A 58,075-nucleotide genomic window follows, 5' to 3' on the forward strand; every position below is an offset into this window, starting at 1 on the left:
CAATAAAAATAGTCCTGATCCTTGACTCCACCATTCGATTTTCACTAATCCATGGTAATGTAAAATAGTAATCAAAATATCAGCTAGAGATATCCAATTATAAGATGAATTGGCTCTTTCTAATCTATCACTAACATCAACATCATTGCGGCAACCATCTTTACCGTACTGTCAACCAGCAGCAGCCATTGATGAATCCCAGTATGGTTCACATGCTAGACAGAAATCTGTCATAATTAGAAACACTGATAATGTAATTCATCAATTGGCAAGACAAATGCTACAGGAGAATACTATTTTTTGAGGAAAAAAGACATACAAGCATGCACAAGCAACTAAAGTCCCTCAGTACAGAGTCTCAGTCTCACAGTATACAAGCAGATAAGAACAAACAAAAAGACAAATTGAACAACTAAATTGATGCTGTGAAGCGGAAAAAAGCATAAAGCAAAATGTACTATAAGCACAACTTCATAAAAAGATTACATCATCACAACAAAATGAAAATTGAAACCAGTGAGATTTCTAGAAATACAAGATCCATTGCCCCAGTAATTCACAAAATTAAAAGCCATCATCCAGATTATTATAATTCAAACAAAATCATGAGACAATAATGCAACCCACCCCTAAGGAAAATTACACAAATTTTGAAAGGAAAACAAGTACAAATGAAAAACCAAATGCCATGAATCTTCATTCAAAATAAGTTTCACAGTTGATCCGTGCACTCAGAACCCAATTCACCACTCTCCCACGCAACCACCATTTTCAAAGTTAATAATTAGTCCCAAAAACTGAATCAGGAAATGACAACAACCTCAAAAGAAACACCATGAAGCAGTACATCTCGAAAACCATAACAAGAGCAAAATCCAACCTTTCAACAAAAATCACAGGGCCCAAAACCATCTCAACAGCAATGTAACACCAACCCAAACAAAACATTTGGCTGGATCGTCCCACCACGCCCAGAAAATCATTTTCCACAAAAAAAAAACACGAAAAATTGAAGAGACCCAGATGGCGAAAAATCAAGTAGTGTGAAACCAAAATCAGAAGTGAAGAAAAATGGTAAAAGAATGGAGAGGTTACCTTACCTTAGCCGATTACGTGGATAGAAACAAACCCAGAACTCAGCAAGGAATAATACAAGAGAAGTACGTCACAATAGTTAAGCTGAAGGAGCTATAAATGGTGATGATTTTCTTTACCAAAGAGTATCGAAACCCAGAATATACCTTCTCTATCACACACACACACCAAAACCGTGAGACCAAAAAAATGACACAATAAAAATAAATCTTTTTTCTTTCGTTACAAAAATTGTATGAAGAGAGAGAAGACATTGAGAAAAGGAGAAGAAGCGGTCCCATCTATGAGGGGTAAATTGGGAGTTTCCTAGGGTCTACGTTTGGACAAAAACACCCCTGACTCGCCAGACTTTGATTCCAACGACGAGGTCCAGGTCTGCCACTATGCTGTTGTGGCTTCTCAAAACACTCAATATTTTTCCGCAAAACAAGTGTTTTAAAATTACACGTGGCAGATTATTCATCTGACGCGTGGTCAGAAGACCTGAGCAGTAGGACCACACAAGAAAAAAAATATATTTTTTATTTTACATAAACATAGCATGCATATGCTTTAATTATAGCAATTTAAATTATATATATATATATATATATATATATATATATATATTCATCAGAGTTCATTTAAAAATAAATCATCATATAATAAAATCGTATGACTGTATAGTAATTAATTTAAAATAATTTGTAATTAATTGAAAAATTAAGTTATATAAATTAATTATTGTACTAGGAGAAAAAACTTTAGGCAAAGTGTATTGTGTGATTTCTAAAATGATGAGCTTTTATAAGCTTTTAGAATAACTATATGAAATTCTAGTGCAAAGAATTTAAAAATTTTCAAATAAATTATATTAAAAACAATATTAAGGATTATGATATTGCACTTGCAGATAATACGTGATTCTGGAGCTTAACCTTAAAATTTAAATAAGAGCCATAACAACTTTTTCAATAATGTAATATTCGATCTTCTTTAATGTTTAAAGATCAGTTGAATTGTTCAAATATTTAATCTGTGAACAAGTCTGATAGAATTATTAAAAAATAATAAATTTAAGTATGTGCATATATGTCTTTTTCTCCGATCAAATTCAAATCAAAACTAAAATCATAATTTAGATAAAACATGGAATTATTCTATATAACTTCCAATTTGTTGACATTCGGTATTACAATCATGGAGTGGTTCTTGAGATGTTATCAAAGTGATAAAATTTTATTATGATAAAACTTATGATAGCTATTCAAATACTCTAACATCAATGTGTAAATCACACGGTTCTAATTTTATTAAAATTTTCAATTTTGAATATCCAATTATAAGACTGCGTTGCAAAATTAAAATTAGAGAAATATTTAGTTATTCATGGGGATTCCTAGGTGTTTTCTATTTCTCATGTTTTCATTTGATTAAAACAAATTTATATATTTTATTATTTCAGTTTCCCGGTGTTTCGAGGCTCTAATTATAAAAATTAAAATAAAGTTTTATATTCTAATTACAAAACTTAACATAAAGTGTTATATTAAAATCAGAATAAGTATATATAAGAATTAGAATGAAATATTGAAACGGGTCAATCTAATCTGTAAATAATAAAACAACGAGATGTGATGATCTAACCTAACATAATTAGGTGGACGGAAGATCTTAATCAATCTTATTAACATGCCACTTTTTTAAATCTCAAATTGAATTAAAAGAATTATTATTTTTATATATTAAATTGGAACTTAATGTGCAAACCAAAGCATAAAAGTCTTGGATAAATGAAGGAATGACAAGTTCTTTTTTTATCTCGTGAGTAAATTCATTCAAAAACACTTCTTATACCTCCAAGCTTCAGTGATGACCTGGGTATAAAGTTTAAATAGGTATTTAAACCTAGTAACATATTTTAGTTCTAATAAATCACCTTGAATCAAAAGCATAAACTCTAACTTCGTAGCATATCAGATGCAAATTACTGTTTTCAATATTCAAATTTCTTGAATTCTCTAAACGTTAGTAAGATTATATGGAGTATCTTCACTTAATAATGACTTCATGTACTTAATTCTACACAGCACAAATTCAATAAATAAATAAATATATATATATATATATATATATATATATATATATATATATATATATAGCATGAAAGATATTGGCAAAAGAAAACATATATAATGTTACTAAAACAAGTAACTATTTTTGTAGTGACTAGTGTAGTATTTCAAACAGGAAAAGTTTTACTAACCCTCCCTCACTTAAATTACAAAAATATTGTTTGAATAATTTGGCATGAAGGGTAATAATAATGCTTATTGATATTCTTTTGAAGTATAAATAAGTGTTTCAATCTTATTCATGTAAAATATTGCAAGTAAGTCGATTTAGTACGATACATATATCATTTAAGCGACAAAAATGGTGTTTTAGCAATAAGACATTTTGTTTACATTAATAAACATGTTAGAATCACTCTAATATTCCATTTTTTAGAGTGATTATGTTTCACTATTAGAGTTTTGAGAAGGAAGAATGGGTGTGATAACTCTCTTTCTTTCCAACCCTAACACAACTTGACCAAGGATAATTATTATTTAAGCATCTACAAGCAATGTTCTTTACTTAAGCTTATGATTGTCACTTGAGTATCACTCAAGAAATGGCTCAACACTAAAGCTAGATATACAAAACTAACAATTCTACATATTTTCATAACATAGTCTCCTAATATGAAATTAATCATTCTATATGTTCAAACATGTTTAAAATACCTATTTGTTAATGTATTTTATTATGTCTTTATTAGATTTCTACCTTTAATAGATTGTTGTTAAGATTTATTCAAAAATTACTCCCTGTAAATAGGAAATATCCTATAATCTCTTTTTTTATTGTATATCTCTTAGAATTTCTCATATTGATGTACAAATATTCTATGTTGACTATTTAAAAAAAGGGGTTGCAAAATACAAGCAAGTTGTTCTAAGCAAAACAATCATCTCATATACTATGTTCTATCTTGCCTTGATATTTTGACATATCCTAAACAATATGGATGGACGAAACCATAAACAACTTAAGAAAAGGTAACCACCTAAGAAGCCTAGGTTCAACTAGGTAAAAATCTTCATGAGATAACTAGGGATACATCGGGTCAGATTGGATATAGACAATGTCTATCCGTAATCCGACCTGCAAAATGAAAATACAATCTACAACACATCCGCTACTCACGGAGTATTCACTTTAAAAATATCCGTGGATATTTTAAAACTCGTAGTACCCACGGATATATGCAAAAATAAAAAGTATATATTTTATACATTTTTAAAATAAAATTTAAATAAAATTACAAAAAATATATATAATATAATATAAATTAAAATTTAATTTTAATCAAATTTAACCTAATAAAATATAAATTAATTTTATTTTTAACTAAATTACCACATATTTTATCCGCCATATCTGTTAAGTTTTTTTGTTATCCCTAAAAATAACTATTAATTAATTTAATACAGTATTTATTATTATCTAACACACATACCTAACTTAACTTAAGTGTTCTGTTGTCTTTTACAAGTACACCAGCATATCATATGTTGAAGACTAAAGAGTATTACAGTTTTTTTTATTTGAAACTTAAATACATATACTTTTTAGATCCATTGTTGTTATGTATCGGTACTGAGAGTTCACCAGGAATTAAATAACAAATTACAGAAAAAATAGTTAGTTAAAAATTATAGTTGCAAGGGATGTTAGGTTTTATTTATCCGAAAAGGACAATCTAGTCTTTGGCTACGAGAAAGAGAAAACGTAAAATCTTCTTAACTTTCCATCATTGTTTCGTTTGCTAGAATTTGAAGGAAAGAGATAGTAGTAATGCAAGGAAGAAATAATTTAATTTAATTTAGTATTTGGCTTTCTCATTGAAAAAAACAAATTCGAGAAAACAAAAAGTTGTTTACAGCTATTTTATTAGGATTGTTTATTTAGCTATAGAGTTTATCACGTAATTTTTTTTAATATAAAACATGACTTTTTCTTTTCTTTTTTACGTAAAAAAAATTATTGGTAAAGATCAATTTTGGAGAATGAAATCGATATATTTAGGATTAAATATGTTTTTCGTCCCTTAAGTATCACACGATGTTTGTTTTAGTCCCTACTCAAAACTTTGATGATTTTTAGTTCTTATAGTTTTGAAACTCTGAGTATTAGTCCTTGAAATGAAACAATGTTAAGTTTTAGTAGATGTGGCAAACGACATTGTCACGTGAAATACCAGCTGCCCTCTTCACTCTCTACCACGTTGATTGTTTAAGTTTGGAAATGAGATTAAGTGATTGGCACATTCTCGATTGAAATCAAATTAACAATTAGGGTTCTTTATTGGACAATTAGGGTTCTTAATTAGGCAAGTAAATTTTTTCAATTGGGGAAAAGTAGTTTTACTGGAAGCATTGTACTCCAAGCATTGTACTCGAAACCTTCCACTCGAAGCATTCTATCCAAGTGGTCCTTGCGGTGGTCGTTCCGGTGCTCGTGAAAGAAACAGTGGGTGTGAAAGACAAGCGTAAAGGTAAGCTAAGCTATTGTTTTTCTCTTTCGGTTATGGTTGTTCCAATTTGTGCGTAAAGCGTTGATGTCTGAATGTAGGTCTAGAAATGGTTTTCGACATTTGTTTGCATCACATGGGGAAGTTTGTTAGTCATAAGGGACTACAGTATGTTGGAGGAGAGATACACGTGATCAAAGGACTTGATTCAGATCATTGGTCGTATTTTGAAGCAGTTGGAACAGTTAAAGAATTTAAGTATGATGCAAACTTCAAACTATGGTGGAAGGGGTCGAAACAAAGGCTGATGAATAATGTGAGATTATTGAGTGATGACAGTGAAGCACTGTACTTGGCTAACTGTGTAGAGGAGAATAAGGAAGAGGTAGAAATCTATGTTCAACATGTTCCTAGTGAGGCAGTGGAAGTTCACTTTCTTAGTTGTGGTGAAGTGGTAGAAAAAGGAAACATAGACACGGAGGAAGTGTTTTCCAAAGTGGGTGAGGAACATGAAGAGGTTAATTTACATGAGGAAGAAGTGGCTGAGATTGTACAAGAGGGTGGAATGGGTCTGGAAGAGGGTGTTGTTGTTGTAGAAGAGGGTGTTGTTGTTGTAGAAGAGGGTGAGGAAGAGTGTGATGGTGGTGAGGAACATGAAGAGGTTGTAATGGGTGAGCAAGAAGAAGAGTTTGATGGTGGTGATGAATAGAAAGAGGTTGAAATGGGTGAGGAAGAAGAAGAGTGTGATGGTGGTGACGAACAAGAAGAGGTTGTAATGGGTGAGGAAGAAGAAGAGTGTGATGGTGATGATGAACATGAAGAGGTTCAAATGGGTGAGGAAGAAGAAGAGTTTATTGGTGGTTATGAACATGATTATTTTCGTGAAGAAGAGGAAGGGGGGAATGTTGTTGAGGGGGAAGTAGAACCTTCAGCTGAAGAATGTATGGATCACAATGAAGAAGACAGAATGGCTAATGAAGATGATGGGTTTGGTGTTCAGAATGATAGGGTGGACCAAGTTCGGAGAAACATTAATCCAGTTTTGGATAGGTGGAATATAATGAAAAAGAAGAAGAAACGTGTGACTAGAAGAGGCAATGTTGGGGAAGGTTCATTTGTAATGAATGAATAAGTTGGAGATCATGACATGAATGAAGAATACAATAGTGATGAATTTGATTCAAATGTAGATAGTAATGAGGATGTGAGGTTGAAAAAAGGAAACTTTAAAAAGTATAGAAAAGATTATATGAACAAGAACTTCATATTCGAATTGGGGATGAAGTTCTGTTCATTAAAGGAATTTAAAAATGCACTATTGGAGCATAGTGTATTAAATGGAAAAGAGGTTAAGTTTGTGAAGAATGACCTGAATAGAGTACGGACAGTTTGTAAAAACAAATGTGGTTTTCTGATTATGGCTAGCAAGGTAGGAAGCAAGCAAACATTTAGGGTCAAAACCTTGGTTGGACGACACAGTTGTGGAAGGGTTTTTGGAAACAAAAGTTCAAATGTAAACTGGATTGCACAAGTATTAGTAGATAGGTTTGTAAATGTGGCTAACATGACAGTCAACCAAATAATTGATGACATTAAGAAGTCATTCAGTGTTGGAATAACTACTTGGAAAGCTGGAAAGGCCAAGCAAATTGCTTTGGATTCTTTGGTTGGTGATGGAGAATGACAATACAGTCGTCTATATGATTTTGTGGGTGAATTATTAAGAGTGAAGTGTGGAACCTTTAAAATTAAAGTCAATCAACCCCAACCAAGTTTGCCTCCAAGATTTAGGCCATTTTATATGTGTTTAGAGGGCTATAAGCAAGGCTTCTTAGGAAGTTGCAGGCCCTTCATAGGGGTAGTTGGTTGTCATCTGAAGACAACATATGGTGGTCAGTTGTTGGTGGCAGTGGGCAGAGACCCCAATGACCAATATTTCCCACTAGCTTTTGCTGTGGTTGAAAATGAATGCAAAGAAAGTTGGAGATGGTTTTTGACACTACTTCTGGATGATATTTGAGGCATTGATTGTCAACGTTGGGTTTTCATTTCTAATCAACAAAAGGTATTTTCATTTTAATGTTTTCCTATTTTTATTTCGTACCAATGACAATATTTACTATTGACCAAGACCTTTTGTGATTTACAGGGACTAATGACAGTTTTTTATGAGATCTTAGAAGGAGTGAAACATAGATTGTGCTTAAGGCACTTGTATAACAATTACAAGAAGAAGTTTGGTGGAGGAGTGCTTATTAGAGATCTTATGATGGGGGCTGTGAAGGCCACATTTAAACAGGACTGGGAAAAGAAAATGGGTGAGTTGTCCAATGTTAACATTGATGCTTACAATTGGTTGCTAGTTATTCCAACTAAGTGTTGGTGTAAACATGCATTTAGTAGTTATCCTAGTTGCGATGTCTTGTTAAATAATTTGTCTGAGTCATTTAATAGTACAATTTTACTAACTAGAGACAAACCTATCATACCTATGATGGAATTGATTAGAACTTACATTATGAGTAGGTTTGCACACTTAAAGAAAAAGCAAAGACATATACAAGAGTTGTGATGCCTAAACCACGAAATAGGCTTGATAGGGAAGTTGAGAAAAGTGGAAATTGGATTCCAACTTGGGTAGGGGCTGCAAAATTTGAAGTCACTCACGGGTTTACAATGGATAAGTTTGTAGTTGACCTAAGTAACCATTCATGTAGTTGTTACTTTTGGGATTTGGTAGAAATACCTTGCAGGCATGTGGCTGCCATCAATTACAAACTAGAAAACCCTGAAGACTATGTACATCCTTATTACAAGAAAGAGGCTTATGAGACTTGTTATGGCCCTGAAATTGTTCCAATCAATGGACAACAACTATGGTCTACTTCTGAATCTGGTGCATTATTGCCTCCAATTTATAAAACACCCCTTGGGAGGCCTAAAAAACTAAGAAGAACGGAGACTGATGAATATGTGAGTCATACAAAATTGTCAAAGAAGAATCTTGTTATGAAGTGTAGTAGCTGCAATGAATTTGGTCATAATGTAAGAACATGTAAAAGGGCAAAGAAAAAGGTACAAGATCACTCTTTTACAACTTCACTTATTTACACATTTGAAATTATTTACACTATGATAATTGCAATGTTGCTTACTTCCATTTACAGAACAGAAGGGCCACTTCAAGTGTAGGAGGATCTGGCAGCACAAGGGCGACTTCCACTACAGCTCAAACACAACCAGCTCCATCAACTTCACAAGGAGGAGGATCATCAACAAGGGGAAGAAGAAGTGGCAGTGGAGCAGGACCTGCATCAAGTCACCAAGGAGGAGGAACATCAACACGGGGAAGAAGAAGTGCCAGTGGAGGAAGACCTGCATCAAGTCACCAAGGTGGAAGAAGAACATCCTCACGACTACTGGTTGCACAACATCTAGGGTCCCAAGCTAGTACCAATTGAAGATTTATTGTAGCCAAGCGTTTATTTTAATGTATTTTGTAAGTCACAGTCACCCACTTAGGGAACAATAGTAGTGGGTACAGTGGTTGCTTTTAACATCTACCATCCTATGTAATTGTAAGGGACCACTTAACTTACTTTAGTACTGTTATTACAATATATTTTGTAGTGGAAAGGGACCACTTAAGTTATCTTATTTAATAGTATGGGACCACTTCATATTATATCCTGCTTCTTGTTGTATTCCATCTTTACTTTATGCCCAGTTAACTTTATTTATTCCAAGTTCACATTTACAGATACTCTGCTTAGTCAACTTTAAAAGGCAATTCCAAGTTAACTCAATTATCTGTCATTTCTTGTTTAAAAATGTTTACTGATGACTTAATGTCTTCTGTAAGCAGGGAATAATGCCTGCTTCTAGTTTTTTCATTTGCTTACACAACTATCTTTCATTCTGCAAGGAAGAATATATGCTTCTACTTTCTTATGCTGCCAACTGTTTTCTTTATTAACATACAACAAAAGACCATTAACAATGGAATGTGAAAGGGAAAACAAATAAGTTATTTGGAGAATTTAGTCAAGCTGAATTTGGAGACAAACTCAACTACCTCATTTTATTCAACCATAATTCTTAATTACAATTCATCTTCAACAAAAACATAATACAAAAGAAAATTGTTAACTCCCATGACAAGACAAACAACAACAACATCATTTTCCCAACTTTCTTCTCTTGTTCTAATTTCCTTTTCAGCTTGTCGTTCTTCTTCCTTAGATCCCGTACAAGTTTTTCATTTTCCAAACACATTTCAAGTTCTTCACGTTTTCTTTCAAAACTTCCTTCAATTTCAGAAACTCCTTCATCATGCCATTCAAAGTAATTACAACTTGAATTACTCTGCAATCAAAACAACACAAGATTAATTCAAAATTCAGCACATTAAATGAAAGATTTAATCACTTACTGCCCAATTTCTACATCTATAAAACAATATTCCTTTGTTCTTCACAGTAGTTGCCTTCAAAAGCAACAATGTTTCACCACAACCACACAATTTAGAAGGTAACCGTGAAGATGATCCACAACTTTGCGACTTTCCCGAACCAATTGACCTTCGCGTCCAACCATTTCCTCCACTCTCACCTTTCATTTCACTACAACAAAGAAATCCCTTCATCAGCTTTCCTACCCACCCAAACCCTATATCCTCAATCCTTATATTCACGAAGAAGAGCTAAACAAAATGTATCAACTTACCTCCTCAAGAACACGAACTCCAACCTTCAGATGTACCTCCTTAGCTTTCTTTGCCCCCAAATCCAGTGGCGAAGAACAACCCAACTTCTTCAAATCTCATTTATAACAGATGACGATGTGCTCTTGAACGAAATGCACACTTAACATACTTAATCTCATTTCCAAACTTAAACAACCAACGTGGCAGAGAGTGAATAGGGCAGCTGGTATTTCACGTGGCAACGTCATTTGCCACATCTACTAAAACTTAACATCGTCCAATTTCAAGGACTAATACTCAGAGTTTCAAAACTATAAGGACTAAAAACCATCAAAGTTTTAAATAGGAACTAAAACCAAAATCGTGTGATACTTAAGGGACGAAAAAATATTTAACCCATGTATTTATAACCTATCCGGACACGCATATGAATTAACTTCACTTTTGACTACATAAACCACCTTCAATGAAGTGGTTTTAACTCTCGTTGACTTTAATATATTTTAAGCAAAAATAATTATCACATTCAACATTTTTCTTTTGGTAACAAAACGTATTTAGTTAAGCATTTTGTCTGAAATTATGGAGAAAAATAGCTTTTAAATTCCTCATACAAATTGTTTTTAACATGCTAATTAAACATAAAATTGAAAGAGGGTAAAATTAAAAATGAAATTACTGTTTTAAGACATCACTTGTTAGAACCTCAACTTAACGCATAAATTTATTAAAAAGATATATTAAAATGGATACTTGGGTTTATTTTATTTTATTTATGAGGTTGATTGGTTTATTCCACATGGTTCTCCAACTTCACTATTTAATTTTTCTTTATATTTCTTGTTGACAAATGTAGATTGAAAGCAAAAAATGGTTTTGGCTTCTTCCTTAAGAAAAGATTGAACACAATTCTCCATTTTGTTAAGAAAACTTGTTGTTGACCTAATTTGAGATAAACTATTAATTCATTTTCAATTATCTATCCTTGTCTTGAGGTTGACACTAATTAAAGTGCACATGTTCTTGCTTCTTTTATTAGGGATGATGCATTTTCAGTGCATTTTTTAATATAAGAATGTAATGACAGGTTATATGTAGAAGGATATAATCAAGAACCCAAAAATATTTAAAATAGCCAATAGTTAGTTTAAGTAAACTAAGATTGTTTTATTTTATTTGTTGCAATACTGACTGAATCCAATAGTTTCTCCACGGTGTTGGCAAAATAACATAATTAGAGAAATGGATAAAAGGAAATTATACATTTTTGTAATAATGATATATTTTAATAACCATTTACAAATGTATAATCCATTTACAAAGGTATTATGATTATCAGCTAACAGTGGAAACATATATCTGAGTGAATATTCACTTAAAACAATACAATTTAAAAAATATATAATTATGCAAGAGTGATTTTAAAATTAAAAAAAAAATGTATCTATGTTATTTTAAGGGGGAATTAAATAATTATATTTAATGGAGAAGTTAGCCAGGTATATTTAGACACAATAGATAATTATAAAAGAATATATCTCCTTTAAAGAATAAAATTATTTAATTAATAAGTTAAATAATTTCTTTTTATATTATGGTATAAATAAAATAAATATAATAAAAATTTAAATATTATAATAATTATTGAAATTAAAATTTCTATGAAAAATTATAAATAAATAAATAATTTTAAATTTTTTAATTTTTTATATTTATATAATATTTGAAAATAACTATTTTTTATTATAAGTAGGTTTTTATAAATAATAAAGTTAATAAAATTGGTAACAAATTGTGTGATTATAAAGTGACATATGAAGAGTCTTCTTTATCAATTATTTTATTCTCGTTTAGTTTTACGTATGGTATGATCTCAAATCTATTTATTTTTATTTTTTTTCCTCATCCATTTAGTCAAATCAAATAATATACATTTTTAATGTTTTTTCTTTTCTTCATTATTCATCATTTATCTTTCTTGTGTGAAATACAATGTTAATGATATCAAAACATTAATGGTTTAATCCTTTCGGACATCCCTATTTGTGCAGGGTTATCTCAAATAGGTCCTCGTATTTATTTTTATCTTAATTAGGTCCCTATTTTTGTAAAATTGAGTCAATTGGAACCTTGCCGTTAATTTCAATAGACGGCGTTAAATTTATTGAGTCATGGCACGCTGACGAAGCAAATTTTAATGACGTGGATCAAATTCATTTGCACCCACTGAAACCTCTACCACATCATCACCATCTTCCACCCACTGAAACCCTAGTCTCCTTACCATCTTCTCCCTAGCGTCGTCGGCAACATCACCGCCGCACAACCCCGGACCACCGTCAACCTTCAAACAGTGCCACCAGCCTCCATCAAAACCGCGAGAACAGCCACCCAGAATCGCGATCCTCATCGCGTCTCTCTTCGCGAGTTCGGCAATCTCGAACCACCATCATCTTCGCCACAGCACCACTGCAAACAACATCGTGCCACCGCACCGCCAGCCACAAGTCATCATCACCGTGCCACCATTCATTTTCCCAATCATCATCTCAGACCTGCATATCCAAAAACCCAATCCGATCTGAAAAATCCTTCGAACCCTAAACGCCGAAATCAAACTCCAAGCCAGAATCCCAATTCATTTCGCCACCATCTCCTTCACGCGAGCCCTTGCCTGACCGCCGCACAACCCCGGACCACCGTCAACCTTCAAACAGTGCCACCAGCCTCCGTCAAAACCGCGAGAACAGCCACCCAAAATCGCGATCCTCATCGCGTCTCTCTTCACGAGTTTGGCAATCTCGAACCACCATCATCTTCGCCACAGCACCATCGCAAACAACATCGAAGGTGAGGAGAGCGACGAGGGCGTGATCGGGGAAGTGGTGGTGGAGGAGGAGGAGGTCCTTCTTGAGGGAGAGCAGTTGGTCGTCGGGGGAGGAAAGATCAATGAGAAAGACGAAGGCAGGGGGAGGGGGAGGGGGAGAAGAGGAGGGGAGAGAAGGAGAGTACTCGACGGTGCTGTAGGTCCACGTGCAAATGAATTTGATCCACGTCATTAAAATTTGCTTCGTCAGCGTGTCACGACTCAATAAATTTAACGTCGTCTATTGAAATTAACGACAAGGTTCCAATTGACTCAATTTTACAAAAATAGGGACCTAATTGAGATAAAAATAAATACGAGGATCTATTTGAGACAACCCTACACAAATCGGGATGTCTGCAAGGATTAAACCAAACATTATGAATTATGTGTTATTTTTTTAATAAAATCCAAAAATTAAATAATTATTATCAAAATTATTAAATTTGGTAATTTTTCTTTTGCATTTATCTAAACAATTTGGTCGTTGATTACTCGACTTTTTAAATATTTGGCCTATCTTTTAAAAAACACATTTTTAACATTGACAAATGAATTAATATAAAACACATCAAAATTGATTGATTTTTTATTATTCCTAATCATATATGATGTAAACTAGAATTTGAATAGATTATTATATTTAATTAATTAAAGATATGCTACATATTTATTAGAATAAAATGCTATAGATTTAGTGGTTTTAATACAAAAAAGACAACATGATAGAACACTGAATGAAAAACACTTATGTTGTTGAAGAACACTGGACGTAATATGGAGTGATGCAAATCTAAAATGGACTAGGAAATGAAGGAACCCACACCACTTGAATTAGAACGACTAAAAATAAGTAGAAGCTATAGTTGTCGCATGAGCTAATCGCATAATATAAGACTCAAAATGAAAACAACACTCGATTATTCTTCAACTCAACAAAGTTTATTTTTTATTCCATCAAATCTAATTATACAATGTAACCCCTATTTATAGTTGAGTGTTATTTGAATTAAACATTAAACTCCTAATTACAAACAACTAATTAAGGAAAGAGAAAACATTTGACATGCTCACTAGGTGCTAAGAGTTATGCTAACTGCCACCCCATTCATACACATCCTCCAATGATGCTAAGTCATTCTTTTTTGTGTTACTCCTTTCAACTTCATTAGTATCACATCGTCTCCTCGGTTGAAAAAAATCATCAACAAATTCTAGAAGACTTATCCACTTTATTACTTATAAACATGAGTTCTAAAAGAACGCTACTTCAAAATGATCCAAAAACAAATATTTTATCTAAAAAGAGATTTGGATAATGTGAGAAGTGAATCTCTTATTATCAAGGAGTTTGGAGATATTCCCTTAGAATCAAATACCCACCTGAAAAACACATCAAACAGTTTCAGAGTAAATATATATATATATATATAAGGGAACACAAAAATACAATGTCCATACAAATAACAAAGTGAAAAAATGTCTTTGAATGTCCATGGGATTTTTAATAACCGACAAATAAACTATCATATTAGTAAACAAATATTCATATTTTTCTAAACTTGTTTGTTCTTTTTCTATCACCATTTTTCCCCATGGTTTATGTCATTACTCTTGGACAGACATGTCTTGCCTGGGCAACAAAACAAGAAGATACAAGTTAGTATTTCTTTTCCAATGAAAAGTTATAATATTGTTATTTTTCTTCTTCTTTTTCTTTTTTTTCGCTCTTTTCGTGCTTTTCTCTTTCTCTCTTTTTTCTTTTTTTTTCTCTTTTTTATTTTTATTTTAATATCACTTTTGGTCTCTATTTTCGTTGATTTTGTTTAATGTGAGATTTATATTTTTCTAGTGTTAAATCTTGTCTCAATTTTCGTAATTTTTGTTCAATTCAGTCGTTTTTTATAACGTTGTCTAACTCATCAACGACAAATAAATAGTGTGTACCACATGTCAATTCTTAACTTTTTCATTTTTTTAAAAAGTGTTTATTAATTTTTTTTTAGATTTTTTTCTTAATTTTAAAAAAGTTGTCCACGTGTTAAGTCAATATTATGTCATATGGTAATATCAATGCCACGTGTTAAATCAGTGTCATGTGTCAAATTATTATCAATGCCACATATCAATGTTAGTACCACATGTTACTGACTTGTATTCAATTCAATCCCGATTTTCATTATTTTTGTTTAATTTAGTCCCAAATTTTGTCAATTTAATTCCAATTTTAAATTTTAAAAAGAAAAATCTTCATTATTTTAAAAATTAGATGAAAAAATCCTCATTATTTATAAAATTAAAAGAAATTTTTTCATTATTTTTAAAATTTAAAGGATAATTCTTCATTTATTTTTAAAATTAGAAGAAAACTTATTCATTATTTTTAAAATTAGAAGGAAAGTTCTTCACTATTTTTAAAATTAAGAGGAAAATTCTTCATTAATTTTAAAATTAGAATGAAAATTCTTTATTATTTTTAAAATTAGAAGGAAATTTCTTCATTATTTTTAATTTTTTAAGGAAAATTTTTCATTACTTTTAAAATTAGAAGGAAAATTCTAATTTATTTCTAAAATTAGAATAAAAATTCTTTATTATTTTTAAAATTAAAAGAAGAATTCTTCATTATTTTTAAACCAACTCTACCTACAGAAAAAAAAAATAAGTATAATAATTATATTCCAATAATATAGTTAGAGTTGGTTTAAAAACAATGAAAAAAATACTTAATAAAAATGTTAATTTTAATAAAAATTAAATTTAATCTTAGTTTAGTGAGGGACAAAATTGAGACAAAATTGGACAAAACTAACAAAAATTGAGACTAAATTGAATATAAGACATTAACACGTGGTACTGACACTACATGTGACACTGATATTGACTCGACATGTGGTACTGACCTTGATTTGACACATGACATTGACATTGTCACACGGCACAATATTTACTTGACACGTTACATTGTTCATCTGATATTAACAATTTAGACATCATGAAAAAGGAACAAATTAAATATAAATTACGAAAATTAAGACTATATTGAATACTTGTAAAAGAATGAGTCTTACATTTAATAAAGTCGATAAAAATAGAAACTAACAACTATGTCAGAAATATTTTCATTGATCAATCAAAGGAATCAATCCTCACTAGAAAAAACCGTGTCACTCAAGCACACTAGTGTACATGGGTGTTTGCTACTTTCTCTTCTACCACTAATTACAATTAGACTTTACTTTTCATTTCAAGAGCCAAGACTTTTCAAAACATACAAACATCAACAAGGACTTTCTTTAGTGTTATGAAAATGCTGAGGAAGGAAATTAATGTATCTAGGTAGCATGAATGAGTATAGAGAACAATCACATCAACTTTACATTCTACTCTTTTCTATTTGAAAACTAGAACACAACCAAACACCATCTTGTAGTCACATTATTTCTTTTTTTTTCTCTTTTTCTCTTTCTTTTTTTCTTTTATGGGTATCATATTTACAAGAGTGCACCACATCAACCACAACCAATTCTACAAAGTTTCTCATGCTTTCCTTCTCTATGTTCTTTAGATAATTTTCCCCATATTTGATCACACTTATGACCACATGAAATTTGTACTTTCTTAGTCAATGTGGGGTGGTCATATATTTTCAAGAAGGTCCAAGAGTTCAAAGTTGAAGGATGTTTTCTTTAAATTCAGAAAGGGTTGTATAAAGGTTTTGATCTTGAAAAACAAGTTGGTCTTAAGGTCAAAATAAGATGTAGGAAAATAAGGAAAGTCATAGAATCTACATTATATTTGGAGAGTAAAATTCTTATATTCATATAACTATTTTTGCTTATAAGATAGAAATAATAAATATAAAAGACTCATAAACTTTGTAAGTGACTTAGTGTTTAAAACATACTTTTGTATCTTTTATTTCAAAAGAAGAAGATAAAAGGATAATATGAAACGACTTTACTTACTTATATAAAGTGACATTAGTAATATGTGTTTTAATATGAAATTAATTCTTATGAAGTTGTCAATAATAGATTTTGTAATTCCTTAAGCCTTCTTTAGACAAACACTTATGAAATTGAAGTTATAATAGTTTTAGTCTCAACAAATTTTATCTATTAAACTACCTAATAGATGATTTTCCAAATGACTCTACAAAAAGTTTCTATAAATCCTATTTAACCCACCTTACAAAACTAATTTGTTACTTCATCAAACCTCTGTAAGATTTATCTAACAAAAATTAAATATTTAAAATATATTAATTATTATATTTCAAAATATATATTAATTATTACATTCTAAAATATATGAGTTATCAAGTCACATTTTTAAAGATTGTTTATGATCAATCACTATGATTATTGTCATAATCAACATAACTATTATAATTAGGGATGAAAAAATACGCTAGTTTGACCCACTTAAGTCCGACCTGACATTGGCACACCAAAAATAAGATGGATCGAGTTATTTTACCACTTAAAAATGGGTTAAATTTTTTATTTTCTGTCATCGAAAGTCTAATATCACATGAAAACGAGCTGATTTTTTTTACATAAAAACAGGCTGATGATAGGCTGATTCCGAGTTGAAAGGGCTAGAACGAGTTGTTGTTCAAGTTGTTTTAGATCTTAGTTGAGCTATATCATATCTCGGCCAAGCTATTGAGTTGTATTAGTCTAAAGTGTTGCAATACAATTTCCTATTTCTTTTAATGAAGTCGGACTGACAGGCTACCCGACTGACCAGTATAATTGATTTATCGAACTGTTGAGCTTGGTGAACCAAATTAGTTCAAACTTCCAAATTGAAAATATTGTCTCAGTTCGTCTATTTTTTATTAACAATAGTGACAAACATTTCTTTGTGGTGGTAAAGAAAAGTGGTATTCATAAATGTGGTCATGAATTAGACATTAATGATAAAGGTAGTCATAATTTTAAATTCAATACATAAGTGGTTATGACAACTATGTTAGTCATGAGAACAATAATAACAGTGACACAACTCAAGAAAATAGCTTCTTTGTTTTATTAATGAGTGGGTGAGATTTAAAAAATGACTAGGTGAATTAAGTAATTTAACCAACTTGTTCTCTTATTATCTAGTGTGCCGAACCATTTCCTTTAAAGTGAAAAAAAAGGAAATCAAAATAATTAAGTTTAAATTCTTATTATATAATAAGTTTAAGTTATTTTTATTCTTACAAAGTCAAAATATATTTTATTATAGTTAGTTTATTTTATAAATTGAAATTTTCTAATATTAATATGATTTTTTATATTTAATTTAAATGTAGGTAAAGTTATTGGACTAAATATCAATTTTCTTAAAAAAAGTATAAGAAATGAAAGACAGATCTCTAAAAGAAATGTTAGAGAGACAGTTTTCTTCGATTGATCAGGTTGATTATTCTATTAGGATCTATTAACTTTGTTAGTCAAATAGACAATATGGTTCTCTTTCCAAATAGGAATACACACTTAATCATGCTCAACTAAATTACCCAACACAACTTTTTATATACCCTCATGAAACATAACTACTTTAGAATTTCTACAACAATAATTCCCATGCACAAAATGTACACAACCTCCACCAAGCCTGAATGGAACCAACATTTAGACAAAAATGCCCAACATGAAAACAGAAACAAATTTAGACAGAATATTATCATTAAAAAAACACCCATTAAAAATTTCCTCCAATTCTGGCCTGGTGCTGAATACTGTTCTAAACCCACTTCTAATCATGAATCCTGTGTATAACAGAAAGAGCAAAGACATTATTTTGTAGTTTATTTAGGATGTCGATGAATAGAACAAAAGCTATTTGAAATACAACAGGTTGTTATTATTATTATTATTCTTTAAATGAACCAACTCTGCCAAACGAAGCATTGAATTTGGAACTTCTGAACCGAACAAAAGTGAGCACATAAGAACCATCTTTAAAATATTAGACAAATGACAACTGGATTTGGAAACCAATTTGGTTTATTTGACTAAGGGTTGGTAACAAGGTTAAACAGAAGAAAACTACAGGACCTAAATGCCACACAGAAACTTTCAAAGGCCTAATTTACCACTAAAAAAAGACTAATTATGTAAATAATCTTGCTCAGTAACATGAAGTCAATCTAAGTCCCGAGCGCAAAAATTTTGATTTTAGAGAATGTGAACACTTTTCAGCACCCAAATGCGACGTACCATGTGTAAAGAAATACTTTTACAATTCTTATTAGAGATAATGACAGAGAAAGACCTTTGACAAGAGATAAAAATGAGAACATAGATAGCACGTGAGACAACGTTTGATGATTGTACAAATTCAAAAAAATCTAATAGTTTTGAAAAAAAACTATTATTTTGAAAAGATTTGTCTGTATGCTGAGGACCCTTTCATCAGCCGACAAGAACGCCATCATATTCGTCAAAAGTGGAGGGCAGCAATGTCCATTATTACGCCTGCGTTGATCCTAATGATTGTTATTATCAGAACATGGTCTTGACCATGCTTGTTACTTTTCATCCATGATAAGATGTTACATTTTGAAACACACAAAAATTAGAACAACTGGGCTAATACAACATAGTGATAGTTCTTTACAATTTTCATCAATTGCATCAGCAAATCAATGGAATTTTGTAGTGTGCATGATGATAATTTCCCACTTAAATCTTTGAACCAAGTTATACATGCAAAACTATTTTTTTGACATAGGAAACACAGTTGCATAACACACCTATAATTTCCTTTTCACAAAAAGAAATAGAAAGAAAGCCAAAATTACCAATGCTAAAAATTACATATAAGCAACAACCAGAACACCAGAGTGAGAAAAGAATACAAAAAATAGGATTGAAAATGAATCACCGCATTTGCCACTTGCATCTAACTGTTGAAGGACAGAAAGAATGCAGTGAATGCTCAAATAGTTTAAAAAACACGTTCTGAAAGACCTGATGAAGTGACTTCATTACCAGAATTCTGGCCTATGCTGCAGCCACTGACGGTTCCTGCATCAATCAATGAAACCATAATATAAAAAAATGTTATCTTCTACTCATTATTCATTTTCCTTAACAAAAGAAAAATTACATCCGGTTCTTCAAGTGTTTTGAAATGGTTCTCCAATTACGAAGTTTTACCTCGATAATCTATATAATAAAAATTTGAATTAATAATTAACATAGATTATCAAGATATAACGAATTATGTTTGGAAAACAATATCACAAATACTTACAGAACTATGTCCAAGTTTAGTGCTTAACATTTCTTTTATCTTTATTACTAATATGCAAGAGCGTATCAAACCTTTGTTGTCAAGTTTGAGACAGCCATATTAAATTTTTCTCTAGTTTTAGTACTTGCAACATGTCCAGCCTTTGCCACCTTGCTAAAAGCACCATTTAACCATGCTGTTCCAGCAGTCACATATCTGCATCACACGAAGACAATCCATTAACAAGTATACCTTATTATCATCATCCAAACAACACTCAAGGAGCATCATGCATATTTCATCTCTCTCCAACCTGTAGTTAATGCATGTAGCAACTAAAGAAATTTCTACATTTTACTATACTTTGTATTTCTTGGTTGGATCTCACCATAAATTCATCACAATTTCATGGAGAAATCCAAGAGCAGAAATGGAGATCATGCATCATATTCAACCATACCTGCTAGTTTTGACAGCCGATCCAGTGTCATTCAGCTTCCTCTCCGCTGCAATTATTGCTGCCATTGTTTTATCTGAAACATGAAGCCTCTGATCCACAGATTTGACTTTCTGATTCACTGCTGCAATGCCTACTGTCAATTTCTCAGTCAGTCCAACTCTCTTGTCAAAAGAAATGACCTTTGCAGATGCATTGGCAGTCAATTGGTGTTTTTCATCAAATGCTTTAGCTTTGTTCACAGCATCCTGCCTTATTGCTGAACCTTTTGCCAGCATACTTGTAACTGCATCTTGTGCTCTGGTAAGGTAGATTCTTCTATTGGTGGGGCTGGCTTTTCCTTCCTGAAAGAGTTATAATATTGCAGACCATGAACTCAATCAGAGAAAAACTTGAACAGCTCTAGTAATTATTGCCGAGCTACAAGATTAACGGAATGAATTGCTGAAGATTACAAGTAAAAGATGCAAGATTGACGCCATGCAAGAAGCCTCAAAATTTAGATGCAATTGACGTAACTTGCAACAAACAAAACATCATGACAGGGACTATCTTTGCCAGTTTCAGAATGCAAAATTCAGTAATCTGGTATATCCAAAACACACTCCAATGAACTAACAGAGCGCTGGGTATAATATAAATAAATTCAATACGACTTTTTAGTCTACTCCAAATGCCAATGAAGAAAAATCCATGGGGAGGAAGATTATGCAAAATCTTAATCAGGTTTCTGGATTTACCTCAATATCTGTGGAGACATTTTCAGAAGGAGCAAAGTTTATAGTATTTTCCACCAACCTTTCTTCCTGCATAAATTGCTTCTGATAAGCACCAAATTTTATATAAATAAGTGCATATATGATATTATAGTTCTTGGATTTTTTACCTGCATCTCATGATTTGGTACATAGTTATCAGCTGGAGTTATCCTCACAACTTGGTCCACTATTGTTGCTCCCTGAGAAAAAGACAACAAATATTTTACTCGCACAAGCCAAAAGCTGCAAAGGCATATATAAGATTTATATCTTCCCAAAACTTAATATCAAGACCAAAATGTTATGGTGCTATATGAAAACAGGCCAGAGACGAATCGACTTACTTCATACATCCAAATAGACATTGCTAGAAAATACAGACCTTTCTAATGTGAAAAATGATTGGGCTCTGTCATTCGTAATTTTAATGTTCAACATATCTGTGTTTTCAAATGAAAATGCTATGATGCCAGCAAAACAGCTACTAAAAGTTTAAAAATACAACACAACAACTTCCATTTGCTTGCAATCTTCTTTAACATAAGCTATAAAATGGCAAGTTGATGCTAAAGGATTTTTAATTTGAGATCTCCTTCTAGAATCAGTCTCCTTCCATTTCTTAAGTGAGCATTGCATGAAAGTGATCCCTTTCAACCATCTGTCACGTCCAGTACACAATATCTAGTACCTACCCTGATTACAAATCCAACTCGATAATCTACCACAGCTCCAACAATGTCATAAAAGGAAAAGTGGCATTACCGATAACAATAATGCAATTTCAAGTGCTTTAGGTTCTTTAAATGTCACATACGCAGTCTTTGATTTGCCACCTTCACTGCAATAAAACAGACAACACAATAAACTATCATAATACAGATTTGACTTCTTTAAGCTGATTCGGAAAAACAGAATCGTAAGTTCAATAATTGAATGAACTTTGAATACACAAGAAGAGTTCAAATCCTAAAGTAGAAGAAAACTTTGAGTTTATCTTCAATTACTTTGCTTTAGACTAAGATAAGGTAAAAACAACAACAGAAGATTAATGCACTGTGACAGCACAGTTTACCCTATCAATTAACTAATTAAAAATTTATACCTTACCTGTCATTTGTTTCATTTTCCATTAATTAATACAATTTTATATCATTAAAATCAAAACTAAGAGCACCCCATGATTTCTTCTCTGATTTTTCCAACCCTTTCCCCCTTTCTTTTTCCTTTCTGAGCACCCTTCAATCACAGTAGGGAGGATTACAACTAGCAGAAACCCAATTCAAGCAACCAAGAAGAGGCAAACAAATATCGGTACAAAAACTACCCACCTGAGGATCTCAACATGCTCAATTTCTCCAGAAAAGGAGAAGAACTCGTGAATCTCTCTCTCACCAGCTAGATCTGAAAGCTGCTTAACTTGAACAGTCCTGGTCTGCAATAATCAACACCCAGAAACAGAAAATCAAATAATGCTCCAATTCCAACAAGAAAAGGGTGAAAAGATGGGATTTTGAATTCAAAGATGTAAGAGCTTGTTACCTCCGTTGCCTGCATTGCGATTTACACAGTGGAAGCTGTTTCTGTACAGAGAGCAGAGCTGGTGAAGAGAGAGAAAACGGTGGCGCGTGTTAAGTTCTTGGAAGTGGTTTAGTGCCACCGAAGACAGCAGAGTTGTATTGAAGAAGAACACAGAGAGAAAGAGAAAGAAATTACAGAGAATGTGTGATGTTTAGAATATAATCATGTCCCAGGTACCTCGTAAAGACCAGAAAGAACAATGCAGTGATTCTCACGGAAATTCCACAATTGTCCCTTTATAGTTTTCCCATTAACTTTTTTTTATTACTAACACCAAATTAATTTCTGTGTAATTTCGCATTATTTTTAAAATAACTATTATTATGGACACAACTTTACAGTGCATATAATTTATAATTAAATAACAAAAATTATATTATAACTGCAACTATTTATTCTTAAAATTTTGGAATAAAATCATGTGAAGATTCTTCTTATAAAAAAGTATAGGTTGGCTTATAGGTTAACCTTTCCGTTGTAATACGGGAACGCGATTATCAATAAAGCAATAAGCCATTTAAATTGGGTAAAATTTTAAATAATTTGTAAGGGCTTTATTAGGTTTAAGTTATTTTGTGGTTAATGGGCTAGAAAAATCTCAAAAACAAATATTTTGTCAAAATTCTTAAAAGAATTAGTAAACAATATTAAATGTGATGGGCTTTTGAAATAGTTATATCTATGAAATTTAAATTAGAAGTACTACTATAATCTATAATATTCCTTGTATGAACTAATTCTAAGTTGCATTTTTAATTAAATCATAAATATGAAGGTAAATATCGTTTAATATTATAAATATTATATATTTTACTTTTAGTACAATGGAAAATAAATTACTGTTTTAATACAAAAGTTGTATTATGTTAATTTTACTTGAATTTAATTGATAGTTAAGGTAATTAAATAGCTATTCTAATATTTAATAATTATTATATGTATTTACTAATTTGAAAGGTTTTCAAAGTTAATTACATATTAAGTTAGTGTTCACTTTAATAAATACACATAAAGACTAAACACGTGTTGAACTATATAAAATATTAACAAAATTTAATTAAATTCAACATAATAAACAATTTTGTATTAAAACTTAACTTTTTTCTTATTATACTAAAAACAAAATATTTAATATTTATTATACTGAAAAATAATTTTTTTTAAATATTATATCAAGAACACGTTTAATTCATTTCAAATGTTATTAGACATAAAATTGAGATATAGTCTTATTGGATTTTTTTTAAAAAAAAAACAAATTAACATAAAGTATAAGATCCGCAATCTATAGAAGTCTGAAATTTTAAATAAAATCTTAAATTAGAAGAATAAAACCTATTTATTTCTAAAGCTATTTTTTCTTGAGAATTTGTACTAAAAATATTGTTAAAATATAATTTTACAAGACTTTTGCATCATAAAAAAAATATAACCTCCAGTCTCAAGCTTTAATAGAAACTCTAAAAGACTAAAAGAGTAATTTTGGTAAAAAAGAAAAGTATGGATATTATATTTTAAAAAAAATATAGCATGTGTGATTGGATTTGAATTTATTATGAACAGAAAATTTACAACTAATAATAAATAAGAGAAGGAATGTGTTCACCAAGTGGCTGCTTATACACCAAATAACCAACACCATTAAATCATTGCAATAACACGCCACCATGTAACTATTAAGATAGAATACAACCATCAATGTCCTTATCTAGGGTCCACTAATACATACTGATCATCTTAATACACATCATAACTAAACTATGTTTTATGTTTAATAACAACTCCCTTTTAATATTTTTTTAAGTCAAACTTTACATTGCTAAAGTTTTATATCAAAATATCATAAATGAATTTACATTTTCAAATCTTTTTTCCTGTTTCTTTATTAAATTTTTAAAATATTATTTAGTAAATAATTCAAATTTCATAATCAGTGTAGTGGTTATGTGTAAGTATTCATAAATAGTTTATATAGTAGGATATTTGTATTTCATATCTTATATGTGAAAATTGTGAATGATATTAATTTCTAATTTAATAAATTTGGAAAATGTTGGAGAGAGAGAAAGAATTTACAAGTATTTAATGAAACAATTGTAAAAATATTAAATAGACTTAAATATAGTTTTAGTTTATTGAAATGAAAAGGTTTTAATTTTTGTTTCTATAAAGAGAAATTGTTTTTCCTTCCATTAGATTTGAAATATCTATTTATAATCTTCATAAAGTATGTAAATTTTAGTTTTGGTTCCTGTAAAATATTTTTGTTTGATTTTCATCTCTTCAAATTTTCAAAATCACTATTTCTTAATCTCTAATATTCATTTAAAAAAAACATTTATTTTATAAATTTTAAGAATGCTTTTTAAGATGTTAAATATTGACATTTTATGACAAAATTAATAATACCGCTGTCTTCGTTTGAAGGGAAATTGATGTTCACGGTGATTGGCGACGATGGATTTGGAAAACGAGCGTTGTTCTCTTGCGATGATTTACGATGATTTGGGATGATGGAACATCGCTGATTTGCGAGATAGCACTGTTGAACTTATCTCGCCAATTTGCAAGGATTTGCTCTGATTTAATACACAAAGACTCATATGCCCTGACCAAACGTGGAAGCAGCAGGGTTTGAAGAAGTGATAACCGATTACAGCAGAGTGTAACCGGTTAGAGAGTGTAATACAGAAGAGTGGCGTAACCGGTTACAGAAGAGTGTAACCGGTTACAAAAGAATGAAGTTTTGGTGGCACACGCGTAACCCGCGATTACAAGCTATATATTTTTTAGTTTTTTATAATTATTTTAATATTATAATTTAAAAAGATCTACATCTTAATAAAATTAGGTATATTATATTTTCTAATTTATTAAAAATAAGTTGATTATTTAATTTTTATAATTTTTAAACATTAATTTTATAAATTATTCATATTTTTTTTATAAACATTTTTACAATTAAATATAACATTTATAAATAACATTTTATATTACTTTTATAACTAGGGGCATTTTGGTAATCTTTAATTTCTACCAATTAAACTAATTTTTAAAATCTATCACATCAATCAAATCCTACACTATTTCTCACAAACTTTACTTCCAAATCCACTCTCAATTACCCACAAATCCACTCAAAAAAACAACAAAAAAATTACCCTCAAATTCACTCAAATCATCTCCCCAAATCATCTCTCCCAAATCACTCTAAACTAACAAAGCCTAATAGATGTCACTTGGAATGATTATTTGACCATTTGTTCATATATTAACTAATATCATGTAATATTAACAATAAAAAAATAATTTTGAATTTTACAAGGGCTAAAAATAATGAAAAAGTTATAAGGATCACAATCAAAACTAATTCATTCTGAGGCTAAAAACATATTTAAATTTATCAAATATTCATATATTTATATTTAACCGTTCATTTTATTTTTCTTTTTAAAAACCCAAAATACAAGCATTTACGTGGTTAGAGAGCTTTCGGGAATGTTATCTTCTATATTTCCAAGAAACTCCTTATAAAAATACAACGGTTTTTTCTTTTTCTTTTGAGTCCACTTATCTCCCACTAATCATTTGTAACATTTTTTAACAAACAAATTATATAATAAAAAAATTAGATGAAATTGCTTTTTTAAAAAATATTCATATTTTTCCTGGGATAAATATGTTTTTCGTCCCTTAAGTATTATACGATTTTGTGTTTAGTCCCTACTCGAAACTTTGATGGTTTTTAGTTCTCGTAGTTTTAAAACTCTTACTATTAGTCCTTAAAATTGGACGCCGTTAACTTTTTGTAGATGTGGCAAACGACAAGGCCACGTCTTATGTCAGCTTGCCTCTTCGCTCTCTACTGCTTGTGTCGTTCGTCTTCTCCGGCAGAGCAGAGCCTCCATCGGACCAGCCGCCGTGTCGGACCTTCCGCTCAGTCCAAGGCGTCGCCGACGACACCAATCGCCACCGGGACCATTACCAGCCACGACGTCGATTTCTCCCTCTTGCCTTTTCTCCGAGCAACATGATTAATTTGTGGAATGTTCAGTTTCTCACCTTTCTTTGCAGATCAACGATCTCTTCCATAATTTTCTCTCCCTGAAAATCAAAAGGGTTTAATTAATTATATAAAGTCATTAGGGAAATTATTCAAGAGATAGATTTATGCATCCAAGACCTTCTTTTCTATCACACCCCTCAATCCAGTTTCTAGAGACCTCTCCAGCTGTTGCAATTCATCTATGTTTAGACCCTGAAGATCCTCTCCTCTTAGCTGCCTGCATTTCTTTTTCCTTGTTATATATGTTTACATTTCAACAAACAAATTCATTTTCAATCACGAAATTGTCAGACTTTGTAGCTTAGTTGATGGCTCTTCTCGGCAATTTCCTTGCTCAATCTGCTGCAGTTGCTGTTTTCAACCAGCTGAGTAATCATTTCAGAAATTAATGATTGCCATTGATTGAAGTTTAAACCTTTGAAATAGTTTATATGATGAAAATATAACTCATTTTTATCCTAACCCAACGTATTCAATCTCCTAAACATCCACGTCACGTTGCATAAGACCAAACAAAACATGGTTGTGTTTATTTGTTTTGGTTGTTTCTTTATTTACAGGCATAAAGAAAAATAGGCAACTCCTAATAGTGACAGCAGAAAAGGAAAGAAATTATGAATGATTATTGAAATTAAAATGCAATGGAAATGGAAAACTAAAACTGGCTTTAACTAAAATACAATGATAAAACATAAAATGGAGTGAAAGATGCAATGACCTCAACACATTCACTTTTTGAAAGGCAGTAAACAATTCCACACTGATTCCTGATTTGTGGCTCGCGGAGACCATCCTGGTTTATGGCTCGCGGAGGCTAGACTCTCTCAGGCGGCGATTGGCGGAGGAACGAGAGAGCTTCTCTCTCGCGCGCAGAGAAAAGGCAAGGAGGGAGAAATTGACGCTGGTCGGTAATGGTCCCGGTGGTGATTGGTGTCGCCGACGACGCCTTGGACTGAACGAAAGGTCCGGCATGGCGGCTGGTTCGATGGAGGCTCTGCTCTGCCGGAGAAGATGAACGGCACAAGCAACGTGACAGAGAGCGAAGAGGCAAGCTGACATAAGACGTGGCCTACAAAAAGTTAACGACGTCCAATTTTAAGGACTAATAGTAAGAGTTTTAAAACTATGAGAACTAAAAACCATCAAAATTTCGAGTAAGGACTAAACCCAAAATCGTGTGATACTTAAGGGATGAAAAACATATTTAACCCTATTTTTCCTACTTTGAAATATGTAGATTTTTTTTTAATTAAAAGAGGAATGTATTAAATTAGAATTCATTGTAATATAAATAATCTACTATATGAAATAATAGATTAGCTCTAAAAATAAAATTTTAAATAGAACTTTAGATAGGAATACAAGGTCTATTAACCAATGTCTACAAATTCGAAATTTTAGAAAAGTTTTCATTTTTTTTAAAGATAAACAAAGAAATAATTTTAAACATGTATTATATTATATAATGAACACCTTATTATATATATATATATATATATATATATATATATATATATATATTGAAACTAAAATATGTAATTTTTTCTTTTAATGAATTCTTGAAAGATTTTATTATAATCTACATATTAAAAACCATTTTCATTATCACTTATAACTTATATCATATTACAAAATTACTCTTGAGTATGTTCTTTGTCACTCTCTTACATAAATAACACAAATATTTAAAACTAAGTTATTTCTAATTTTGTTAAGTATCATTCTTAACTTTAGAAAAAGACAAGTTTGATTTGGAAGGATACTATTTTTAAAATAGATTATAGGGTTAAATATGTTTTTAGTCCCTAAACTATTGGCCGTTTTTGGTTTTCGTCCCTGTTTCAAAGTAAGGTACAATTTGGTCCTCATTCTTTTCGAAACGTTCGTTTTAGTCCTCCAAAACTAAACACTGTTTAAAAATTTGGTCCTCATTTAGCAACAAATGAGGACTAAAACCAAAATTTCGAGGACTAAAACGAACGTTTCGAAAAGAATGAGGACCAAATTGTACCTTACTTTGAAAGAGGGACGAAAATCAGAAACGGCCAATAATTTAGGGACTAAAAAAATATTTAACCCTAGATTATATGAATCTAGAATACTCTTTACTAAGTTAGAGAGATTCATATAAGCAAAGAATTTGCAAAAAATTATTTCTTTTAGCAATTGTCTAGTAAGAGAAATGTATCACTTTAGCCATTGTCTAGTAAGTCAATGTCTCATTTTTTTTTATATAAATTAACACTCAGGATCATGTAGATTTTTGCATTCAACAATATATATCATTTATTAATTTTATTTTCTTAGAATGAATCATATATGTTTAGGCCTTAAAAGATAATCATTGACAAATGACATGTTGATCCGCGGTTGTTGTGTTAGAGCTTTTTAGAAGATTGGTTTAAGGTTAACATTCTAGGCATCACACTTAAACTATTGTGGGAGTTTAAATTTTTATTTTTCTAATATTTTTCTTATACTAACATACTCTTTCTCAACATACACATGTAAAAGTCCTTTTATTAATAGCTGTATTGTTGTATAGTATTTTTTCCAAATATGTAAGTCAACTCTATTAAGAGTAGTCACTCTAACAATTTTAAAATAAATTAGGATTTTTGTTGCTTAATGTGTTTTGAAGAGATTGCTCAATGTGCATATAATTGATTAAACGATCTTCTAAATAGTCTAATTTCTTAAAGTTTGGTAGACTGTATTCTTTTTTGAAGATATAATATATATATATATATATATATATATATATATATATATATATATATATATATATATATATATATATATATATATATTTAACACTACAAGAAAATTTTTATATAGTGATTAATTTTAGTGAAAAAAAATAATTAGTCACTATAGTGACTAATGTAAATATCAATTTACAAAACTAAAAATTATTGGTTATTAAAATAGTGACTACTATAAATAAAAAATTATAATTGATTTGTAGATTGGTCTTTAAAATTAGCTATTAAAGTTTTGACTATCAAAAGAATTAATTTCTAAATTCGGTGATAAATTTTGTTGCCCAAATTGGGTGATAAATTTTCTCTTTTTGTTTCTCTTCTTCTCACTTATCTCCCTTTAATGTAAAAAAAAAAAAAACTCCATCAAATTTTCCAATGAATTTACTAATGGAATTAGACCCATAATCAATTTAATTGATTATGAAAAAATATTAAATTAATGTAATTAATTATGAAAAACCCATAATTGATTAAAACACATAGATTGTGACATAAATTGTAGTTTTGGTTTTTTAACTTGATTTTTGAGTAGGTATGCGAATAAGTGAGATTTTGGGATTGTTAGGGCCTCAAGTAATCTTTAGAAACCTTACTTAGAGGCAAAAGCACCTTGTGCCTGCATCTACTCTTGAAAAAGGTTCTTAAAACTTTTAAATTCAATGTACTTTCTTTCTTCTTTGTTGACTTGAGTCCACCCCCTTCTATAAAAGGAGTGCTCAAGCATTGTACAATGAACTTAGAAACTTATACTTGAAAATAATATAGAGAATTTTTACTCATTTTGCAACTTTCCGTTTCTAAGTTCATATAGGATAAATGTCTTCTTGATGTCTCATAACCTTTTCCTTCATGGTTGGCCCAACCTCCTTAAAGATACACATCCAACTAGGGATGACAACGGGTTTGGTCATGCATAAATAGTGACTACCCACTACTCGATCCACAACAAAAAAATCTATCTGTTACCTGTTCACTACCCATGTGAATACCCATTTAAAAATTACTCGCGGGTATTTTAAAATACCGCAGGTACCCAAGGTTACCCGCGAATATTTAAAAAATATATTTATGAATTTTTAAAATAAAATTTAAATATAATTACAAAAAAAAATATAATATACTATAAATTAAATTAAATATAAATATAAATATAAATTTAATTTTAATTAAATATAACCTAATAAAATATAAATTAATTTTAATTTTAATTAAATTAAGCTTAATAAAATATAAATTAAATTTTATTTTTATATTTTTTTAGGTAACGACCAATTTATAAGAAGATATTAAAATACCCACTAACTGTGGCTAATAAATATCTGTGAGTACCAACTATCCGTTGCAAGTTTTATCTGCGGATACCCGCAGACACATGTATTTTTGTCATCCCTACATCCAACCCACTCACCAAATGCATTTTCATTCATATTACTTGCTTCTGCGTCTAGTACATCAAGTCCATGAAGTCTCCTTCAACTTGCATGAAGAGGGTTTTCATCATTTGGCACAAAACCTTATTCCTTCATATGAGTGGTTTCTTGCTCCATTTCCATCATTTGGAGCAAGCCATATTTTCATCAGTAAAAAAAACTAGAAATTTCAAAATATTACATGCGTTTGGTGCCATTACCAACCTTTTTATTATGTTTATTTTTATCTTTAATTGATATTTTTATTATTATCTTTTTAAATAATTAAGGATTAAGTAGTTTTAGAAAAATATAAATATTTTATCTTTTATTGGTATTTTTATTATTATATGTTTAAATAATTTAGATTTTATTAGAAAATTTTGAAAAAAATTAGTATTTGGATTTTACTTGTGAAATATTAGGTAAGTGGAAATCTCATAATATTGAAGAATATATTATAATATATCAAGGATTATCAGTTATAATTTATTCAAGTACAAACTTCAAACACGGTCCACTTCAGCCTGTTCATCAAGCAAGTGCACATTGTGAGAATTATTGAATACATTCATAACAAACCAAAAAGGGATCATATCCCATGTTTTCTCGACCAGAAATTGCCTAGGATGCTGAAAAGAGGTTCTTGAAGGTTGTTTGGGCGGTTGGGAAGCTCTCCCTTCTCTTCTTTGGGTTTTCATCTTCATCCATGAAGGTTTTTCTCCTTTTAGGTTGAAAAGGAAGATGAGTCATGAAATTGCACTAGTAGAAAAAAAGATTCTATGACGACTTATTATAATAGGTGAAATCCACATATCATAATAAGCTGACCAATGACATTTTCGTAATAAAAGTAAGAGTTATTATGGCATACTTTAGGAGACTTGTCATAATAAGTGGATGCGGTGGGTAATTGGCGATGCGAATGGGAGGCGTAATTGAAGCGTAGAGTAACTACCAAAAACCTTGGGGGAGGCCTTGATTCTGATCTATGGTTTCAACTACAACCTTTATTCTTCAATTTTGTAAACCTTAGGTTCTCCACCATGGAGAGTTAAACCTATTTGTTGAGATTAGATGAATACATTTTTCTATTTCAATGTTAGTATTTGATTTCTATGATTAATGTTTATTTTGGTTTCACCATCCATAGCTTGATATTTGGTTCACTAGGTGTTGGAAAATGTCTTTTGCACCTAGAACTGAAACTAAGTACCTAATGAAACTTGTGTTAATTATGAGTTGAACATGATTTATCATTAATCTTAAGACTTTTGAACTTAATGCATGATTGCTTGTTGATGATTCAAAGAATTGAAACTTGATGAGTTGAGAATATCTCAAAGTCACTAGGTATAGGATTTTAGTATTCTTGTGAGTTGATTTTAACATGAAAGTGAAATTGAGATGTTTATAGATGCATGATAATAAAGTGAATGAAATCTAGTCTTGACAATTGTAAATGATCTATGTTAAATTTTTGTTACACACTAATTGTTTGATAAAAATACAAAAAGAGTTTCTTTGTGTGCTTTTGTAAACTTTGTTGTCTAATTGAGTGTGAATTATGAGAGTTGTTGAGAGTCATACAAGCTTCTTGGAAAAATGATATTTGGACTTTCAACTTTATTACTTGTTCGATTTGGTAGACTTTCCAATATCCTAACAAGTTTTTGTCTAATAATTGAACACAATTCTTATATCAAGTGAAGAAAGGTTAGAAGCCAAGGAAATGTAGATAAAAGGTAAAATATTAGAAATTTCATAATATTACATGTGTTGGGTGTCACTTCAATTAAGCCTACCACCATGAACCACTATGAACACAAAGAGAAAAATTCGACGTTGGGTGCTACCACCTAGTGGTGAATTGCACTTAAATGACACTTAAATTGCTTTGAGTACCACCTCTCATTAGTGAATTACGTTGAGTTCCACTTGATTAGGATTGAACGCCACTTGACCAAGTCTAAGCACCACTTGGATGAATCATATTTACATATATCTCATCAAATCCATCAATATAATACTCACATTATACATCATCAACTTGGCGGCACCTCTTACAGAGGTTTATTTAAAAGATACCTCTCAGTGAGGTTTATTTTTTCCCATTCGCACACCTCCTAAGTTAATTGCTTATAGTGATGTTGATTGGACTGATTGTCTTAACACTCATTAATCAATCACTAGTTGGTGCATGTTTTTAGGTTCTTCATTGATCTCAAGGAAAAAGAAGAAGCAACACACATATCTTAATTCTCTACTGAATTCGAGTATCGTGTCATGTTTATTACTTGTTTTGAAATAATTTGGCTTCATGTTCTTTTAACTGAACTTGAATTTTTCTCAAGATGTTCCAACACCTCTTTATGCTAACAATACTAGTGTCATCTATATTGCTAAAAAATCTAGTGTTACATGAGCATACCAAACATATTGAAGTAGACTACCACTTTATTTGTGAAGCTTATGATGATCATTCTATTTCACTCTCTCATGTCACTACTTAACTTCAAGTTGCAGATATGCCTATCAATGTTATTTCCCGCCCTTGTCATCACTTTCTTGTTAACAAATTGATATTACTTGACCAATCTCATTAGTTTGGGGATGTCAATCAAGAATTATGTTGTCTCTTTAAATAACACCTAACGTTCCTATTTCTCACGTCTATTAGGTTATTATTCATTAATATAACTATTTTTTCATTTTCTTTTGCAAGATTCACTTGAATTTTGCTACTAAATTGTCCTCGACAACATAACATTTCCTATGGAGAATATATACAATTTTGTGTCTAACGAAATAAACTTGAAAGATGAAAAAAAGTGTACTTGAACGTGAAATATACATGAATAAAAATCATACATCACTTGTATTTTTTTACCATATAATAATTAAAGTTTATTAAAAATCACAAGATTTTTGTAAACTTTATTTTTTGTTTAATGAGTTTCATTCATGAAGAAATAAATTAAAAAATTAAAGATTAGAGATTAGAATAATAAATAGTAGTGCAAGGATTTGGATATGAAATTGTTAGATGTATTACTCTATTTAGGTATAATCTTTAAGTGTCGAGATTTGACGTTTCGATCCAAGTTCCTCTAACCAAAATAATAATAAAATGTTTTTTTTATTTATTTATATCTTTTTAATTTTAATGCTTTTTGGACTAGTTTTTGAGATTAGAAAAAGTTAAACAGAGGATATAAATCAATCAAAATTTCAGCTTTTTTTTGACCTTTTATTATATACACTTAAATAAGGTGATGTTACACATAACTTTTCTAAATGTGATTAACATAATAAAACTCCCTGCATGTTACATGCTAATCCAAATTAAATCTAAAACATTGGCATATAGTATTTTCCTCTCATTTTTTAAATACCTGTTTTAAAGAAACCAAAACAAAAATACAACAGAACCTAATGTAATCCTCAAAAGATGTAATTATAAGAGATAAACAAATCTTGAGGAAACATTAAATCAGTATACAGATAAGGTCCAAGTACTCAAAATGATGTACTTGTCTCTGTCCCATATAATAGCGAGGAAATTCTACGACAGTATCAAAAGTAAATTTGTTGACAAACTGATTCCAAAGTAGAAGAAGGCCTTGTGACAAATCCTTTATTGAGATATGAGAAGTAAATTGTTAAACAACTCAAATGGTAAAAGCCAATCATCTTAGACATCCAGGATTTCTGTTCCAAGACAAGTATGATGGATCTCCGAGAGGTCTGCATATACAACAACATATAATGTCATTCTGTATTTGGCTCCATTGTCAAATTTTGCTTAAACAGTCCAACATAAACAAATTTTCAGAAAAAAACTTTAATCATCTAACAATAAGAAAAGAAAATATCAGTTTAGTTTTTGAATTACTACCCCTCTTCCAAATTAATTCTTAAACAAATGAAACTGTATAATAAATCCCTACGGCACAAGAAATAAAGCTATACCGTCCTTTTGAAAAAAAATTCAAATTAGTCTATTTAGTAAAATATATGATTAAATTGTTGATAATTCAACCGTGAGTCTAAATCTCACGTTAGATAGAAATGAGAAAGTAGAGTATTATACTAAGGTAAAAGATCCATTAATCCATTACTTTTGTTTTGGATAGAGAGTGATATCAATCTCTTGTATGGTTGAGCTCCAATTTCAATGGAGTTTGTATCAATATTGAATATTTTTATATTTTGATCCCCTGATTTTAAAAATAACCAATATAGTCCTTTTAATTCAATTACGTTAAATATTTTTGACATTTAAATATATTTTTGATTGTCATTTAAATTGTTTAACATTTTCTAACTTTAAAATGTGAGTCTAGTTAACAAGTTCAAAAAAATTGATTTTGTTGAATTAGAAAGACTATATTTATTTATTTTTAAAATTTAGAAACACAAATATATTAAAGTTTGACAAAGAAACAAATTTTAAATTGTCGTCCAAGTTTTAAGGACTAAAAACATATTTATGGGTAATAATTATATAATTACATTAGTTTAAGGACTGTTTGGAGAAGGGAGTGTTACTATACAGAGCAAATTACTGATTTCTTCCCATCATGAAGAAACAATCATGGTGTATTTTGTCAATGTTTTTACCCATAAAATTAATAGAACTATGAAGTAAAGGAGAGGAAAATATGTAGTAGTACTTCCTCACCTTGGTTGCATCACATATAGAAGTAGGAAACCCACAGCCAGTAACAAGGAAATCCCACCAATGAGAATATATGCCATCCCCAAGAAGTGGTTTCTTCCACCAACCCAAGCCGTGGTTGAAAGAACTATGCTCTTTCTGGCTCCAAACTCGTATGTATTATAATTGTTCTCTATTACAAGCATCACTTCTGCATTATCGTCTATGTCAGTCTCAATCTTTCCATATAGTTTTCTGAAAGTAGGTAGTGCTGCTGTTCTCATCCAAACAATCAGATCCTCTTGCTCACTCAGCTGGTACATGTCGCATGATGACAAAGATTCAATTCTCATAATGTCAAAAGTAGAAGAACTAAGACACTGTTTACTTTTTGTTTTATTTTTTCCCTTTTAATCTACAAGTTTACCATCAGTTATTAGTTGGTTTCCTGTTTTTGAATATCTGTTAAGGAAACATCAAAAACAACTTTTTCTTTTTGGTTTTCTTAGATTTGTATATCAATATTTGAAAACAGGAAACAAGTTGAGAATAAGGCAAAATAAACAAGCCTAATTTTTCCCACAAAAAATGAACATAAATACAAAGATACACTTACAGGTATGCTCTCATTAAGTTTAGCACCCCCTCTCAAACCTCCAGCTTGAAAATTCTTTGGATAAACATCAGACCCGAATTTCCCATCTTGGTCACTCTTCCATGCTATATTCTTTTTGTTAATCACCAATTCCTTATTGTTGCTTGAAAGTTTGTACGTGTCATTAAACATACTCCAAGCAATAAGGCCACAAGGAACAATTGGTTTATGACCCATTTCATTTGGTGTATAATCTTCGGGACTACACTTGCCAACATCATTCTCAGATGCTTTATTCCTTAGTTGTTTGTCATCTCTACTTTTAACGTATCTGAAAATATCATCCAAAATCCAAGTAAGGAGAACCATTCCAACATTCATCATAAATGAATTGTTTTTCTCTCATATATGAATGAGTTTTATACAACATGAGACTAAAGAAAGCACAAACAAAGGTCAGTGAAAACCAAGAAGTTCTCAAGAGAAACGTGTTTAATCCTGATATGCAGGATGATACAAAATCAGAAAAGAAAATATAAAGCTAAGCCATCTTTTGAGATTAAGTTATGTTGGATCTAAATTTAAGAACACGATTGAAGATGTCTCAGTCTAATGAAGAGGTCATTGTACTAAAATGGGTGCCAAGCCAAATGCATCGATGTAAAGCAATGAAGGGAAAAAGTCACTGGTTAACTGCGCATACCGGCGATGGTTTTGGTAAAAATTATCAAGCTGATAATAGACATAAACAGGGGCCGTCATTTTACTCTTAACCTGCAAAATTTGCAGAAATTTGTTTTACAAAAGTTTCTGCCTAAACTGCATATGATTCAAACAAGGAGAAATGAATTCCTCAAAGAAAAAAGTAGAAATTTATTTTCATTTAAATTGGTGATAAGCAATTGTACTCACTGTCAATTTCTTATTGCAAGTTTTGTTTGCCGTATCATCTTTAATGTATGCCACTGCGTCATTTTTGTGATTGGGTGGAAGACATTCTTCATCATATCGGAATGGAACTTCCACCACCTGTATCAAAAGATCTACTACTTCAACACACATTCAATTTGAGTACCAAAATTCTACTTGATACTATGTAATATACATGGAAACAATCTCTTACACTCTCAGATGCAAACAGTGAAGCAAGACCAACCGGAATGAAGATGAGTCCTATAACCGTAAATATTGAAATGGCCTGGAAAAAAAGAAGTGGACAAATTTTGAGACAAACACGGTTTCATACTATGATTCTGTTGTAAAACTATGGAAGTTATGTAGGAAGTTGTACCCAACTAGGTGTTAGAATTGGCTGCCAGGCATGCAGTTCTTGCTGTGAGAATCTAGAATCTATCACAAATACAAAAATTCATGAGTCACATGGCGAGATGAATGTTACAGAAAACACAAACTGAAAAACATAAAACAAAAGGGATATCTTATACCATTCAAAAAAAGAAATCAATAGAATTCCATTGAATGTCTAATCACCATTATACCATTTGATAGATCTATACAGGGAACACTGATTATATGACAGTACAATCAATCAACTATGATGGTACAAAATTTCATGTGGATAATGGGATTCAAACATTTTCCCAAAAGCTAAATGAACATTTTATCAAACACCCTTTAACCTGTTCAAAGCAAAACTTCCATTTTAAAACCATGCAATGATAAAAAACAATGTAAATACAAGAAAATGCCTCATTGTAGGGAAGGGCATCTCATAATGAGATTCACCAAAATTCTAAATTCTAAATAAAAAAAGTTTTAGGGAAAGAAGAAAAATTTACATTTGGGTTTTCTGGCACCCTTGGATTGTCCATCTGCGACGGCCACCGAAGTGGATGGAGGTTCTGCAGACATAGCCACGAAATTCACCGTGACTAAAACGACACATCAATTCAGGAAAATGTTATTGAAAACAACATGCAAAGTGGTGACATCTTTAATATTGATTTCTTTCTAGAGCATTTGGGAAAATAAAATAAAAAAAAACCAGTCTTAATTTTTCCTCCTTTGTCCATAATATTTAGGAAAAATGCTTTTTGTACCTACCTCTATGTTATGGTTGGATTTTTGAGGAAGATGGTGACAACTGTTTTAAAAACAAACCACAACTCATTTTGATTATATATTGTGCACCACTTTTTTTTAATTATTTTCTGGTATCACTTTATTCTAGAAATTGTGGTACTAAGTACAACGTTAATTCCTTGTTTTGGTGCAGGGTATGATATGAGTTGAAGTGTGCAACAACTAGTCATCAACGAATGTATGATCTCTCCTAATTGTCAAATTCTAAATACCATGCAACTAAATACTTACACTTATACCACGGATCTGCTTTTTATGTTTCTCAAACTTTGAACATGATTCACTCTCAAACCCATCTTATAACACTTATTTTTATTTGAATAAATTAATTATTTTTTTAAGACAAAATTTTATTTTTTAACATTTATTTTAAAAATACAATTTTAAAATTAAAATTTTAGAAAAATATTAAATTTAAATATTCAATTAATATTTAAGAATTTATTTTTTTAATATATGTATAAAGAAAACACGACTAGTTGTGACATTTTAATATCTTTCTTTTTTTTGGTAAGTTTTGAATTTTATTATTTTAATTATTTGAAAATTTTAAAAGTTATTGAATTTCAATTTTCTTCTCCAAATAGATTTATTTTACTCCATTTTTTTAATTCATTAAATAAATTAATTATCATCTTAAATCACCTCATCCAAACATAAAATTAGATAAAATCTAAAATTCTCTCCAATACTTTTCCCCATCCACAAGATTATAAATACTTAATAAATAAATCATATATATTAGAATCTTGTCTATTTATAATATTTTAATGAATATTTTTCTACTTTTAATGAATATATATATATATATATATATATATATATATATATATATATATATAATAAACATATGTTTTTATAATCATATTTTCTTTTCTCTATAAATTAAGTAAACACAAATTTTAATAAGAGATTGACAAAAGATAATTTAAATTATGTGCATGGTCATTTTAATTAAAAATGTTTCTATAAAAGAAAGAAATGACTGAGATTGATTATAAAAAGAAGAAGAATTAATGGCATTATACAATATTGGCTGAATTCTTGATTACCACAATATTTGCTTTGAATAAGTTTAGTTCTGAGTTGTTTCCTCATTTAGAATTTCATAGTGCATGAAATGTTTTTCATTTGTAGAAAATATTCATTAATTCTCATGGTTTGCTTCCTCGTATAGCATTTTCTTGCTTTGTTATCACGAATGGAACAACATGAATGAATAATCCTATCCCTCATAGAAGCATATATCTATAAATATAAACCCTAAAAACTACTAACCTCGGGGTGACGATACTTGACAAGGTTAACAAGGGATAATTCTAGTTCAACACCAACCCAAAAGGAAAACCTTTGAAGCCCTTTACCTTAGAAGCTTCTTCTCTTCTTCAAGTTTTATATGTAAAACAATATATATTAATTGGTTCCTCTTCAACCTAAAACCATCTCACTCACCAAAACTTCTCGAATTCATGGAAATTCCCAAGCACGCACATGCCAATAGGTCTTATGAAGATTTTGATCCTTTGTTTGTGTGGCGTAGAGAAGAGGGTCGTGACACCCTTGAAGTTCATCTTCCAGGCATGTTCCATTGCATTTCTCCAAATATCAATTTGCATGTTTTTTAATTGCTTCATCTCTTCATAAAAACCATTTTTGTTGAATCTTCATTTGACTAATATTCAACCTATGTTTAATTATGTTTTATCGCCTCAATTTATGTATATCCGATTTTAGTTTTTAAAATTTTAAAAGTAACAGTCAATCAAATTTAAAAACATCCATTTTTAGTGAAAGCACTATAATTTTAGAGAATCCAATCATTGTTTTTAAACCTCAAAGTATAATATTGAAGGATCTAGATCATATATTTTGACATTCATTTTACTTCAAATATCATGAACTGAAAAATATAATTAAGTGTTTATTTAATGTCATTTTAATTATTATTATAAAGGGTGGCTTTATATTTTTACTTTTTAAAAACTTCTTGCTAAAATAAATATATTTCATTTTTTTAATGTTTTTTATATAATCTGGTTATTTTAAAGATAAACAATTTTCAACCTTTTTAAATATAAATCCTAATAGCAATCTCTTAAAAAAGCAATAAAGGAAGGTCAACATACGTGTATAAGATTCGTGAAGATACAAAAATCACTCCATATTATAATAATTAAACGAATAAAGCGTATGAAATTAATAGAAATGCAAGTTTTACAAAATGTTATGATGTTCCGTAAGAACACGTTAGCAGAAAAAGTTGTTTTCAGGTTTCAAGAGAGACCAAATACGAATTCAGATAAACCATGTTGGTTTGCTGGTAATATCTGGGGAGCGTCCATCGGAAGGAAACAGATGGAAGCGTTTCAAGAAAGAGTTCGAAATCCCATCATACTGCAACGACGATGCAATCCATGGCAATATGATGCAGAGCATTCTTTCAGTGGTGATGCCAAAGAAAAGCTCTCAGATTCTTCAAGAGGAGCAAGAAATGAAGGAAGAGAAAAGGGGAAACAAGAGAAAAGGAGAGAATGAAATATCAGAAGAAAATGATATGAAAGATCATGCAGAGTACCATTTTGAAGAAGATGATGAGAGGGTTCCGCAGGAAACAACAAGAGATGTTGCCCTAAAGTTCATGCTTGTCATGGTTCTGATATTGGTTGCAGCAAGTTACATATCAGATGTAAGCAAAAGCCTCATGGCTCAAGCTGCTTCGTATTTTCACAACTAGAACCTCGCTGCTTCTGTAAATTTTATTCATGTCAATAAGGACAAATTTTATATAATAATTTACTTATAATTGTGTTTTTAGGAGTTCGAGTTTGGAATTTTGATTTTCAAATTAAAGTTTTTTTTTTCACTCTTCTAAAATACAAACTAATTTTTTTTTAGTTTCTAAACACTAAATTTAAGGATTAAAAGTAGTTTAATCTTGAAATACTCATATTTTTCTTTTACTTTTCAGAGATTAACAAAATTCTTTTTAAATTTGAGAATAAAAACTAGAATTACCCAAATGTAACCATAAATTGTAATTTACCATATTGAAAACTTTACTGTACGATTTGTTGTTAATTTACTTTTGGAATGCATATAGAATGATACAACTAAGACTAAATATATTTTTATATTTTGTCTGTATAATGTTACAACCCAAATGCAAGTTTAGTTTATTGTATGATAATAAAAAAACGCTACTATTAATAATTATTAATAAATTTTATTTAATTAATTTTTTATATTTAAATGATCAAAATAAAATTACTAGTGAAAGAAATATTAATTATGAAATAATAATTTAAAATTTGACTTTATATTTTTATTTTTTATTTAGATAGATATAATTAAAGTTATTTTATAAAAGATTAATTTTTAAAACTTATATTTTAGTGCAATTCATTTAAATTTAATTTTTAAAAAGATTAAAATAATTTTTATTAATATTTTATTAAGTAATTTGATTTAAATATACTTAAAATCTATTATTTTTATTTGAATTTATATTTTAAAGATTTGTTTTAAAATAATTTTATTAAAAATTATAACAAATATATAAAAATATTTGTGAGTATTGATGAATACTGTGTGTATGATACTCAATAAGTAATAGGGCAGCAGAGGAAGCAAATACTTTTAGATGGAACTGTTAACGGATAACTGACCCGTCTCTCTGATTGTATCAAACATATATGACAAAAATTATAATTTATACTGAAAGATCAACTCTTTTTTAAAAGAATAACTATTCAAATTAACTTCGTCAATTTAACTAACTTTATGAAACAATTGACGTAACTTGTGATACGTTTTACCTTGTATAAGTCATGAATGATGATGTTGTGGGCAACTTTTCGAATTCACCAACTTGGAAAAAGTTTGAATTCTTTTTAGATCATGCAACTTTGGTTAAATTTTGTTTTTGTACGTCAAAGCATTTCAAAATAAGGAAGAGTCCAATTTATAGAAGTCCAGATTTCTCCATCTCAACCCGATTACATTAGGGTTAAAAATATGTTTTTAATCTTAAGTGATTTTATTTTTAAGTCTTTCTTTCAAAATAAGGTATTTTTTAGTCCTTCTTTTTTAGAAAAACATAATTTTCCGTCCTAAAAAACCAACAATGTTAAAAAGAAGTTGAGTTAGCTCACGGTAGAGTGTCACGTCATCTTTTTTCTAACACTGAGTTAATTTGACCATTACCGTTCGGTCACCACCAATATCATTCGATCATTCAGTCACTAAGAGTTTTATGTTCCGAAACAGTTCTATAGTCATGAGAAAAGAAATTATTTATATTTGGAAGTTTTTTGATAAAGGAAATAGGTTGGTTTTTTTCTCGTACTAACAAGGTACCTTAACCTTCTCATTTGGAATATGTAAAATTTATGATTAAAAACTCCGCAAACAACTGAGAGGGAATAGAGTAATCATTAGATCAAAGATGGGTATTTCAAGGTACAAGTATACCTACTGATAGTAAAGAATTTCCAGAAAATATTGAATGAAACATGAGTAAGTTTTGAAGTTTCATCATGTTCGAAACCAAATATCTGTAAGAGAAAAAAAAAATTGATGTTACTGAAGATTTAGATCTATCAAACTCAAGAACATGATGTATCTTCCATTTGGATCATACTAAACCGTACTCATCTTTTATAGTGCCGAGCCATATTACTTCCGGAATTAACAAGTAACTAACGGGAATCTTGTAAGCAAAGAAAGAAAAGAAAAGAAGGAAAGGAGACCCAAAAAGAGAAATTCTCAGTAATTTGAAAAGGCAGTGTTAAAAAACAAGGAACTCATTATGAAACATGGAAGGAAGAGGTTTAGTAAAACAGATAAGTGCCTAAAACTGTTTGATGAAATATCTCGGTGAAAATTGAACGTGAAAACAGTGGTATAATAAATGATTAAATTTAACAAAGTAAAACTATTTTGAATGGAAAGAAGTAAACATGACATACACATCGATTTGGCGAAGCGCAGGAATCAAAAATCAATAAATAAAAGTAATGAAAACGAAAAAACAGTATGAGCTGCGTCAGTTATCACAGTGAAATGGAATTCCAAAATGAATATATTAAAATTGGAGTACAATGACTACAATAAATTAGAAACAAAAATTGAAAGTAATATTGGCCAATTGAAATCATAAAAGCAAACTAAAACTGGTGCAGAACTAAATTTTGAAAACTGGAATAACCATCAAAGCAGTAAAACCTAATTACTAAAACTGGCAAAGCTGTCAAATGAGTGCAGAATTGAAACCAAACTTCTGTTTCGATCATCTATCTAAAGCTAAAGTATGTATCACTTTGAAATTTTGATGCGCAAAACTAAAAATTGCTTCAATCAGAAACAGTGACGGAAAGCTAAAAATGCAAGGCCAATATACAGAGTTAACTATGTGAAATTTGCATAAATCTGAAATGTAAAATTGTAGATGAGTTTAAAGCAATAGACAAAGTAAAAGCATGATGAAATTGCATTGTAAAGAAACTAAAACAGCATTCAAAGATGAAGAACAGATTTAGGACTTAATTTCAATAGCAAAAGCAGTAAAGAAATTGAATCAATCCAAACAAAGAAAGTAAAAGAGATTAGAGAAGAATACAAATCTGAAATTGCAAACGAAATTTGGAGCCAATGGACAGAAAATAAACTGTCCAGAACTTGAAAGAAAATGAAAACTAAAGCTGCTTCTCCCTCTAAAACTAAACTACCTACCTAATACTAATTGTGACAAAAAAAAACGTTAAAACTGTCCAGAAAATAAGAGTTATAAAAAAATCAATCATTACACTTCGTTCGACTTAACTACCACTAACTAATCCTACAAGTAATTAAATAATGAAAGATATATGGCTTCAGTTAGGTGCAACACTATCCTATAGAAAAAACATATTTTGGCTCTCACGAACATGAATGGGGAATATGAAACGGTTAGAAATAAAAAGCCATGAAGATTTTAGACACAGGGAGTGACATCACCATTTTGGTCTAGAAAGACAATAAAATCATTTATTTGAAACCCTGTAATAATAATTTAAACAAATTCCATAATAAAAATGCAATGTCAAAGAAAACAGAAGCTCTATAGCAATCAAAATGCAGGGTACACAATAAAAAATAAAAAAATATCAATTCCACATCCAGTATGCAGCATGTGAGGAATAAGTTGAAGAAAGGTAAGACTCCTCTAATAAATGAGATTTCACCTTCTACTATTACAACAAGCCTCTAGAGATCATTTCACGAAGAAATGCCTCTGCCTTATCAGTGCCATCCTTTCCCAAGAGAGCAGTAATCATTATTTCAAAAGCTACTGCATCAGGCAAGCAACCATTGTCTTCCATTTTGGACCATAAGGTCAATGCCTCATCAAGCAAACCCTTTTTACAAAGACCACTTATCATAGTACTATAACTACATACATCTAAAGGGTAGCCTTTAATTGAAAGATCTTGAAAGATCTCTGGTGCCTTCTCAAGTCTTCCCCCTCTGCAGATTCCATTAATAAGTATGTTCCATGTGTACATATCCGGTTGAATTCCCTTTTCCATCATTGTCTTGAATAATTCAAATGCCTTGTCTAGATGATAGTTTTTGCATAAAGCATCTAACAAACAATTGTAAGTGATTGTATCCGATGGTTGATTTCTATCATGCATCTCATCAATAAGATTCCAAACATAAGCTATTTTCCCAGATTTGCAAAAACCATTTATAAGACTATTGTAAGTTACTTTATTAGGAACCACATCCCTCTTGCGCATTTCCTGAAAGAGTTTTATGGCCTAATCCAACCTATCGTTCCTTATGAGTCCATTTATCATGATAGTGTAGCTGGATACACTTGGACTCACTCCTATCCGGATCATTGCATTAAATACTTGTTTCACATTCTTCATTTCATTAACTAAGCAATACTCATCCATTAAAGCAATAAGCTAAAATAATTAGGTTTCACGTTAAGCTTTTATCATCACACCCAACACATTCTTTGCTTCTCTTAGCTTTCCTTGCTTACATAATGCATCCATCAATATACTATAGGTATAAACATTTGGCTTGATACCATTGGATAGCATTTCATTTATGAAATGAAACGAAACGCTTGTTCTATCTGATTCACAAAGCAAAAGCCATAAACTAGAGCAGTATAGGTAACAACATTACGAGAGATTTCTTTGACAACCATTTCAGAATACATATTATAAGCTTCTTTTGTATGTTTATCTTTGAATAGGCGGTTAATAATTGTACTGTACATTACCGTTGATAGACCTTCAATCCTTCTGAGCAATTTGATGGCAGCTTTAGTTTCTCCTATTTTGTACAATCCATTGATCAGAGTCCCGTAGGTAAACTAGTTGAGCGGAAATCCTAATGCTACTACTTTGTCGTGAAAGCTTAGTGCTTTCTTGATCTCACCCTTATCACAGAAAGATCTGATCAGTGTAGTTAATGTTATGGCATCTGGGTGATAACCCCGTTTGAGAATCTTGGCAAATACAGAGAAAGCTAAGGCCAATTGGTCTAAGTGACAGAAACAATTGATGGATATGGTGAGAATAACAAGGCCAGGGCGAATTCCCTTAAGCTCCATTTGCTTAATGAGAGAAATAGCAGTAGGGTAGCGCTTCATCTTCACAAGAAATCCCAAAATATTTCCCTTAAGCAAGCCATTGAATTGTGAGATAGCTTCGTGGTGTAAGGAGGTTTGGGAGTGAGAGTGAGAACGAAAGGGGAAGTGGGGATTGGAAGAAAAGGAGAAAACTTGGGAAGGAAAGGAAGAGAAGAAAACCTCTAACTTATTGGGAGCCACATCTTTGCTGGAAACGTTGCTGCAAATCCTAAACAACAGAATGAAAATTTTAGGTTTTCATTTTGGAAAGCACATCTTAAATTTGAAGTTTTGAGGTTTTCGTCATTTCAAAAAGCTTAACTTGTATTTAGGAAATTTTATAATTTTTAAAACATTTAAATATATTTATTTAAATTAATCTTATTCTCTAAAGTTTTTAATTTGTATAAGATAATTCAAAGTTTAATTTTATTTGGATAAAAAAAATTAATTACCATTAAATTAAGAAAACTATTTAAATAAATTATTATTTAAAAAATTTCAAAGATATATTCATATTTTTTGGAAGTGGAATTTATTGATAATAATTTTTAGTCAAAGATTTTTTTCATTATGTCTAATTTTTCTCAATTTTGTTAAATAATAATATTTTCTAAGTTATAAAATGCTAAGTTAGATTAGATTTAAAGAAAACGGGTCATACCCATGGAGAATTGAATTAAGGTTTAATAATTCGTCAGGTTTTTCTTTTTTTTTAGAATATCAAAGAGGTCTGTTACTTATTTTTTATTTCAAGTCTTAATTTTTGTAAAAATTGGTACGATTAGAGCCCTACCGTTAAATTGGACCAAAGATGTTAGACTGGCATATACGTGACATCTAATGTTAATGTTAAATGACATAGAGTTTGTTATTTATTTTAGGTAATTCTGACGTGTATTTTTCCTTTTCTTAATTTAAAGAATTTGGCAAAAGTGAATTAACCGAATAGTTTTTTCGAATTATGAATTGGGAAAAGAAACTCAGAGTTTAGGGTTCATAAAAATTGGGAATTCATTTTGGGAAATTAGAGTTTATTCGTACTTCACATGGACAGAACTTAGGGATTTGACTTCTTTTGCTGGAATTGCTTTTTGGGAATTTGGGGTTCATAAACTCAAAGTTCCTTTTGAAAGTCAAAGTTCTTTTTTTGAATTAGGGTTCATTGGCAAAAAATTGGGAATCAATTAAAGAAACATGTAAAAGCTTTTGTTCAATCACATAACAGAGAAGAAACACCCAAAATCCCTTATTGCGAAAATCAGATTCACAAGCAAAAATCCAAATCGAAAATGAAAATCCCAAATCACAATCTCACAGAAAAACCCAAGCCCAAACGTAGGAACCCCAACCCTAAATTGTGAAACCAAATCTATAGAGAAGAATAAAGAACACAAGAAACAAAACCCTAAAATTCTCAAAACAAAACCCTAATCTGAAACGCGAAACAAAAACTGCAGCTCATTCCGTTGTCATTGCAGTTTGCTTCGAAAAGGGAGCTCCTACGATCTCCACTACCAGAAGAATGCCAACGAAACGAGCTCCTCGCATCATTGAGACATCGGAAACGAAACCCTCCCTGTAGGAATAACCTGATCCATCATGAACAAGTTAGAAGTGGATGTTAGAAACAAAGAAGACAATCATGGAATGTTCTCCCCATCAAAAGTCGTGTTGAAGATTTCGACAACCCACTTTGGTTAAAGTACTACAAAAAGCATGCCTGATTTGACATGTTGACTTTAACCTATTGTTGCTACCTATGAAAAAGACAACGAAGATCGAAAGATTGAAGACAACCATTGTCTAAGGATCTTTTCCCATGAAGCTTATAAATAGAAGATCCCTTAGAAAGAAGATCAAGAAGGATAAGCATACAAATAACGAAAAGATCATTTAAAAAAGCAAAAATCACACTCGTGCAAGAACAAAAACTCTGAGAATACACTCTCAGGCTTTATAGAGTCATAAGCTTACATATGTAAGAAGAGAAAAAATCCTACAACATTTATTAGACTGAGTTGTATTGTAAACACATCCTATTTGCGAGAGTTATAAGACTTATAAACAATCTAATTGATTGTACATTCTGAAGAGAATTCAAACACTTAGTGGTTAGCTTAGTTGAGTTAAACACCTGTTAAACATTTATATATGGAAAACCATGAGTGGGTAAACTCAAACTAGTCAGCGTAACAGGTGTTACCAGGATTGACTAGGGAACTAGTAGTGGTTTAGAATACTTGAACTAGTCAGCATAACAAGTGTTACCGGGATTGACTAAGGATGCTAAAAGTGGTGTTAATACTCAATTCTAGTCAACGTAACAAGTGTTACTAGGATTGACTAGGGTTGCCAAGAGTGATGTTTAATACTCATTTCTAGTCAGCGTAACAGGTGTTACCAAGATTGACTAAGGTTGCCAAGAATGATATATAATATACTCAGTTCTAGTCAGCATAACAGGTGTTACCAAGATTGACTAGTGTAACCAAGACTCGTGCTAATACTTAGTTGTAATCTTGTTGAGATTATAGTGGAACCCTCTAAAAGGTTTTAAAGAAAATCTGGACGTAGCTCAATTGAATGAACCAGTATAAAATAATTATGTGTTTATTATTTTAGCTTTACAAAACACCTTATTTATAAATACTACAATTGCTTACAAAGTTAACCATTGATAAATGCTATTGTCATTAGACGTTATTTTCCTAGGAGTCTTTCTTAAACACTACAGTAGTTTTGCTAAATACTTGAAAAACACTGTATATTTAACGTTGTGGTTGAAACAATGCCGTATAAATCAAACGTCTAACAACTTGTGTAGACCGTTTAACCGTCACCAAGGTTGTTAAACGCCCATCTGTGAAAAAAGTTTTTCCATAACACTATTGAACCCTCTCTTCTAATGTTTTCTTATAATTTCAAACAACACTAACAATTTTATGTCTCTTATCGATTCACCCATCGGTCACCTTCAAACTCATTAGCCTAACACCGTTGACAACCATGTGAACTCATAGATAGTAAATAATTTTCTTATTAAATTTCAAATAGAAAACTAAGGTTATCTGAATGCAACAACAATATCAAATCAAACAAAATAAATTGATATATTTAACCATATAATTAACCAATTTTTAAATAAATAAATAAATAATTTCAACATATCTAACATATAAATAAATAAATAAATAATTTCAACATATTAGAAAAAAGTAAGCTCACATTAAACATTTTTAAGTTAATAATAGGAAACTAAAAGTGTGAAACACGAGCAACAATTGAGGAGATGCAACCCTATACGCGTTTTGAAAAGCTACACCTTCCCACCACCATGTAGTACAATGTTCGCAGTGGAGGAGGAGAAGAAAACACAAATTACTGTAATAATAAAATAGAGTAGGAACTTGACACCTTTATAATATTTCTAAAAATTATCCCTAAATAGAACTTTAGACTTCGATTTTTTTATAAAAGCAAATCTATTTTTATAGGTTTCAGTTTTAGAAAAAACAAAGCCTAAAATTTGTCACTCAAATAAAATATTTTCAATATAATGATATTTTTTAAATTATTAAGTATCTTTAAACACCGTTTCTTATACAATTGAAGCCTATTCATCTAAAGGCTTCAATTTTTCAAAGAATTGAAGCTTAAAACATTTGCAATAATTTTAAAAATGTTATTGTATTTTTATAAATTTTGTTTACATAAAGTCAAATGGACTTTTTCATTGGAATGTTTAATCTTTATAGCCAACTTAGCTTCAAATATATTTCGCATTTGAATTGCCCATGTTGCATAAATTTCTCTATTATATCCAATTCATATAGACTATAACATTATATTTTACAATTCGTTGTATTATAATTTTGCCCTATAACATTGTTTATCGAAAAGTTCATTCAAACGATTCAAACATTATAATTTATATGAATATTTAAATAGCCTTAAATTTGAATTTGAATTATATCTGTAATATTTAACCTGTTCAAATTTATTGATCTTTGGAAGGAAGGAAATAGGAAATACAAACAAACACAACGAAAAAGGCACGGTCTCACGGAAGTATGTCTCCTCAGTCAACGCATCCCCAATTCTATATTCTCCTCTCTTTTTTTTTTTGTTATATATATAGAGAGAGATATGGTATTAAAAATAAATTTTTTTATTAATAATAATAAAAACTAGAAATATATTTCCTTTTACTTAAATAACTTTATTTTTCATGTATTTATCTTCAACCAAACGTCTCCACTTTCACCATTCATCACATGTTTCTTTTTAACTAAATAACCTTAATTTTTACTTATTTTTTTAGTCTTTTTTTTATCTCGCTCCATTTCTTTTGTCACTCAACAGAGCATGAGTAACGAATTTAACCTTAAAAAGTGTAAAATAAAAGTGAAATTTACACAATTAATAGGTGAAATAGAGTAAAAAAAAACAAAGACTTTTCTCTCCAATTACTTCAATCGAGAGTGAAAAAAATAAAGTAATTGCAATCTAGAGATACAGTGGATTTTATTTTAATTTAAGGGAGAGAAAAAAAATCAATAATGTAAAGTAGACTTAAAACATTTAGTTCACAAATTAAAGTTTTAGCAAAATAGCACAATACTAAATATTTGCAGTACTATGTGTTATTAACGAAATACATTAGAAATCATAATTAGCAGAAATAATTACGATTTACTTATGAATATAAGAGGTAATTAATAGGAATGGGTAACGAAGCATGCATCGTGTTTTCCACAAACACTTATCTTGCAGTCCAAATCAAATCAGACATATTATTGAGACGAGCTTATAGCAAAAACAACATAAAACGAATGATGATAATGCATCCAGCAAGGAAATAAAAGTTTTTGCTCAATGGTAGGTGCGTTGATCTCAGGCAAGGATTGCTGCTCCGGCAACGATGAGGGCCCCAGCAGAGAGAGAAGCGACGAGAGAAGGAGCGGAGGAAGTGGGAGCCGGTGTCGGAGCTGCAGACTCGACGTTGATGACGAGCTTCATTTGATGATTGCTGCAGTGGTTGCCTTTGCCGCAAATGTACCACTTCCTCCCTTCTGATTTCAGCGTGATGGCGTCCTTTCCGCTTGAGAGTACATCGTTCGCTGCCGTGGAACTGCAATCGTGGAACTCTGTTTGGCTCACTTTCACCACGTTGTGCTTCGAGTTCTCATAGTTGAACACTGCCATAAGAGCATCTTCATCTTAGCAAAGGAACTCCAAACACGTATAATAACAGTATTCATGTGAAGAACCATTGTTTTTTCTTTTATGTTTAATAAAACGGTAAAAAAGATAAAGCTTTTATAAGAGCATTAATTCATGCAAATCATAGTGATAACTTCGAGAAGTATATGTAAAGTGGGAAGCAAAATTAACTGAGAAGAAATAGCTAGGGTTTTTCGGAACATACAAAGGTTGTCACCGACACGGAAAACCTTGTCTTGTGCCCAAACTGTGTAGTTAAAATCAAGAGTCCAACCCTTGTCATCACCCACAACAAAATCAGTAGCCAAAGCAACCGAGGAAAGCAGAACCATGGAGATGGCAAAGAAGGCAAGACTAGCTGAAGAAGAAGCCATTTGATTATTGAACTATAAGGAGTTAGAGTAAATAGGGGAAGAACTAACAAATGTTTTCTATGCAAATGTTATTGCTTAGATGAATTGTTAGGTCACACCGATTTGAAAATGAATGACGATTAGATATATAGGAGTTCTAATATTGATTTTATCGACATTCTTTGCCGGCTTTTACCCTCTGAGTTGTATTTACTCTTCCAAATACTTTTCTTGGACTTAATCTAATTAGACATTGTAAATTATATATCTATCTCCCTTTTAGACTTAATATACATAAATTAAGAAATCTTTACTATGTAAAATGTTGGCGCATATTCTAACTCAAGAATATGCATATTTTTATGCTTTGCATCTCGAGCGATGAATATTATTAGGAAACTAATACTTTTACATATAATAAATTTTTACACTTTGATATTTTCCTTCATCATCTTTTACTTTTTATTTCTTTACAAATATAAAATCTTAATTTTTTTTATGATTATTTTACCCATCAATATCAAATGAATGTTTTTTTTCTCAAAGAATTTTTTTTCATATTGTTAGATACTAATATATTTGAGAAAAAAATATTAGTTAATTTGACATTAAAACATCAATTGTTTTACAATAAATAAACGTCTAAAATTATGATAAAATGTAAACAAATTATATTGTTTTTTTCTAATAAATAAAAGAAATAGTGTTAAAAAATATGTTGTATATTTATTTTTGTTTTGTTTTTGCTTAAAAAGAATGAGCTGGATGTATGCCATGTGGAAGGAGGGGAATGGATAAAGCATTGGAAGAGAGAATATTTGTTCCGGCGGCCTGCTTTCTGCTATGTCGTACTATTTGCTTGCAGACATACATCATAGACACACGAACGATAGCTACCGCTTGATCATGATCAAGATAAGTTTTTCCTTTTCATTGGTAAGATGGGAGCTGAAGTAAATAGGTATAAAAAATGGTCAGAAATGAAGTGGAAATATATGGATTTGGTTGAAGAAAAAATTAAATAAAATTAAAAAATACTTATATAAATATAATATTAATAGAAATCTTTTTTCATATAATTTATATGAAAAAATTGTGAATTTAATTAATGAAGAACCGCTACAACTAATTCGATGGTGACCAAATTCCTAGTTGCAATTTCAAAATATATAATGATGGATATGCAAAACCACAAGTTTTATCTCTTTTCCACAAGTTCTTGGCACCGATAAAGTTGCTTCTTGTGCATGATTCTTATAAAAACTGTTTATTGTTATATCAAATGAAATAAATAATAAAGTAGGTAAGTTTAGATACATGTTATTCGAAGAGATTCACGTTATTTAGAAAATTTATGATTATTTATAGATTTAAAAAAAACTTTTGAAATTTGAAAGAATGCAAAATTATTGATTTATGAATAAAATAAATCTATTTTATAAAAGATAATGAAATTGATTAAATAAAAATATATGATAAAGACTTCATGAGAATTGGAATTTATTGTAAAAATATTTAACAATATATTTCTAATTTCTATTCTAACATTCTCATTACTATTTAATAAGTCATGATTTCTTATAAACAATTTTAAATCTTAATAATAAAATCAATAATTAAATAGACAATTTTAAATCTTAATAATAAAATCAATAATTAAATAGAGTTGAATTTATTAATTGTTTTTTCTTAATCTAACTTATAATATCATGTTAAAAGAAATCAGATATATACAAAACTATAAAAATAATTAATATAGGAGGAGTTTATTTCCGGCAGTTTCGAAAATCTCGAAAAATTTTAGGCAATTTTTTAGTTAAGTTTGGAGTTTTTATTCAAAAGAAATTCTAGCGGTTTATAAATTGTGATAAGTGTATTGATATTATTTCGTTCCTTGCAATCCCTGATCAAACGCTCTTCTTCTTCATTTCTTTCTGGCCTTTCTTCTGTATACCTGTTGTCCAGAAACGTGCAAGCAATCTGTTCACCCTTATCATCCTGAATTCAGCTTTAGTTCATTTTGTTTCCTGAAATTGATTCGTTTTTGGTCTTTCATTACTATGGTTTCGTTTGGAGGAGAGTGATTGAGGGAATTTGAGAAGATTTTAAGATAAATTTTTTTGTTGTTTATTTGAGTGGATTTGGAGGTAAGTAAGAGTGAATTTGAAAGTAAAATTTATAAGAATTAATGTAGAATTTGATTGATGTGATAGATTAAAAAAATGTACTTCCAAATGGACTCTTACTTACCTCCAAATCTACTCAAATAAACAACAAAAAAATTTACTTTCAAATCCTCTTAAATTCCCTCAATCACTCTCTGTGAAATCCATTCAAGTGAACAAAGTGTAAGTCTTCATCCTTCACCCTGTCCTTATCTGCCATTGTCGCCTGAGTTTTGTCCCTCCCTCACCATTAACTTCTCTTCTCCCACAATCCCTAATTTCGTCGTTGCTTGAATCTCGTCACAATTTCCTTTTCCATCCCTCAACTCTCTTTCGAAAACCTTAGAAATTAGAAAACATCGTCCCATTCAAATTTAGGGATTTTTTGGGTTGTGAAATATGCTTCATTCTCTAGTCAAACGTGAAGAGCATAGGAGACTTTGTAAAAATGTGTAACAGATTCATACTGAAGATTCAATAAATCTAAATATATCAAACAAGCACATTTAATCATATTCAGATTTACAAGAATAAAAGCGGAAGCAGAAAGACCAACCTCCAGCCATTGTTGTACGCTTGCCTAATTTCTGGTTTTTGAACCCTTTCTCTTAAAACACGATGGTGATATATATATGAAGGAAAGAGTAGGCTCAGTGACCTGATATGAAATTTTCTGAAAAAAGTCTGTATTACTCCAAAAACCATCACAGAGTATATAACGTTAAAAGAGATTGTGGTGGAGAATCATGGGCACGTTTTTTTAAAAACGGTTTTTTATCTTAAAATAAATGGACCACTTTCAGAATATATATTAACTGCTTTATAATATTAACTGAAAAGGAATAAAATAAATGTGAAAGATATAATATTATATAATATAATATTAAAATGTAACCTCTCTTCTGTATAAGGCTAACAGACTTGAGTAGAATGAAGGAAACTTGAATAGAACAGTCGCAACGAGATCGCGACGGAACGACCAGCCAAAAAACAAGCGGGTTTAGAAAAAAGATTTTGGGATTCGCCACCAATATTTATTATGGAAAAACTATGGAAAACCATAAAATAAAACATGGTCTACGAACACTAGATTTTAGGTTCAGGAATCGGTTACGCGTAAAGAAGGTGTTAGCACCCTAGTGCGCCTGTCCAAAGGTAGTAATCTTTAATTAAATGTATAAAGTTGACGTGATTTTTCAAAATATTTAAATTTTCCTAAAAATAATTATATAAAGAAACTAATAAGAAACCAAAAAACATTTTTTGTTTTATGAATCCGACAACGATTGACCTAGCTCCTACGTATATACATTTATGATGGACAATAAGGTATTACGTAATTCTTTATCTAGAGAAATGCGAAGTTTGTTTGAAAATTATTATTGATTGTTTGAGATTTTTAAAAAGTGAAACCCGACAAAGATTGACATTGTTTTTTTTAAAGATTTTTGTATTCTTCTATTTGTAAAAATATGGTGGGAAAAAAAGAAAAGGAAAGAGACTCACCATAAGCCGACGCGTACCCATACCCTTTATTTTATGATTTAATATTTTTTTATAGGAAAATACGTATAAGAAATATTTTCTTTTTTAATTTTTTTTTAAATTGTTTATTTATTATTTATTCTTTTAGCAAAATTTTAAAAAATAAATATCACGCGGGAGATATAACCAATACCAAAAGAAACGCGAAAAGATATTCTTTTTTATAACTTCTAACAAAAACCTTCAAAGTACAATGAAAAGAGAAGGAGAATGGTGCACAGATGACATACCCTTTTGGCTTTAAGTATTCCCTGAGTTCTCCGTTTCTTTTGCCAAAGTTCCTCTAGCGTGAGAACTTACTTTCCTCTGTACTCTCTCTCATTCTTTCTATCTCTATTATTTCAGAGTGTATCTCTCTCTTGTTCATCTCTTTTTTCATGACAGTGTGCGTATTTATATACATACATTGTAATATTATGGTAATTTTTCCCTTAATTGTGAATTAATTGACAAATAGGGAAATAAAATGTCTTCCAAGAAAAAGAAATCAAATAATATTCAAGACATTGACTATAATTATTATCAGAAAATTTGTCCATTTTTAAAATCATATTTTCCTCTTTAAAAGCAACTGACCTACCAAATGTTATTTTAATTAGGGTTTAATCCTTTTCGACATCCCTATTTGTGCATGATTGTCTCAGATAGGTCCTCTTATTTTGAAAAATCTCGTTTAGGTTCCTTTTTATGTAAAATTTAAGTAATAACGTCCTTGCCGTTAATTGTCGTAGACGGCGTTAAATTTTTTGCCTTGTGGCATGGTGAGCTGGCATTTAATAACATGTGGCACAGTAAATCTCAGATACGTGGAAACCTTCTCCTCTTCCTCGCCAACTCCAACCTCATCTTCTCTCCTCTCTGGAGAACCAGAGATCAACCTTCTCACCAACACCCTTTTGTGTGATTCAATCTCATCTTCCTCACCGTCGCAGAACCATTCCAAGAGCAGATCCTCCTTCTTTGCCAACAACTTGACCTCCTGAACGACATGATTGCCGTCTGCCGCCTCAAAACGCACAGATCGAAGATCCTCCGAGAACCGAGTCACCGTCTGCCGCCGCAACTCGTGCGCGTCCACCTCCTCGAGTCCCATCGCCTTCCGAGACGCCGTGAACAGACAATTCCTCGCCGCCGTGTGAGAGTCGGGAAACGACAGATCTAAGATGGGAGGACGACGGCAGAGAAGATGACGAGTCCTCTACCTCATGTGACGGCTTCCAGAGCACGCCTTTGACATGGAGGTTCTAGAGGTGGCACCGCTGCTGCTCTTCCAGGCCGACGAAGGTCGCACCACTAGCCGGAACGACGAGACCTACGACAATAATAGACTCCGATCTGGGATCCCGCCATGGAAGCACTGCTGGCGGCGAACCTTGGAATGGTTCTGCGATGGTGGTTGAATCAATCAAAATCTTCCCCATTGTGATAAATGAATGTTTGTGCATACAGATTTCGTCTCTTTCACTTCACCTCTGATTCCTTGAGTTTTTGGCATTAAAATAAATATCTAGTTGATCCAATCGCACATAAATATTAAAACTTTTTAGTTTGAGTCAAATGTGTTTTTGTCTCTGATCATTCATCAATTTTAGGTAAATTGGATTTTGAAAATAATAATTATACTTTGTCGAGTGCTGTAGCGCTGGGAGAGAAGGGCGAAGTAAAGGTTGGGGGTTGTGGAAGAGTGTTGGGAGAGAAGGGCGAAGTAGAGGTTGGGGGTTGGGGATTGTGGAGGATGGATTGGGGGATGAATTGGATGTTTTCCACCATGGTTGCAATTTGATTTAAAAATTTAACTTTTTTAAATATAAAAACTCACCATTAAGCCAGGTCAACAACAGTAATGTGCCATGTCAATACCATTTGGTAGTCTCAGCAACCCACGCATCAATTTCTTTAACGTCGTCCAACCAACTTAACGGAAAGGTCTCAATTGATTTCAATTTTCAAAATTAAGGACCATTTTGATACACTTTAGAAAACGAGGACCTATCTGAGACAATTCTGCACAAATAGGGATGTCGAAAAGGATTAAACCTTTAATTAATGCTTATAATTATTGGCATAATATTGATTCAAATTATTAACATATCAAACTAATATTTCAAAAATTAAGGAAAATTATTTTATTATTTTTTTCTTTACCCACCATTAATTATTATTATTTTATTCTTTATTTTTATTTATTTACTTATCCGGACGAAATTAGGTGTTGACAAGAACAAAGGAGACCTAGATATCACACCTATCTCAAGAGTTGAACCTTACATTACATTGTGGGAGATTTGTTGTGAGTGGAACGAGACCT

General features: G+C 30.7%; 6 protein-coding genes and 1 pseudogene across 11 annotated transcripts in view; 1 reads left to right on the plus strand and 6 right to left on the minus strand.

Annotated features, from left to right (window-relative positions):
* Nucleotides 1-1,316, minus strand: part of LOC124834850 (ankyrin repeat family protein / regulator of chromosome condensation (RCC1) family protein) — a 10,217-nt gene extending 8,901 nt beyond the window's left edge. Inside the window, exons 1-3 of one of the 4 annotated variants that reach the window (XM_088116126.1) lie at nt 1,101-1,316; nt 136-227; nt 1-44 (exon numbers count right to left, since the gene is read on the minus strand). The exon at nt 1-44 is cut by the window's left edge and continues 426 nt beyond it. The gene's annotated coding sequence lies outside the window, so the exon portion shown is untranslated. Of the gene's footprint in view, nt 228-1,095 lie in introns of all 4 variants that reach the window. The other 3 variants (XM_088116125.1, XM_088116124.1, XM_047309651.2) reach the window with 3 other exon arrangements.
* Nucleotides 1,317-18,757: 17,441 nt separating this feature from the next.
* LOC124834845 (RNA binding (RRM/RBD/RNP motifs) family protein) lies at nt 18,758-23,437 on the minus strand. Of its 3 annotated transcripts, none has more exons than XM_088091988.1 (9): nt 23,212-23,437; nt 23,001-23,104; nt 22,435-22,510; nt 21,801-21,872; nt 21,655-21,720; nt 20,918-21,258; nt 20,550-20,673; nt 20,214-20,249; nt 18,758-18,988 (listed from the first exon to the last, which is right to left on the minus strand). In XM_088091988.1, the coding sequence occupies exons 1-8, from the start codon at nt 23,224-23,226 to the stop codon at nt 20,226-20,228; spliced, it is 822 nt and encodes a 273-aa protein (XP_087948114.1). In that variant the 5' UTR covers nt 23,227-23,437; the 3' UTR covers nt 18,758-18,988; nt 20,214-20,225. The 3 variants fall into 3 exon arrangements, with proteins under 3 accessions (XP_087948114.1, XP_087948113.1, XP_047165603.1); XM_088091987.1 differs by lacking the exon at nt 18,758-18,988 and adding an exon at nt 19,421-19,697; XM_047309647.2 differs by lacking the exon at nt 18,758-18,988 and having other exon boundaries at nt 19,798-20,249; nt 23,212-23,435.
* Nucleotides 23,438-34,923: 11,486 nt separating this feature from the next.
* LOC124834849 (ALA-interacting subunit 3-like) lies at nt 34,924-38,782 on the minus strand. Its single transcript, XM_047309650.2, has 8 exons — nt 38,545-38,782; nt 38,037-38,095; nt 37,869-37,943; nt 37,658-37,774; nt 37,449-37,519; nt 36,767-37,076; nt 36,175-36,464; nt 34,924-35,237 (listed from the first exon to the last, which is right to left on the minus strand). Exons 1-8 carry the CDS (start codon nt 38,615-38,617, stop codon nt 35,180-35,182), a joined length of 1,053 nt encoding a protein of 350 aa, XP_047165606.1. The 5' UTR covers nt 38,618-38,782; the 3' UTR covers nt 34,924-35,179.
* Nucleotides 38,783-40,142: 1,360 nt separating this feature from the next.
* On the plus strand, nt 40,143-41,665 carry LOC124834857 (18.1 kDa class I heat shock protein-like). The gene is made up of 2 exons (XM_047309663.2): nt 40,143-40,426; nt 41,119-41,665. Exons 1-2 carry the CDS (start codon nt 40,318-40,320, stop codon nt 41,580-41,582), a joined length of 573 nt encoding a protein of 190 aa, XP_047165619.1. The 5' UTR covers nt 40,143-40,317; the 3' UTR covers nt 41,583-41,665.
* Nucleotides 41,666-44,927: 3,262 nt separating this feature from the next.
* LOC124834851 (uncharacterized) lies at nt 44,928-46,711 on the minus strand. Its single transcript, XM_047309654.2, has one exon. It carries the CDS (start codon nt 45,625-45,627, stop codon nt 45,079-45,081), a length of 549 nt encoding a protein of 182 aa, XP_047165610.1. The 5' UTR covers nt 45,628-46,711; the 3' UTR covers nt 44,928-45,078.
* Nucleotides 45,823-46,736, minus strand: LOC148197874 (uncharacterized; annotated as a pseudogene).
* A 4,638-nt stretch (nt 46,737-51,374) lies between these two features.
* Nucleotides 51,375-52,078, minus strand: LOC124834848 (blue copper protein 1a-like). The gene is made up of 2 exons (XM_047309649.2): nt 51,910-52,078; nt 51,375-51,679 (listed from the first exon to the last, which is right to left on the minus strand). Exons 1-2 carry the CDS (start codon nt 52,076-52,078, stop codon nt 51,375-51,377), a joined length of 474 nt encoding a protein of 157 aa, XP_047165605.2.
* Between the last annotated feature and the right edge of the window lie 5,997 nt (nt 52,079-58,075).

The sequence above is a fragment of the Vigna umbellata genome, chromosome 5, assembly GCF_029865625.1.
Source record: "Vigna umbellata cultivar VRB3 chromosome 5, Vumbellata_1.0, whole genome shotgun sequence".
Taxonomy (NCBI): Eukaryota; Viridiplantae; Streptophyta; class Magnoliopsida; order Fabales; family Fabaceae; genus Vigna; species Vigna umbellata.

What these genes read in the sequence shown, in the direction of transcription:
- LOC124834849 (XM_047309650.2), bottom strand. Translation starts at nt 38,617, where the DNA reads ATGTCTGCAGAACCTCCATCCACTTCGGTGGCCGTCGCAGATGGACAA. An exon ending in GGGTGCCAGAAAACCCAAAT is followed by an intron (nt 38,096 to 38,544) that starts GTAAATTTTTCT and finishes TATTTGTGATAG; the next exon opens with ATTCTAGATTCTCACAGCAA. An exon ending in CTATATGTGATGCAACCAAG is followed by an intron (nt 35,238 to 36,174) that starts GTGAGGAAGTAC and finishes TTGTATATGCAG; the next exon opens with ACCTCTCGGAGATCCATCAT.
- LOC124834857 (XM_047309663.2), top strand. Translation starts at nt 40,318, where the DNA reads ATGGAAATTCCCAAGCACGCACATGCCAATAGGTCTTATGAAGATTTT. An exon ending in CCTTGAAGTTCATCTTCCAG is followed by an intron (nt 40,427 to 41,118) that starts GCATGTTCCATT and finishes AGTTGTTTTCAG; the next exon opens with GTTTCAAGAGAGACCAAATA.
- LOC124834851 (XM_047309654.2), bottom strand. Translation starts at nt 45,627, where the DNA reads ATGCGCAAGAGGGATGTGGTTCCTAATAAAGTAACTTACAATAGTCTT.
- LOC124834848 (XM_047309649.2), bottom strand. Translation starts at nt 52,078, where the DNA reads ATGGCTTCTTCTTCAGCTAGTCTTGCCTTCTTTGCCATCTCCATGGTT. An exon ending in CCGTGTCGGTGACAACCTTT is followed by an intron (nt 51,680 to 51,909) that starts GTATGTTCCGAA and finishes CTCTTATGGCAG; the next exon opens with TGTTCAACTATGAGAACTCG.
- LOC124834845 (XM_088091988.1), bottom strand. An exon ending in AAATTGCATTATTGTTATCG is followed by an intron (nt 21,873 to 22,434) that starts GTAATGCCACTT and finishes TCTTTTTCTCAG; the next exon opens with GGAGCAACAATAGTGGACCA. An exon ending in TCGGCTGTCAAAACTAGCAG is followed by an intron (nt 20,674 to 20,917) that starts GTATGGTTGAAT and finishes CGTGTGATGCAG; the next exon opens with ATATGTGACTGCTGGAACAG.